The sequence below is a fragment of the Benincasa hispida genome, chromosome 8 (genome assembly GCF_027475165.1).
Source record: "Benincasa hispida cultivar pf3 chromosome 8, pf3_genome.v1.1, whole genome shotgun sequence".
Taxonomy (NCBI): Eukaryota; Viridiplantae; Streptophyta; class Magnoliopsida; order Cucurbitales; family Cucurbitaceae; genus Benincasa; species Benincasa hispida.
This window is the reverse complement of record NC_143485.1, coordinates 1,732,581-1,804,669: the sequence shown is the minus strand read 5'-3', so window position 1 is coordinate 1,804,669 and position 72,089 is coordinate 1,732,581. Positions and strand designations below refer to the sequence as shown.

The 72,089-nt window shown below is 36.5% G+C and overlaps 2 protein-coding genes across 12 annotated transcripts; one reads left to right on the top strand and one right to left on the bottom strand.

Annotated features, from left to right (window-relative positions):
- Positions 1-40,377: 40,377 nt before the first annotated feature.
- On the top strand, positions 40,378-50,022 carry OTLD1 (OTU-like cysteine protease family protein). 11 transcript variants are annotated; one of them, XR_016531192.1, is made up of 11 exons: positions 40,378-40,540; positions 40,806-40,842; positions 40,924-41,818; positions 42,353-42,514; positions 43,992-44,069; positions 44,174-44,252; positions 44,492-44,637; positions 49,103-49,168; positions 49,252-49,426; positions 49,681-49,835; positions 49,922-50,022. XR_016531192.1 is itself a non-coding variant. In XM_090316221.1 (10 exons), the coding sequence occupies exons 3-10, from the start codon at positions 41,129-41,131 to the stop codon at positions 49,686-49,688; spliced, it is 1,404 nt and encodes a 467-aa protein (XP_090172347.1). In that variant the 5' UTR covers positions 40,378-40,540; positions 40,806-40,842; positions 40,924-41,128; the 3' UTR covers positions 49,689-50,022. The 11 variants fall into 11 exon arrangements, 6 of the variants coding, with proteins under 6 accessions (XP_090172347.1, XP_038894332.1, XP_038894333.1 ...); XR_016531189.1 differs by having other exon boundaries at positions 49,574-49,835; XR_016531190.1 differs by lacking the exon at positions 40,378-40,540 and adding an exon at positions 40,614-40,690 and having other exon boundaries at positions 49,574-49,835.
- Positions 50,023-53,712: 3,690 nt separating this feature from the next.
- On the bottom strand, positions 53,713-71,691 carry LOC120083014 (M28 Zn-peptidase nicastrin). The gene is made up of 14 exons (XM_039038492.2): positions 71,120-71,691; positions 70,565-70,734; positions 70,147-70,250; positions 69,121-69,187; positions 59,622-59,714; positions 59,369-59,533; positions 59,067-59,207; positions 58,870-58,947; positions 56,383-56,495; positions 56,198-56,258; positions 55,735-55,902; positions 55,099-55,200; positions 54,710-54,799; positions 53,713-54,209 (listed from the first exon to the last, which is right to left on the bottom strand). Exons 1-14 carry the CDS (start codon positions 71,397-71,399, stop codon positions 54,147-54,149), a joined length of 1,695 nt encoding a protein of 564 aa, XP_038894420.1. The 5' UTR covers positions 71,400-71,691; the 3' UTR covers positions 53,713-54,146.
- Positions 71,692-72,089: the final 398 nt, after the last annotated feature.

The following is a 72,089-nucleotide window of genomic DNA, read 5'->3' as shown; positions in this document are numbered from 1 at the left end:
GAATTTATTCATACCATCACTTAAATTGTGTGTTGAGAGCATATTTAGAGAGTGACATTTAAGTTATTAGGCTACCAAGTTGATTGGAGACCAAAAGAAATAAGGTTGCGTTGGTGAGGCATTAAGTCAGCCAGACGCATAACCAGACCACACTCTGCGCGCACGCAGTACTGCATCCGTCCGTCTGCGCGCGCCTCGCTCGACTCATCCCGCGTGCCAGTCTAGCACAGTTGCCTCCCCTGTACGACGCATCACGCCCAGAGCAACGCACGTCCAAACGCGCCAGTCTCATGTGCGGCACAGCACGCCCACCCTGCCTACTGCTCAACGCCCAGCTGCCTACCACGATCCAGATAACCTTTAAAGAGGCTAATTTTGTTATTTTGGCTAAATTAGAGTAGGGTAAGCTAGTGTTTTCATTATATAATAGTATTTTGGCTAGTTTGATATTATTTATTGATATAACAAATTTTAATTGAGGAATTTCCATTAATATGGAGGAATTCTCAAGAAGGTATTCTCAAGGTGATTTTAGTAGAAAAATTTGCTAACGATGAGTGTTTACTTAGTTTTATGCGCTGATATGTGGATAAATGCATATGTAAGTGCCAAATGCATGCTTATGATGTTATGTTGTTGCCATGATATTGTTTGTGAAATTGCTATGGAAACTGAGATTATACCCAGATTACATAAGTTAGCATGCTTAATAAAAGGTGCTTGGCGGAAAAATATAGTTGGCCTCGGTCGGCGGGAAATAATAGTCGGTGACGACCGGCGGGAAATATAGTCAAGTACCTAAGCATGACTAGTGGGAAAAGAATTGTCGATGTGCACATTGACGGAAGAAGTGGGTTATAGGAAAGTTTCCATAAAAAGTTATTGTGATTGATAATATATCCATGATATGAACATGCCAAGTATAACATGGAACTGGAGGATGATAATTGAATGAATGTACACATGATCATGCATAGATTATATAGAATTGTGATTATGTGATTATTTTCCCAAAAATATGTTTTGCAAAGCGATTATTATTCTAAAAGAACCACTCACTGGGCTTAGTAGCTCACACTCTTCCAAATATTTTCTTATATCCCACCCTCCCCCCCCCCCCCCCCCCAAGTAGCAAAGCGGAGCATTCAGGAAGGAGTCTATTAACCACCAACACAGGACTTGGTAAATTCTCAGGGCATGGCTCAGATCATGTAATAAAGAATATAGGAAAATTGAACTATGTGCATGAAAGTTAGATAGAGTATTGTAAACATGTTGAAATCTTTAATAGATAAGGGGGGGAAACATTAAATTGAAATATTGTCTTGGAATACTACTGGTGTACCCTCACGCTCCCTTCCAGGTCTTGGGGGGCTAAGGCTAGGGAGGGGGTGTGACAGTAAATGGTTGGTTGCATTAAGCAATGTAAGTTATTGTTCACTAAAGATAGGAATAATCTTATGTCAGTAAAGTTCATGCGGTTACCTTGTCTTATGAGCGCATCATTCATCATTTAGGCATACTTGAGAGAGTAGTCTAAAACCCAAATCTAAGACTCGAGAGAGTGGATTGGAACGCATAGGCAAGGATGGGGAACTTAGAGATAAGCTTTGTTTGCTATCACACAGTGTATGCACCCTACGGATAGGATATTGCATACGTCCAGGAAGTAGGATACTGTGGTATGCGGCTAGCACGCTCATGCGGCGAGAGCACGTGAGTGGGTTATGGAGGTTTAGGCAGGCATAGTCTTCTCGGAAATATCACAGATACATCGCATACATCCTAGAGTTAGGCTCAAGTGTGTGTAACATGATCGCATGGCTTGCGTTGACTAAGGTTTCCCTTGTGGTCACTCTTAAGGGTTGCAATGAAGACATCTCCACATTTTATCTATTTTTCCATTCATTTGTTTCATGTCAAGAGTTGTCGTGTATCTACCTCTCTTTCATATTCTCATTGTATTGTTTGTTACTTAAGAGTAAGAGTAGTGTTAGCATAGAAACCTCCCATCCATTCTTTTATTTAACCGCCGCATGCACATTACCGCATTCATCAAGCTACAAGTCCCTGAGTTCGACCTCGGATCACCCGAGAAACTTGCCTCCGCTTTATACTTGGCGTGAGTGCAAGAAAACTTGTAACAGGATGCATGGTCATCGCATACATTCGTTAACGTATAGTCATTCCAACGCATGACCATCGACGCATGACTATCAACGCATACATTAAGGACATGCATCGCATATTGCATCCAAGGAATTTTAGTTGTTGAGTAATTGACTTCTAATTTCCTGTCATTAAGTTTTTGGCACCGTTGCCGGGGACTTGGCAGCTAATTGCTTGTTGAGTTTTGTGTCTCTGCAGGCAACCTTCTTATCTTGGGAGTATTGCAACTTGTGCGACCAGGTTGCAAACAATATTGAAGTGTAGGCGATGCACCGAAAGCCAGTATTGACCCTAAGGTAGAAAGGCAATCAGTCGCAAGAGCTGAAGGTAATTCTAAGCACATGACGGCCGCATGCGCCCAACAATTACCGGAAGTTCCAATGGTCAGGGTAAGCTCCTTGACCCGAGCAGTTGAGAGAAATCTCCTACATGGAAGACTCCTTGCGGTGACAATACTCCTATTTTTCCAAGGACGTCTTCTACTCTATCTTTACTTTGCTTTCTTAGTTTAGGTTATTTTTATTTTTTGTTATTTTGGATATATGGTTACTTCCTTGGTTGTGGTACATTTGCTCTTTATAGGTGCAACAATAAGTCTCCTTGGTGCATAGTACAACTAAAGAATTCATTTCATCCTTCAATGCATGGCTTCGATCGCGTAGATTCCAACGCATAATTGCATGCGTTGTTCCGTCTAAGGTTATTTTTTTGTTATCTTTTATACATTATCCTTTTGAAATTTTATTTTTCCCGATTGCGTTGCTTTGCGATGTTTCTATGATGGTACGTATAATTCGCCGCATCTTCTAACTAAGCATCACAAGGCACTCCTTACTTTTATTAGCTTCTTCAGATTTTGAAAGTCTTAAGTTTTATTTTGTGTAAACCTTTGCTCAAACATTTATTACCGCATTCTTGTTGATTTTGCTTTTAGCTTTGCAGTGAGAACGCTACCAACCTCTAAGTTTGGGGGTGGCAGCGGTCTCGGAGAATTGCATTCATAGCATTGCGATCATTTGAAAAAAAAAAGTGAAGAGAATTTTTTAGAATAATAACTCCACTGTCAATGCAATAGGGAAACCCATGTTGATAAGAGTTAAGTTGTGAAAGGCACTTACCCGTAGTTAGATGTCTGCATGACACACATGGTGGCAAGCCAAAACGAAAGTAAGTCACCAGGATCAACGCATAAGCGCAATTCCTCTGTCCAGCGTAAGCCAAATCAAGCAAGACAAGAGTTGAGTTGAATATGGAATGCAACCGAAGTTGGATGCCCGCATGACACACGTGGGAGTAAGCCAAAACGAAGAGCGTAACCAGATTCAACGCCACATTGAAATAAGTAATCGCAAATTTTTGAATTATTTTGACGAACGGATTCTTAAAAGCTAAACACAAAGTTACGGTGAATGAATAAAATTTTTTTGAGCAAAGGCTTGCCGGATCTAAACTTAGAAAAGATCTTTTTGAAGAAGCAGCCAAAGTGGAGGAGAGCATTGCGGCGATGGTTAGAGGTATGAGGAAATTATATTCTGAGAAGCTGGTCATCACAAAGGAAAGCAAAAAGGTGAGTTAGAATTTCTTGAGTATAACGCATGTTTGAGGACAAGCATGATTCTAAGTTTGGGGGTGTGATGACATGCAAAAATGCATGTCATATTAGGCCTTTTATTTAGAATTATGGGGGCTGTTAAGCAGAATATACGACATTTATGTTAGGAATTCATGAGAAAATGAGCTTGTATCGTTCAACATGATGAATCTCGGCTAACCCATTATTATGTGTTATTATGCGTTCAATGTTCTATTTTTGTAGCTAACACAGGAAGTGGACGGAAACATGGAAGTCAGACCATCGCATAGATGACCGCATGCGGAAAAACTCTCTATCGCAAAGGCGAACACGTTCAATCAACGCATAGGTGTTGCAGTAATCAGCTGCATGCGTCCAGTGCATGGGAGTCGCGCTCGTAAAGCGATTGTGGTCATCGTGTAGAGTTGCGGTATTAAGCGAATGCGGTCACTACATGATTGCGGCTACACGATAACGCATACTGATAGGATCAACGCAAGGTTGGTGGAATGAACGCATCAAAGAACATCTCGAGAGAATCAAAAGCTAATGTTGACATTTCACCTACCACGCCATTAGCAGCAGAGATTCAGAAAGGACTAAACGCACTGCGAATATCAGAATCAGAGCAGTCCATTAATGTTGTCGGCGATCCAAGCTCTATATAAAGAAGTCGATGAGCAGAATTTTAACTTATTCAGGGTTTTCGCCCAAGGTTGAATCCAAGGTTTTCGCCAGAGGTTCGCCTTAGGGCGGATCCTTGTGATCCAGAAAAATGCGTGAGAAGAAAGCTTGAGAGTTCTTCATCTCCTTCTTCCATTTCGAGTGACGACTGGAGCCTTCGACCGGATTTAGATCTCGAGAGAGTCAGCTCCACCGCCCTTCCATGGCACCACCGAAAACCTTGACGCACATCCGCTGGAAGCAAGACATTGCTTCCAGCTGGTCATTTCATTTTCTTTTCTTTTCTTATATTGTATTGTACTACATTTTGGGATTAAGGAATTAATAAATTTTTTGTTCGATACATTTCTATGTTTCCTTCGATTCCATCTCCATCTTCTTTACTTAGCATCCTTAACTTTCATTGCATCACTTAGTGAGATTGCTAGAGTATCGCATACTTAATCATGTGGATTAGAGATATGAAGCATATAGCAAACCACCGAGAGGTGTGCGTTGCGTGAGTGTGTGAGAAAACCTTATTTGCTTAGTGTGAAGCTGTAGTAACGCCTGTCTATAGGCAGACGCAACGCTTGTCTATGAGTAAAGTCAACAACAACTAACTGCCCGAGAAGGTAAGTGGTTGGTCGCATTAAGCAATGTAAGCTATTGTTCACTAGAGATAGGAATAATTTTACGTCAGCAAAGTTCATACTGTTACCTTGTCTTATGAGCACATCATTCATCATTTAGGCATACTTGAGAGAAAAGTCTAAAACCAAAATCTAAGACTGGAGAGAGCGGATTGGAATGCATAGGCAAGAATGGGGAACTTAGAGATAAGCTCCCACACAACGTATGCACCATATGGATAGGATACTGCATGCGTCCAGGAAGTGGGATATGGTGGTTGATGGCGGGAAATTGGAAGTCAATTTTACTCTACAACAAAAATCCCGTGGACGCAGTATGCGATGCATGTTTCTAAGATATGCGTTGATAGTCATGTGTCGATGGTCATACGTTGGACTGATAATGCATTAATGAATGTATGCAATGACCATACGTCTTGCCACAAGTTTTCTTGTGCTCACGCCAAGTATAACGCGAATGCAAGTTTCTCGGATAATCCAAGGTCGAACACAGGGACTTGTAGCTATATGTATGCAGTGATGTGCATGCGGTGGTATAAATAAAAGAATGGAGGGGATGTTGCTAAGTTAATCCTACTCCTACTTCTATCTAACAGACAATGCAATGAAAATATGCATGAAAGGTAGAGATACGACAAACCTTGACATGAAATAAATGTGTGAGAAAATAGATAAAATGCGGAGATGATTTCATTGCAACCCTTAAGAGTGACCGCAAGGACAACCTTAGTCAACGTAAGCCATGCGATCATGCAACACACATACAATAGTAAACCACCTCTCGGTCCGAATGCTATGGCTTCTAATGCTAGAACGCATGCGATATATGCAATAAGTCTATAAGACCTACACATAAGACTCTATTCTCATTTATGCGATGACGGAGTGACATACACATAAATAAGGCGACCACATAATAACATACCTATTCCTAGGGTGCATGCGACGTAGTGTTGACAAACAGAGCTTATCTCTAAGTCTCTATCTCTTGCTTATGCTGATATAATCTTGCTCTCTTGAGTCTAGATTCTAACCTAGCTCTCTCGAGTCATTAGGTTCTTTCTTTAGACTCTCTTTCGAGTAGCTCTAAAGGAGTGTTGAGCACAACATAAAACAAGACAAAGGCATGAACTTGGTTGACGCAAGATTGTCACTATCCCTAGTGAACAATGCATACATTGCTTAATGCGTCCAACCACTTACCTTCCCGGGCAGTTGATTGTTACTGACTTTACTCATAGACAAGCAATGTGTTAACCTATAGACAGGCGTTGCCGCAGCTTCACACTAAGCAAATAAGGTTACTCACACACTCGCGCAATGCACACCTCTCGATGGGTTGCTACATGCTTCATATCCCTAATCCACATGACTAAGTATGCAATACCTAAGAAATCTCACTAAGTGTTACAATGAAAGTAAAGATGCTAAGCAAAGAAGATGGAAATGGAGTCGTAGGAACAGAGAAATGCATTGAAAACAAATTATATTAATTTCTTCTCAAATGTCATACAATACAATATGAGAAAAGAAAGGAAAAGGAAATGACCGACTAAAAGCCAAGATTTGCTCCCAGCGGATGTGCGTCAAGGCTACCGGTGGTGCCATGGATGGGTGGAGGAGCTGACTCTTTTGAGATCTAGCTCCAATTGTCACTCGAAATGGATGAAGGAGGTGAAGAACTCTCAACCATCTTCTCACGCGTTTTTCTAGACCGCAAGGATCCACCCTAGGCGAACCTCAGGTGAAAACCTTGGATCCTTGAATTTCTGCTCTGAGTCTGACGTTCGACGCGTTAGTCCTTTCTAAACCTCTACCACTAATGGCGTGGTAGGTGAAATGTCAGCATCAACTTGGGATTTTCTCGAGGTAGATGCATTGATGTGTTCATTCCACCTACCTTGCGTTGATCCCATTAAAATGCATTGTCGCGTAGCCGCAATCATTCAACGGTCGCATTCACTTAATACCACAACTCTACATGATGACCACAATCGCTTAAAGAGCGCAACTCCTATGGAATGGACGCATACGGCTGATTACCGCAACATCCATGTGTTGATCGATGCGTTTGCCTTTGCGATGGAGTGTTTCTTCACATGCGGTCGTCTATGCGGTGGTCCATTTTCGCGTTTGCATTCATTTCCTGCGTTAGCTACAAAAATAGAACATTGAACGCATAATAATGCAAAATAATGGGTTAGTCGAGATTCAACATACTAATCGACACAAGCTCACTTTCTCGTGAATTCCTATCATGATTGCCGTATATTCTGCCTAACAACCTTCATAATTCTAAGTAAAAGGCCTAGGATGACATGCATTTCTGCATGTCATCAGTGGTATGCGGCTAGCACGCTCATGCGATGAGAGCACGTGAGCGGGTTATGGAGGTTTAGGCAAGCATAGGCTTCCCGGCAATATCGCAGATACATCGCATACGTCTTAGAGTTAGACTCAAGTGTGTGTAGCATGACCGCATGGCTTGCGTTGACTAAGGTTACCCTTGCAGTCACTCTTAAGGGTTGTAATGAAGACATCTCCACGTTTTATCTATTTTCCCATTCATTTGTTTCATGTCAAGAGTTGTTGTGTATCTACCTCTCTTTCATATTCTCATTGCGTTGTCTGTTACTTAGGAGTAAGAGTAGTGTTAGCATAGAAACCTCCCATCCATTCTTTTATTCAACTGCCGCATGCACATTACCGCATTCATCCAGCTACAAGGCCCTGAGTTCGACCTCGGATCACCCGAGAAACTTGCCTCCGCGTTATACTTGGCGTGAACGCAAGAAAACTTGTGATAGGACGCATGGTCATCGCATACATTCGTTAACGCATAGTCATTCCAATGCATGACAATCAACGCATACATTAAGAACATGCATCGCATATTGCATCCACGGAATTTTAGTTGTCGAGTAATTGACTTCTAATTTCCTATCATCAATCACTTACCTTGTGTGCATGCTAAACGATTAACTTCAGGCATTAGACGATGGCGCTAAGCGATCGTGTAGTAAATTGTCCGTGCTAAACGATGGAATTACGCGATAGTGTTAGACACTAAGCGATCGCGTAGCATTTTCCGACACTAGACAATGACACTATGCAATAGAAGCCAAACACTACAAGATCATGTAGTTTGATCAGAAGCTATGTGATAATTGCTAAACGATCAAGCAAAACACATGACGATGGTCGTCATTGCTAAACGATGAAACTTAGCAAGATGTTACACATTAGCGAGAGTTGCCGAGTCGACCGGTTCTCCTTAGGTCCGACCCAGTTCAGACTCGAATGGTTTTTGGCTGGCCCGATTCAGACGGTTCGGGTCCGGTTCAAGCTACTTAAGTTCGTTTTGGAGCGGTTCGAGCAGTTTAGAAGCAGTTCAGAAGTTGTTTTGTAATAATTAGGTTTTTGTTTGTTTGTTTATGCCAAAATTAAAGCCATATCAGTTAGTGTTTAATTATTTATGCGTGTGATGTATGTTATAATTAAATAAATCTTTTATTGCATACAATATGTGATAACGGGTAGAAATGCACGTTATTACAGTGCTAAGTTATAAAACAATGCAGGTTTGCGTTGATAAAAATATACAAGATTGCGTCCAAAAGCATTAAGTTCACAATATTACGGTCGCATGCGTCCATCGCATTAAAACAGTTAACTTATGTATTTTTGTGCAGAATATGCGTTGACGCAAGGCGGAAAATGCGATCCAAAGAAATCAACGGCCGAGCGCATCAAAAGATTGCGTTACCACAAGGCTATACAGTGATTTGTGCTCATAAATATTTGTTCAAGAAGGTTGCCGCATAGAGCTGGCGCAACTTGGTGGGTGCATCCGGGTGAAAAGCGTAATAAATCACGATGGGACAGAAAGCTGATGATGGTCGATTCCAAATTAAGTTGACAAGCCATTAACAAATTAATGTAGCAAGTACACTCAACTTTTCGGTGACAAATATTGGGCGCATCAGACAGAGTATTAATGCCATCCCATCAGTGCAATCATAAGAGAGAATAAGCCTTTCACCCCGAAGCTCTATAAATACCAGAGGCCATCTTCAGTGAAGGAGTTCGCATAATTAGAGAATTTTCCCCTTAGTTAGAATTAGCCTTGTTCTTAGTTTTTCTTTTATTTAGAAGGCGGAAGCGAGGGAAGTGAGACTGTACCGAGAGATCGTTCCAGTGAATTTGGAAGAGTGCCGGAAACGTCAAAATCAGAGAGAGGGCCAACCCCTGCGGAAGCAGAAACATCTTTTGAGCAAAATAGAGTTAACAGTGTAAAAACCTCGAGAAGCAAGGAATTGCTACCAGGCTCTCTATCCTTATCTTCCATTGTCATTTTGTACTCTGAACTTATCTATAGAAATGGAATTTACTTCTTTATATCTGTTCACTCTCTGTTTATTACGCATGAGTAGTTAAATCTGTCGAATGGGTTGTATTATGTATGCGTCATTCGTCCATTAGAGATACTTAGGAGGGTAGTCTAAGGATAGAATCTAGGCTTGGAAAAGTCAGGTTAGAATCTAGGCTCGGGAGAGTCAGATTAGAAACGCATAATGAAGAGATAGGAGCTTAGGAATAAGTACTGTTTGCTATTAACACATCGCATGCATCCTAGAGATAGGTTATGATTGTATGCAGTCACCTTGTCTTTGTGTGCATATTGCATCATCGCATAGGCAAAAAGTAGAGACTTAGGAATAAGCTCTATGGACATTATCGCATTCATCACATGCGTCCTAGAATTAGGAGTTATCGCATTTGCATTGAAAAATGATATGCTGTCGCATGAGTGTAGCATGATCGCATAGTTTGAATGCATTCTCGGGAAACGCTAGCTAAAGACCTTCCCAACCCGTTCCTCCGCATACCCAGTGTATCTGTCACATAATCAATCTTTTCTCAAATCCGCAGCATACTTTTATACTTCAACCAATAAACCAACCAAACCATTAATTTATTTGTTACTGCAAAGTAATCTTAAAAATTATCACCACATATTGTTTTCCTTAGTCCCTAAGTTCGACCCTGGACTTACCAGGAAACTCAGTAGGATTTATACTTGGATTCTGCTGAGAAAACTTGTTGCACAACGCATTTCCATCACCACAATTCCTTTCATTAATTCACCGCATAAAATAACACATCAATATGCCATGTAGATTTAAAATCCCACCATAGGAAGCATGTTACATGCATTGAAAGTATGTTATAAATTGCTATAATATATAGTATGCATGTTAGGGTTTCTTTTATTTAATATAATAGTTATATTAGTTATTGAATGCCTTTGTTGTTTGTCGTGGATGTTTAGCATGTCTAAAATTTTGTAAGCTGTTATAAAATTGGGTTAGACATTTAAAATCCATAACAAAGAATAGTTGCATGCTCACTTAGGTTAACCACTTGTTTTAATAGTTAAAATAGGTCGTTAAACTTGTAAAACTAGGGTTACAAACTCAACCGGTACATAATCCTGTCAAAGGCCGATAACCGGTTTTATGAGCATTCGTGAGCGGTGTGAGGTAATAAAAACGGCTTATCACCTAGACATTGTAGGTTTAAAATCCATTTATAAATGTTATAGTTGGATAAACCACCTAAACTTAGGGTTGTTTTTATTAGCCGAAAAGAACCTAAGTATAAATTTACCCAAACATTTAGAACACTTCAGTGGGAGAATAAAAGTTATTAGCCCTCACGTCCTCAAGAATTCACACTGTGAGATCCATACTCGGCTTTTTGTCGATTTACCTCGACTGCTTCATACGGAAAGTATTTGCATGGGTCAACAACAAGGTGAATGGGGGAAGTCGTTCATAGTAAGTGGGTGAAGGAAATGTGTCAACATTGTCCTACGGACTCCTCCATTAGTTTGAACCGTGAGATTCCTATGTTACGCCTGCTATCGTCTTTAGGCGACACTAGCTAGTCGTTAACTGCGGCGATCCCCTCGGAGGGTTGTAACAAAGGATTTGGAACAACCCAGGCTTCAGTAAAATGAATAGGGTCTTATAGTTCCATCTTGGGTATTGTCTTCTATTTCGGAGGCATACTCATACCATTTTGTAAGATCTAAAAATGGCGGGTCTACATTTACAAGACTTACTAAGTGTTAGTAATGATCTTGACCAAAAACTATAACTAAATGACTATCGGAATATGAGTTATTCTGGAGATAGTATTTGGTCAAGAACTGTCTTGCTTTTGTGAAAGAATTCTTGACTGCCCCACGGTAACATTTGTTCTAAATCACTTAAGTATCATTGCAAAAATAATGATTATGGGTACATTATCACTTTGCTAAAACCTTATTGGATTTAAAATAAATTCATTGATAAAATTTATTATAATTTCAGAATGACAAGTTCAATTATACAATTGTTGGCTTTGGACAAACTGATAAAGGATAACTATGTCACTTGGAAATCAAATTTGAACACGATACTTACGATAGACGATTTGAGATTTGTCTTAACGGAGGAATTTCCTCCCATTCCTAGCTCTAATTCCAACTGAACTATTTGGGTAGCATTTGATAGATGGATCAGGGCAAATGATAAAGCCCGTGTTTATATTCTCGCCAGCTTGTCTGATATTTTGGCCAAAAAACACAAGGTATGAGTACTACCAAAGAGATTATGGAATCTCTGAGAGGGATGTTTGGACAACCGTTCTTCACCTTGAGGCATGATGCTATCAAATACGTTTACAATAGTCGCATGAAAGAAGGGACCAATGTTCGTGAACATGTCCTGGACATGATGGTCCACTTTAATGTGGCTGAAGTAAACGGCGCTATGATGGATGAGAGAAGCCAAGTTGGTTTTATTCTAGAATCTCTTTCGAAGAGTTTTCTACAATTTTGTGCAAATGCTTTGATGAATAAAATTGAATACAACTTGACCACTCTATTGAATGAGTTGCAGGCTTTTCAGACTATGTTGAGAACTAAGGGTCTGGAACCAGAAGTAAATGTTGCTTCTGCTGAGAAGAGAGGAACGTCCTCCAAGCCTGATGTTGCCTCCACTTTGCAAAGTAAGAGTATTCCAGTGAAGAAAGACAAAGGGAAAGGGAAAGGGAAGAAGAAGCTTGCTGGCAAGAAAAGCAAGAAAATCGTTGTAGAGAAAGGGAAATGTTTCCACTGCAACGAACAATGGCACTAGAAGAGAAATTGACCTAAATATCTTGTAGAGAAGAAAGCAGAGAAAGCTAAACAGGCAACTTAGTACCTGAAGATTGCTTACTCAGCTCAACCAAAGGGAGACGTTGTTGATGAGGATGTTATTACCTGCTTTTAAAGTTTTGTAATGAACATATTGTACATATTTTTGTTTTGAATGAAATGTTCATTTTTAGAAAATATGTTTGTTCTATCTCATAGCAACTTCTATTAAGAATCAAATTGTTAAAAGCCATTTGCAAATATTCAGATATTAAACGGCTAAGATCAAAGTATAATAAGTTTAAAGAATTCTAGATCTGACTGTTAACAAGAGTTGTTAAGGCAGGTCAGACGCATCTTAATCAAAGAGTTGAGAATACCTCAGTGTAGTGGGAGGAAAGTATGCTTTCTGGCTATTATTGAGAATTAGATGCATTCCCCATATAGTTTAATAAGAAGCCTATTTGTACATTAATATGTTTACAATGATTCGTTCGGCTAAAGTGTTTGAGATTCACCTAGTGAAACTAGAAATACCTGGTTAATAACCTAGGGCAAGTGGGAGAAATATCGGATATGAGATACTGAATGGTAAAACCATGGGTATGGGATGCCCTAATTTATTGTATTTCTCTATAAAACTTAGAAATTTGGTCTTATATATCGAATATATAATTTAACACTAGAGTTTTAGTCCAAGTGGGAGTTTATTGGGTTTTAGGTCCTAAAACTCGTGGTTTGTAAACAATAGAACTTATTCTGAAAATTCAATAAAGTTGTTGTTGAATATATTATTTTTTAGAAATCCAATAAACCTAAGTCCCTTGACTATTATATGAGTACTTGAACTTTATGTGGAGACATACAAGTGGATCAGGTTCGAGTAAATAGTCAAAATGATCTATATTATATGAATAAGGTTGGGTTCCTTATTTTGGTAACACTATTGGATGCAGCCTACTCTGTAGTTGTTATAAAGAGTTGTAAAGTGCTACAAATGAAGTGATCCTAATTCGTTCATGTTGGGACATAAGAAGCTGGGGTGTCCTGTGCAAATGAGTTTTATGCAAGATCGAACCACGAAACTAGTCACTCTTACTTGATAACATTGTTTACTGTTTAAGACTGACTATTTCAAAGTGATGATCTAGGTAACTTGACCTTAATCCTGAGCTAACTATGAACTCCTGTTTGTTCGGGATTATCCTTTGTTCTCCAAACGGTGAGAGTAGACCAACTGCCTCTGCCCAATAAGCTTACCATTTTGGGGATAAGATCGGATGAATAGCTGGGGACATAGGGTGCAAAATGGAATTCACTCCTACCCGATTAGGGTTAGTAGATAGGTTGTTCTCTTTAAGTGCTGATTCTACGTCTTGAACAAGAGGCTTCACCCTCTCATTGACTCGAGAGGGATTCGAATTATTGATTGGATCACAAATCAATTGTTCATTAAGGGATTAGTGGGACTTAAGGAACAAGAGGTAATTTCGAGGGTAAAACAGAGATTCGACCCAGCCGTTATTACGAGCAACCTGTGAAGGGTTAACTTACTAATCATAGTTATATCGAGTGGACATAATATATCTATAGTGAAGGGAGTTCAGCTATAGGCTTTAGTGGAATCACCCATTAGTTAACGAATGGGGGTTGAATCAGTTTAATGAGTTTAAGTCGATTAATCTTGGATCGCTGGAGCCCATGATCTGTAGGTCCGCAAGGTCCTCCTACTAGCTCGTAAATGGATTAGCTCTAGAGTAGCGTGATAAGTTAATTTGGAAGTGTTCAAATTAGAATTAAATGAAATTGGAGAAATAATACTTAAATATGATTTAAATATTTGAAGATGGAATTGTGTAAAAATTAATTTAATATTTAATATTAAATTAATTAGAATTATTTAAATTGTTTAAATAATTATTTATTAATTTTAATTTATGAAATTAATTTTATAAAATTAATAATATTTTCAATTTTATTAAATAAAATTGATTTATGAAATCAATTTTGATAAAAATGAAAAAGAAGAAAAAAAAACACAAAATGGAAAATTGTATTTTCCATTGTCTTCTTCCAAGTAGCTCATTAACAACCCACTTCTTCAACCTTCATTAACTCCAAGCATGAGTTGCATCTCATGTAGCAAATCTCTTTGCATGAATGTCTGCAATATATTGAAGAGATTGGAGTGATTTGAAGGTAATGCAACCAAACAAAGTTTTCTAAAAAATTTGTGAGAGAAGAAGCTGTTCTTCTACTAGGTTGCTGTTGTGAGTATTCTCCAAATTCTCTTAATTTAAGCTTCTTTTGAGTCCCACTACTCAATCTAGAGCACCAAGAGGATAGTAGGGAAGATCTTGGGGTGGTCTACAATAAGATTGAGAGGAGATTTGCAGCTGGTTTCAAGCTTAGAGGAAGTTCTTCAAAGGTATGTTTTGAAACCCATTTATTTTTGCTGAAGCATGTTTTCTTTTCTGCCAAAATTAATGAATTAGAGTGCTTATGGATCTTAGTTTCTTCTGTTGCGCATTGGTACGTTCCAACACTCGACTCACTTTCTGAAGTCGTTTTCAAAATTACTAGATCTTTTCCTCTCTTTCTACTAGAATTTAGATCCCTTCAAACTTTGGGATCTCTAGTGGTAGAGTCAGGGTCCCCATGTCGCCTGCTTGCTCAACCTGCCACTTCTTCTCTACCTATTTATGAAGTACACATGTTAGGGACTCATAATAGGGACCTAAACTAATGCATGAACTCTCTCTTTCTTCCAAAACCTTATGCTTCGATACCAACTTGTCATATCCCCTCCCAGATTCCTTCTTAATCTGGAAGAAAATGTGACGGCTGTAGTTACCTACCCTTTTGTTGGCATTTACTGCCTACAAACCTACTTAGAAACCCTAGAATACAAACATACATTTACTAAGTAACCAACATTCAATAGTCCTACATCAATAGGGTTTCATAACAACCATTCATATACATGACATATGTACATTACAAGATCATGTGGGCCCTAACTTACTAAACCAGCCCCTATATGAACAAGACATGTGTACAAATGTTTGCAAAACAAACACCTGGTCTTTCTCTTTAAGCTAGAATCTTTGAATGGCAAAGCAGCAGCAGAGTTATCTTCTGGGGAGTTGATCACTACCTGGGGAAAAGGAAACATTTGAAACAGGATGAACTACTAGCCTAGTGAATGACTTAATAAAAACATAAATCTCATGTTTAAGTTGAAAGCTAGAAAACTGAATACTAGGAAATTGAAAACTTGCCAAGAAAACTCATACATAATACTTTAAAAACATATCATATCTGAAAACATAGCTAAACTGATCCTTAGTTGAGAGAGAACCTTTTTTCTCAATCTCTCAACATCAAGCCTTAGTTGATGGGGAGTGATCTCAACACACTCAATGTCGAATCTACCTATGTGCACGTGGTAATAACTACGTACCATCATACCTTAGGTATTACTGCTCAGACACCTTCTCTAAGTCCTTTAGTATCAAGCTTAACTTAATCAACATAAAACTTACTAAAACATGTATGCTTAAAACATAATGGCATGAACTAAGTTATAAGCATCAAAGTCTCTTAAGCATGAACAGCTAACGCATGCTTCAAATAACTGAATTCTTCATTAAACATGCTATAATACTTTCTTTTTAAAACCAACATGCGTTAATCAACATTACTAAAAATATGTTTTATGAACTTTGTAAACTAGCATGCATTCATAACTTAGAAAATTGGTTTGCTTGGAAACTTCCTTGTAAAATAACTAGCATGAGAATAAACTTTCATTAAAGCATGGATTCTTAAAACATTTAGAAAACAATCATAGTCACTCACGGCTTGGGCAAACATAAATGATCAGGATCAGATCATTTATAGGACTTTACAACAATTGTAACACCTACAAAATGGGTCATACTCGTAGTGTCACCAGGATAAGGTACCCAACCTTATCCATCTACTACAGACCATTTAGGTTATCACTTAAACATGATCCACCCGTATGTCTCTACATATATGTTTAAGTTATAAGATAACCTTGGATGTTAGCTTATTGGTTTGTGATTAATGGAACTAAAATATTAATAAAATATCATATATTTTATTAAATAGACAATGAATTTGAATAAAATATCATATATTTGAGTTTGTTTAATACATTTACAAATTCATTGTTCAAGTATGACCCATTTTGGGCTCAACCCCAACAGGGGCCCCTTGTTCAAGAACCGGAGTCGGCACTTAAAAGAACAAACTATCAACTATCCCTACAATTGGGTAGGAATGAAGTCCATCTTGTAGGACTATGCCTCCAGCTATCTACGCAGTCTTATCACAAAAATGGGGGACTTATTGAGTCGACAACTTGGGTCACTTTCACCCATGCAGATTAAAGGATAATCCTGAATAAATAGGAGTGCATAGTTAGCTCAGAATTAAGATCGAGTTATCTAGGTCATCGTATTGAAAAAGTCAGTCTTAACAATAAACGATGTTATAAAGTAAAAGTGACTATTTCGCGGTTCGGTCTTATGCAAACTCATTGAATAGGATGCCTCCACTCACATGTCTTCACATGAACAATTTAGGATCACATCGTTTGTACCAAATACAAAGTGGGTCACATCCATAGTGTCCCTAGGATAAGGTACCCAGTCTTATCCTAATACTATAGACCGTTTTGGTTATTACTTGAACTTGATCCATTTTTATATCTCCACATTTAGTTTAAATATTCATACTTATAGCTAGGGGTTCTTAGTTTATTGGATTTAGAGTTTTTAAGTGCAATTCACATATTTAGTAACAAATTTACTGAATAAACCTGAATAACAACTTTATTGGAAAATAGAATTTGCTTATTGTTTACAATGGATTATATTAATCATATTAATATTATTAATTACTTAAAATTCAATAAATAATTTGAATAATTCAAATTATTCCAAAACTGATTATTTCATGTTTCAATTCTTAGTTAGCAAACAAGAGGACCTATTGAACCTACAGATTAGAAGCCCCAATGATACAAGATTAACCAATTAAACACTTAAATCGAATTAGTCAACATTCATTAGCTACTAGTCATTCCACTAAAGACCGACAATTGTACTCTTCACACTGTAGATATATTTCTATGTCCATTGGATATAACCAATCAATAGTAGGTTGACCCTTCACAAATTGCTCATAACTACAGTTGGGTCAACATTACCATCCACTCTCACCCGCACAAATCAAAGGTTTACACTCATTGATAGGAGTTCACAACTCAATTAGGATTAAGGTCAACTTACTTATGGTCATCCTAGTGAAAAAGTTAGTTTCTTCAATCAACAGTGTTATACTAAAAAACTAATCATTTCATGGTTCAGTCTTATATAAACTCTTTATATAGGATACCCCCACTCACATGTCTCCACATGAACAATATGGATCATATTGTTTGTAACACTTACAAGTCATGTATTGTTAGGATTGATGTCCTAAATCTCCTTATAGTCTCGTAGTTTGTAAACATTCTGTAAACATATTGTTAGTAAATAAAATAAGTGTTATTTTATAAGCATTTACACAATCCAATAAACTAAGATCCGTGGTTATTTTATGTAACTTAAGCATGGAGACGTACAAGTGGATCATGCCTTAAGTAATAATCTAAATGGTCTGTAGTAGATGGATAAAGGAGGGATACCTTATCCTGGTGACACTACGGATACTGCTCGCTTTGTAGATGTTACAAGTGTTGTAAAGTGCTACAAATGATCTGATCCTGACCACTCATGGGGAGATATGCGAGCGGGGGTATCCTATACAAAGAGTTTATATAAGACCAAACCACGAAACGATTAGTCTCTTTATATAACACCGTTGATAATTAAGACTTACATTTCACTAGGATGATCATAAGTGACATGACCTTAATCCTGAGTGAGTTGGGAACTCCTGCCTATGAGGGCGGTTCTTTGATTTGTATGGGTGAGAATTGCCAGATTGCCAACTCAACAAGCCTACTATTTTGGGGATTCATCTGATTTGGGAGCTAGGAACTCAGCTACACAAGACGAAATTCGCTTCTTCCCCGAAGCAGATATAAGTAGATAAATTGCTCCCTTAACGGCTGATTTTGGGTATTGAACATAGTGGCCACACCTTCTCTTGGGAAGAGAGGACTCAGTCATAGTGGGACTATGACTTATTATTCATTAGAGGAATCAGTGGTACTTAAGTAGTTAGATGTAACTACAGGTGCAAAACTGTAAATTGGCCCAGCTATACTTACGAGCGATTTGTGAAGAGTTATCGCACTATTGATTGGTTATATGGACACAGAAATATATCTGTAGTGCGAAGAGTGTAACTGGTAGTCTTTAGTGGAGTGATCGACAGTTAACGGATGATGGATCTCGTGATTAAAGAGTTTAGTCAATTATTCACGTACCGTTGGAGCTTCAAGCTACAGATCCATAAGGTCCCCTTGGTAGCTCAATGGGTTCAAGTTGACATAATATTTTGGGTTAGTTTGAAGTGTTCAAATTAACAAGAGGAATTTGATTATATATGATATAATTAAATTGAATCAATTATATGAGATATAATTGATATGATGTATTTGATACATTATATGATTGGAGGAATTAATATAAATGTGATTTACATTAAATGCCATAAAATAGAAAAAGAACTATGGTTTATATGTTGCATATGATGCAATATTAAAACTAAAATAATTTAGTTATTATATTTATTTATAATATATTAAATATGTGATAATTAATTATTCTTTTTCTTAATAATTGGCTTAAGTGGGAGGTTATTTGCGGTTTATAGTAACTGTGAGATAAAAAGAAAAATGGTTTTTCCTGATCAGATGATGATTCATTCGTATCATCTCACAAAAGAAAAACTATCGAATAAAAGAGCTATACTAAACAATAATATTACAAAGACTAAATGATCAAGTGTTGAGTATTATATACAATAGTTACTTGTTACACGATCGAGTAGCAAGTCTATACGATATGCTTACTCTTCTACACGATCGAGTATCAAGTCTATACGATAGACTTCCTTCTTCTGTCGCATACTCGATCATCTACTCAATCGTTCACTTCCTCTATTCCTCTATCCAAAGTCATACAGAGCCCACAACTTCTAGATTCTCACACCGAGAATACTAAGATAACCTTTGTGGTGGTGTTCAGTTCTATTCGAGGGTCAAGGATTGAGTTATACTCGATTGTGATAAAGATTCATCCAGTTTCCCATTAAGATCGAGTTTTGATCATTGCGTTCGAGTTCGTGCTGTTGGACGCAATGCTAAACGATCGAAGGATACTTGAAGAAAGGGTTCTTCAAAGGTATTGCATACTCGATCCCTTGTTTGTTTTTTAAGAAGCATTTTGTAATTTACTCATTATGCATAATCTGTTCTTCTTGGTTGTAAATGTTTGTATTCTTTCTCAATGGACTTCAGAACGATCTACTTCCGCTCACTGATTCTCTATTTAGAGTTCCTTCAATTAGTATCAGAGTTGGGTTATTCTGATATTCCAAATTTCATTGTTGTATTGAATTTTATTTACAGTATTGGTGGGTTTTAAGTATTCTACAATGCATTTAAGAGTTAAATGTGTTGATGGATGTTTACGGGATGATTTCCTCTGTTTAAAGCTTTCTTTACATTTCAAGTATTTATTTGTAAAGGCCCCTACGTTTTTGGACATAGTTACAAGCAATCGAGTCTGTATTCAAGTTTTTTTTTTTTTTGTGTGTGTTTGAGTCATTCATGAGAAGGCTCAAAGACGCATGGAGATGTTGTTCTCATCGAGGAAGAAGACCAAAGGTTGGTTGCATCATTTAGCCCAGGCTAAACGATCTTTTGGATTTGGCTAAATGATCGTGTAGTACTTACTAAACGATCGAGTAAAGAGTTTACTTGATCGTGTTGCGTTGGCTACTCGATCGTGTAGATGCTTAGGGTAAATGATCACATAGAGTATGTGATACTCAATGCATGGCATGCACGCGCACTAAACGATCGTATAGTCCAGCATGCTCATCGCATAGTCATTGGCTACTCGATCACTCGGTATAAGATACTCGACGCTTACTCCTCGATCGTTTAGATGATTATGCTTCATCACATAGTTGTCATCTACTTGATCATTTAGGCATGCGTTACATGATGTGCGTTGCACGATCTTGTGGCCTTCATTCTTCATCGCATAGTCAAAAGGCAATTGATCTACGCTACACGATCATTTATACTCGTTCAGCGTTACTCGACGATCACAAGGATTTGTTGCACGATCACAAGAACGAGGCTTCGCCCGAACAATTCAAGACCTGGTTTTCCTGTTTGAACTGGTTGACTCGATGGTCTTTATAATAGATAACTTTTATTTTTCGATTTCGAGTCTAATTGTCCCGATCCATCAACTTTTATTTAATGTACATGAGATGTATGTTCGTTTATATGCCATAATGTATGACATATAGTTTTAAAACCCACCTTAGATTATGAATTTATTCATGCATCATCTTTATATTATTAGAGTTATAATATAAAAGTTCGTATGATTAAATTACCTTAAAGCATGCTCATGCATCATATAATATAAAAGTTATAATATATGCATGCATTAAGCATATCCATGCATCATCTTTATATTATAAGTGTTATAGTATAAGGGTGTATGAGAGCATGTATGCTTAGTTCATTACTTTGTTATATAAGAGTTATATAAAGTAGTAATGAATGAACATTGCATGAAACATGCACTTAGGTTTATTTATAAGAGTTATAACTGCCTTGTGGATGTCTAGCTTCGCATTGTAGTTGATTTTGATTGTTTCATTTTTTATAAGTGTTATAATTAATGAAATTAGAATTAAAATCAATAAGAAAGAGTTGCATGCAAATTTAGGTTTTAATCATGTTTTAAAAGAGTTTTAAAAATTGATTGAAATAGACCTAAGATCATGGTTCTAATGAGATTAGATACCTAAGTTTAATCTTTTAAATCGGTTTAATAGGATTAAATTTATTTGAATAAAAGATTAAATTTGTAATAAATCTATCTATAAGGGACCTTTGGTCTAAGGCGAGTTCTAGCTAGGTTGGGATATTTAAGCTAATGAAAACAGGACACCTCTACCTGGGAACCTACCTGAAAAGGTGAATTAGATAGACTTGCTACAAGCATGCAACGGTTGATTAAAGTGTTTAATGAATGATGATCAATGTTGTTTAACTTTAAAAAATAAGTGTTACTTTTGAGCAAACCTAAACAGTCACTTAGTAAAAATAATTAGCCGTATTTTTTCTAAGTAAACTAAACCCTAGGTTGCTAAAATACTAGTGGTAGGAAAAGATATATGTGATATGTCGATTCCACTCACATTTCTTCCTTAATGTTCACACTGTGAGATTCATGTTTGGCCTCGTGGCGCCTTGGGAGCATCCCCCTTCGGATGGTGTTTGCATGGGTTAATATCAAGGTGAATGAATAGAGTATTTATAGTAAGTGGGAGAAGGATGTGTGTCAACATGTCCTGTGGTCTCCTTCATTGGTTTGCACCGTGAGACCCTCTTGCACGGCCTCGTGGCGCCCCGGGAGTGTCCCCCTTCAGATGGTTTGTGCAGTTGGTCAATATCAAGGCGAACTCCAGAAATGGATAAGGTCGCTTTAGTTTTTGCTCTAATCAATTTTTTCCCTTTGGATTGGCTACTTAGGGTAGAACTCTAGGATCTAAAATAAAGGGCCACACTTACAGGAAATTGCAAAGCAAGTTAATGATTTCTTAACCAAATCAATGATGGCTAGTCATTATAGGAACAAGAGTTATTCTGGTGTAATGATTAGTTAAGCATGTCTCAATTTAGAGGAGGGATAAATTAACTACCCTTCGGTGACCTTTGTCCTAAACCACTGAAGCGTCATTGAAAAACTAGATGTCTTATGAGGTTCATTTAGTTTTTGCTAAACTTGATTGGATTTGTTTTTTAAAGAGTATTTGCTAAAGTCTAACATAGATCAATATGGTTGTTTTTTCAGCAACATGTCAATGCTTGATATTCCGTTAGTTGCCTTTTCTTCTTTGACTGATTACATACGTTTGAAATGGTCTATTAAAACATATTTTGTGGTAAACGGCCTCGATTTTGTCATATTTGAGGAGTGTCCTCAAGTCCCGACCCTGATGCACCACAAAATATTCGTAATGCATATGAGGTGTGGATGAAGGCTAATTCTATGGTCAGACTTCACATTTTGGCTAGCATATCTGATGCATTGGCCAAAAGGGTTGAGAACATGGTCATTGCACGTGAGATCATGGACTCGTTGCAAGAATTGTTTGAGTGTAAATTCTCACTTTTTGAGCAATATGGGATTGATGACAAAGAAACCAATGGTGTCAGTTCTCAAGATAATCTCCAGTCTTTCTTGAATGTTAAGGGACTAAAATAGAAAGCAATTGTTGCTGACTCTGATGAAGTTCATTGACGAGAATTGTTCTCTAAAATGGAACTTGGAGTTTATATAGGTTCTAATACTGATCCCACTACTCTCCGAAAAAGGAAGAAGTCTGAAGACGATAAATGTGATTTATTTATCTTGGAGACGTGTTTGGTAGAGAATAACGACTCTGCCTAGATACTTGATTTAGGTGCTACTAACCACGTATGTTTTTCCTATCAAGGATTTAATTCTTGGAAACAGTTAGAAGCTGGATAGTTGACTCTTAGAGTCGGTACTGATGAAGCCGTTTCAATTGTTGTTGTAAGAAGACTTAAGTTATTTTTGGACAAGAAACAGTATCTGTTGCTGGATAATGTTTATGTAATTCCTCATATCACAAGGAACTTAATTTTAGTTTCTTATTTGATTGAACAAAGTTATTCCATCTCATTTTTTTAGAATAAAGCGTTTATTTTTAAGAATAGTATAGAGATTGGTTTTGGTTCAATGGAAAATAACTTGTATATACTAAGACCGTTAGTCATAAAAGCCTTGCTTAATATTGAAATGTTCAACAACAACTGTAAAAAGACCAAGAGTTTCTTCTAAAGAAAATGCCCATCTGTGGCATCTAAGGTTAGGTCACATCAATCTCAATAGGATTAAGAAATTGGTGAAATGTGGACTTCTAAATGGTTTAAAAGAAAACTCTTTGTCTGTATGTGAATCAAGCCTTGAAGGCAAAATGACCCAGCAACCTTTTACTGGAAAAGGTTATAGAACCAAGGAAACCTCGAAGCTCATACATTCAGACCTCTGTGATCTAATGAGTGTAAGATTTCGAGGTGGGTATTAATATTTCATCTCTTTCATAGATGATTATTTTAGATATGGGATCTATACCTAATGCAACACAAGTCTGACGCTCTTGAAATGTTCAAGGAGTATAAGACTGAAGTTGAAAAATTTTTAGGTAAAAAGATAAAAACACTACGATCTAATCATGGTGGAGAGTATATGAACTTAGAATTCCAGAACTAAATGATGGAACATGGAATCCCGTCTCAACTCTTGGCCCTAGGTACACCTCAGTAGAATGGTGTATCAGAAAGGAGAAACAGAACCCTGTTGGACATAGTTTGGTCTATGATGAGTTATGCTCATCTTCCAGACTCGTTTTGGAGATATGCAATAGAGACTACAGTTTACATTTTGAACCTTGAAGACTGTTTCTGAAACACCTTTTAAGTTATGAAGAGGCTGTAAAGGTAGTTTACACCACTTCAGGATTTGGGGATGCCCAGCCCACGTGCTTGTGGCTATCCCTAAAAGGTTGGAACCTCGTTTGAAATTTTTCTTATTTGTAGGTTACCCTAAAAAAATGAGGGGTGGATACTTCTATGATCCAAGTGAGAATAAGGTGTTTGTATCGACAAACACTATCTTCTTGGAAGAAGACCACATAAGGGATCATAAGCCACGAAGTAAGCTTGTTTTAAATGAGATTTCTAATAAAACTATTGAGAGTTCAACAAGATTTGTTGAACGGGCTGATAGATCAACAAGAGTTGTTGAACAAGCTGATAAATCAATAAGAGTTGTTGATGTTGGTTCATCTAGTCAACCATGTCAAGAGTTGAGACTGCCTCGATGTAGAGGGAGGGTTGTGAACCCATGTATGCTGCATGGGTTAATTAAAGCCCAAAACATCATATTTGATGATAGAGTTGAGGATTTGTTGTCTTATAAGCAAGCAATGGAGGATGTTGACAAAGATGAATGGATTAAAGCCATGAATCAGAAAATGGAGTCTATGTACTTCAATTCCGTCTGAGAGCTTGTGGATCAACCTGATGGGGTAAAACCTATAGGTTGTAAATGAATCTACAATAGGAAAATGGGTGTAGATGGAAAGGTACAGACCTTTAAGGCTAGACTTGTGGCAAAGGGTTATAACCATATTGAAGGAGTGGACTATGGAGAAACTTTCTCACATGTTGTCATATTAAAGTCTATCTGGATTCTCCTATTCATAGCCACATTTATGATTATGAGATATGGAAATTGGACGTTAAGACTGCCTTTTTGAATGATAATCTTGAGGAGACCATCTACATGGCTCAACTAGAAGGATTCATTGACCAAGATCAAGAGCAAAAGGTTTGCAAGCTTAATCGGTCCATTTATGGACTGAAACAAGCATATAGATCTTGGAACATTAGATTTTACAGTGCGATCAAATCATATGGTTTTGATTAAAATGTTGATGAGTCTTGTGTTTACAAGAAAATCATCAACAGCTCAGTAGCTTTCCTTGTGCTGTATGTGGATGATATCCTACTCATTAGGAATGATGTAGCTTTTCTGACTGACGTGAAAAAATGGCTAGTCGACCGATTCAAAATGAAAGATTTGGGAGAGGTGCAGTTTGTTCTAAGGATCCAAATCAAAAGGGATCATACAAAAAAAAGGTTGGCCTTATCTCAAGCATCGTACATTAACAAGATGTTGATCAAGTAATCGATGTAGAATTCCAAGAAGGGTTTATTACATTTCAAGCATGAAATTGTTTTGTCTAAGGAACAGTGTCCTAAGACACCTCAAGAGGTTGAGGAAATGAGACGGGTTCCCTACACATCGACTATTGGTAGCCTTATATATGCAATGTTATGTACTAGACCTAACATTTGCTATGCAATAAGGATTGTCAGTCAATATTACTCCAATGCAGGATTAGATCACTGGATGGCAATCAAAACGATCCTTAAGGATCTTCAGAGAACGAGGGACTATATGCTCGTGTATGGAGATAAGTATTTGATCCTTACAGGATATACATACTCTGACTTTTAGACTGATAGATATTCTCGGAAATCAATATCAGGGTCAGTGTTCACTTTCAATGGAGGGGCTATAGTATGGCGAAGCATCAAACAAGGATGCATCGCGGACTCCACTATGGAAGTCGAATACGTAGCTACTTGTGAAGCTACTAAAGAGGCTGTTTGGCTTAGGAAGTTCCTTACTGATTTGGAAGTTGTTCCAAATATGTCTTTGTCGATCATATTCTATTATGATAATATTGGGGTTGTGGCAAATTCTAAGGAACCTCGAAGTCACCTAAGAGGCAAGCACATAGAACGGAAGTATCATTTGATCCGAGAGATTATGCTTCGCGGTGTTGTGATTGTCACGAAGATCGCGTCGGAGCACATTGTTGCTAATCCCTTTACAAATGCTCTCACGGCTAAAGTGTTCGAGGGTCATCTAGAGAGTCTGGGTCTAGGGGATATGCGGCACCTTATCTAGGGCAAGTGGGAGATGTTACTAGGGTATAGAGTATGCCCTATTTTATTGTAGTTTGTACTGTTTTGTATTGTACATTAATCTCCCAAGGCTTTAGAACAAGTAGGAGATTGTTGGGATTGGTGTCCTAAATTTCCTGGTAGTCTCGTAGTTTGTAAACGTTCTGTAAACATATTGTTATTAAATAAAATAAATGTTATTTTATAAGCATTTACTCAATTCAATAAACTAAGAACCGTGGTTATTTTATGTAACTTAAGCATGTATGTGGAGATATACGAGTGGATCATACCTTAAGTAATAACCTAAATGGTCTGTAGTAGATGGATAAATGAGGGATACCTTATCCTGGTGACACTACGGATACGACCCGCTTTGTAGATGTTATAAGTGTTGTAAAGTGCTATAAATGGTCTGATCCTAACCATGCATGTGGAGACATGCGAGCGAGGGTATCATATACAAGATTTTGTATAAGACCGGACCACGAATTGATTAGTCTCTTTATATAACGTCGTTGATAATTGAGACTTGCATTTCACTAGGATGACCATAGGTGACATGACCTTAATCCTGAGTGAGTTGGGAACTCCTGCCTATGAGGACGGTCCTTTGATTTGTATGGGTGAGAGTGGCCAAATTGCTAACTCAACAAGCCTACTAATTTGGGGATTCGGCTGATTGGGGAGCTGGGAACTCAGCTACACAAGACGAAATTCACTCATTCCCCAAAGTAGAAGTAAGTAGATAAATTTCTCCCTTAAGGGCTGATTCCGGGTCTTGAACATAGTGGTCGCACCCTCTCTTGGGAAAAGAGGACTCAGTCATACTGGGACTATGACTTATTGTTCATTAGAGGAATCAGTGGTACTCAAGGAGTTAGATGTAACTACAGGGGCAAAACGATAAATTGGCTCAACTGTACTTACGAACAATTTGTGAAGTGTCATCGTACTGTTGATTGATTATATGGACATAGAAATATATCTGTAGTGCAAAGAGTGCAACTATCAGTCTTTAGTGGAGTGATCGACAGTTAATAGATGGTGGATCTCGTGATTAAAGAGTTTAGTCAGTTATTCATGTACCATTGGAGCGTCAAGCTACAAGTCTATAAGGTCCCTTGGTAGCTCAATGGGTTCAAGTTGAGAATAAGATTTTGGGTTAGTTTGAAGTGTTCAAATTAACAAGAGGAATTTGATTATATATGATATAATTAAATTGAATCAATTATATGAGATAAAATTGATATGATGTATTTGATACATTATATGATTCTAGGAATTAATATAAATATAATTCATATTAAATGCCATAAATTAGAAAAAGAACTATGGTTATATGTTGCATATGATGAAATATTAAAATTATAGGTTATAAATATAATATGATAAGTTAGTTATTATATTTATTTATAATATATTAATTATGTGATAATTAATTATTCTTTTTCTTAATAACCGACTTGAGTGGGAGGTTATTTGCGATTTATGGTAACTGTGAGATAAAAAGAAAAATGGTTTTTCCAAATTAGATGATGATTCATTCGTATCGTCTCACAAAAGAAAAACTATCGAGTAAAAGAGTTTTACTAAAAGATAGTATTACACAGACTATACGATCAAATGTCGAGTATTCTATACGATAGTTACTCGTTGTTACACGATCGAGTAGCAAGTTTATATGATAGGCTTCTTCTTCTACACAATCGAGTATCAAGTCTATATGATAGACTTTTTTCTTCTGTCGCATACTCAATCGTCTACTCGATCATTCACTTCCTCCATTCCTCTATCCAAAGTCATACAGAGCTCATAACTCCTGGATTCTCACACCGAGAATACTGAGGTAACCTTTATGGTGGTGTTCAATTCTGTTGAGGGACGAGGATCAAGTTGTACTTGATTGTGATCAAGGTTCATCCAGTTATTCGTTGAGATCGAGTTCTAATCGTTGTGTTCGAGTTCATGTTGTTGGACGTGTTGCTGAACGATCGAGGGATACTTGAAGAAAAGGTTCTTCAAAGGTATTGCATACTCGATCCCTTGTTTGTTCTTTAAGAAGCATGTTGTAATTTACTCGTTATGCATAATATGTTCTTCTTGACTGTAAATATTTGTATTCTTTATCAATGGACTTTGGAACCACTTCCACTCATTGGTTCTCTATTTAGAGTTCCTTCAACAATTAAAAAGTGGGTATGGTTAAGATTGGGTGTCTCCAAGATAAAACAACCAAATAAAAACCGATCGAAAATGCACCATTACCGACCGGAACATACATCCTTTCTAAACTCACTGCTCGGAAAGCTGAGATGGAGGAGGAGAGGGAAATGAAGAAATGAATTCTGTGTCGAACTGCTAAAGGCCTCGCCTTTTATAGGCTTTTAGTGTCGAACTGTAGGGAGCGAGAAGGGCGCTCTGCCACAAAACGTGCACGGACGGTACGGATGGGCGGACGAAACGGAACAGGATGGGTGGACAAAACGCGCGGATGAACGAACTATTTCCTCCTTTTTTTGATTAAAAATAATAATAATAATAGTAACATAATATTTTTATTAAAAATAATCATCACACACACGCATGCTTTGCCCAATCGACCAGACGGTGGCAGCGCGCGTGTGGGATGTCCACCGAGCCGACGTTGGTCTATCTTCTCACTCCCTCCAAAACATGGGTACCCCTTGGGGCCCAAACCTAAAACACAAGGCTGGAGTACATAAAAGAGTTTTCCAACACCAAATTTTCCAATGTGGGATTCTCCAACCAAAAAAAGTTGGTTCCCTCTAGTTTTGAAAGTTAAATTTTCACCCAACAATCCCCCACTTGAAAATTTAAACAAAAAGAAAAGAGAGGAAAGATTTTCTTCGGCCAGTTTTAGTTTATACAATAATGTGCATAAGCAAAGGTGTCTTACGACTTGAACCTTTACATAGTGTAGATGATTCTGAATATACTAGAGTAACCCTTGGTTTTAAACTCTATCTCTAATAGCATCTCACACAGAATGTTATTAGGGTGGAGTACGAAAGCCCGTGCTTTTATGGCCTAGCACGCGAATCCCGGTTTAGTGAATGCTCTAGAGAGTTTGCCTAAAAACTCCATAGGAAATGACCCTCACTTCCACATTCACACAGATGAATCTATCAAGGGTACTTCTGTAGCTAGGTACCCCACTTGTCATCAAGTATAGATCTCAAGAACTGAGTTCAACCTTTCTTACGCTTCAGGATATCATGCTCAGACTTTAAGTCATAGGAATGGAACTCTGTGTTTGGTTTAGCATGATTCACTATATATCACTTGTGATCAGTTATTACCCATTGAACACGTTTCTTAGGATCTCCAGTCTACAGGTTGGGTTTTTCTCACCGTGATTCATCTTTCGATAGGCATGAGTCCCATCCTTTCTGAGGTTCTGAAAACCTTTTCTCTGGCCAGTCCTTTCGTTAAAGGATCTGCCAAATTTTCATCAGTCCATATGTGATCCACTCTAACTGCACCAGTAGTGAGAAACTCTCTAATGGTACCATGCTTATGACGTATTTGACGTCTCTTTCCATTATAGTAACGGTTCTGAACTTTTGCGATTACTGCAGTACTATCGCAATGGATCAATATGGTTGGTACCGGCTTTTCCCATAAAGGAATCTTTGATAGTAGACTTCTAAGCCAACCTACTTCTTCACTAGCTATCACTAGTGCTATCATTTCTGACTGCATCGTAGATTGGGCTAAAATAGTCTGTTTCTTGGATTTCCAAGAGGCAGCTCCACCAGCTATATTAAAGAATATAACTACTTGTAGCCTTTGAATCATTCGAAAGAGAGTTCCAATCAACATCGCTAAACTCTTCCAGGACAGCGGGAAAATTTTGATAATGTAATCCTAGGTTTTGGGTTTTCTTTAAGTATCTCATGACCCTTTCTATAGCATTCCAATGCTCTTTACTAGGTCTGCTTGTAAACTTGCAAAGTAATCCTACAGCATAAGTTATGTTAGGCCTAGTGCAGTCGGCAATGTATCTAAGACTGCCTATGATGCTCGCATACTCAGATTGATTAACATTGTCACCAGTGTTATTGAACAACTTGACATTAGGGTCATAAGAAGTATAGGCTAGTTTACACTCAAAGTAATTATATTTCTTTAGAATCTTTTCTATATAGTGAGACTGATTCAAAGAAATTCCCTTTTCAGACCTATTTACTTTTATGCCTAAGATTACACTAGCTTTTCTAAGTTTTTCATGTCGAAGTTCGTACTCAATATTGATTTTACATCATTTATGACGTGCAAGTTCGACCCAAAGATCAATAAATCATCTACATATAGACACAAGATTGTCCAAAGGTTATTATCAAACTTATAGTAGATACATTTGTTATTGAGATTAGTGTCCTAATTCTTCTGAAGTCTCGTTGTTTTGTAAAGATACACATTGTTCAATGAATAAAATAAGTGTTATTTAATTCTGGCATTTACTCATATCCAATAAACAAAGCTCCTTGGTTATCTTATGTGAACTTAAGCATATATATGTGATATACAAGTGGATCATGCCTTAAGTGATAACCTAAATAGGTTTGTAGTATGAGGATTAAGGTGGGATACCTAATCCTGATGACACTACAGATACGGCTCGCTTTGTAGAGATTTGCAAGTGTTGTAAACTACTATAGTTGGTAGATCCTTTCATAAAGAGATGTGTAGCAGGGGTGTCCTATACAAAGAGTTTGTATAAGACCTGGACCACGAGATGATTAGACTTTGTATATAACGTCGTTGATACTAGAGACTTACATCTCACCTAAACGACCATAGGTGACACGACCTCAATCCTGAGTGTTTTGGGAACTTCTGCCTTTGAGGGCTATCCTTTGATTAGTATAGGTGAGAGTGGCCAGATGGCCAACTCAACATGCCTACCTTTTTAGTGACTTGTCTGATCTGGGAGCTGGGAACTCAATCCACAAGATGGAATTCACTTCTTTCCCGAAGCAGGGATAAGTAGAGAGATTACTCCCTTAAGGGCTGATTCCGGGGCTTGAACATAGTGGCCACAACTTCTTTTTGGAAGAGAAGACTCAGTCATAGTAAGACTATGACTTATGTTCATTAGAGGGATCAGTAATACTTAAGGAGAAAGATGTAACTACTGGGGCATAATAGTTATTTGCTCAGCTATACTTACGAGCGATCTATGAAGGATTGTCGCACTACTGATTGGTTAAGATGAACACATAATATATCTGTGGTAAGGAGAGTTCAGCTGTCGTTAGTGGAGTGCTTGGCAGTTAACAGATGGTGGATCCCGTGACTAAAGAGTTTAGTCAGTTATTCACGTACCGTTGGAACTTCGAGCTACAGGTCTATAAGGTCCCCTTGGTAGCTCAATGGATTCAGTTGAGGATTTTTGGTGTTGATTTGAAATGTTCAAATTGACAAGAGGTATTTTGATTATATATGATATAATCAGTATGATGTATGTGATACATCTAGTGGAGGATTGATGTAAATGAGATTTACATTAAGTACCATGGAATAGAAAAAGAACTATGGTTTATATGTTTCATGAGATGAAATATTAAAACTATAGGTTATAAATATAGTATGATAAGTTGGTTATCATTTATGTTTATAATAATATTAATTATTGGATAATTAATTCTTTTTCTTTTAAATAACCAAAGTAGTGGGTGGTTATTGAATCATGGTAACCGTGAGTTTAAAAGGAAAGTGGTTTTCATATTTTCAAAAAGATTTTTTACAAACATTTGAAAAGGTTTTGAGTTTTCTCTCTTATGCAAAAGAAACTCACGGGGTCGTCAAATAAATACAGATTTACTAAACGACGGCTGGGCGAGCTAAACGATCATGCAGTGGTGAGCTAAACAATCGCATAGCTTTGCTAAACGATCGCTTGCCCAAAGTAAACAATCATGTAGAGTCTGTAGGCGACAGACCGAGCTAAACGATGAGTTAAACGATCGCATATCTTTTGCTAGACGATCGCTTAGCTTTATCTAAACAATTGGGCATCAACCTATGCGATAGGTCATCGCCATCTCCCACTTGTATAGTCGTGTACACGATCGGTGTTTCCTCCTTCGTCTACCTCACACCAAGTCCGAATAGAGCCCACCTTCTAGATTCTAACACTAAGAATACCAAGGTAGCCTTGTTGGTGGTGTTAGACTTAACTCGACACCATCGAGGTTTTATGGAGGTCGTTCGTGGTGTTGTGGAGGTCATTCGTGTTGTTGAGGAGTTCATGATCGAGGTGATCGTTGAGGACGAGCGCAAAGTGTTCGTGCTGTGTTCATTGCGGTGTTGCGGTCGTGTAGATCGAGCATTCGTGGTCACTGTTGTTCGAGCGTTCGTGCACAGCGGAGCGTGGAGACGCTTCTGCCATTGTTCGTACATTTTTCCCTTTGAGCATTTATAGTTTTACATATTGTAATTTCTGCATATTAATTGTATAACCGCTTATTTGAAGTCGACTGTAAATGCATTGTTCATTCATGATTGTAATTTGGAATTATCGTTCTTCCGCTGTTCATGGAAATCTCGCTTTTAATTTCCTTCATTTTTCACTTTCATTGACCTTGAAATCTTTAGATAGGATAAGGTTGCCAAATTTTTCATATCATTGCTTAGGAGCTTGTTTTAGTCCATAGAGAGATTTGTCTAATTTATATACTTTATTTTCTTGACCATGGACAACAAAACCCTCAGGTTGTTCCATGTAAATCTCTTCTTCAAGTTCACCATTTAGGAAAGCGGTTTTTATATCCATCTGATGTACTACGAGGTTATAAAGGGCAGCGAGAGAAGAGGACACAGATAGAGGTAATTCTAGTGATAGGGGAGAAGGTGTTAATGAAATCTACGTTTTCTCTCTATTTAAAGTCCTTCGCTTTTAACCTGGCTTTAAATTTGTCGACAGTCCCATCAGGTCTAAGTTTCCTCCTTAAGATACATTTGCACCCTATTGCCTTACATCCTGGGGGTAGATCTACTAAGTGCCAAGTTCTATTTGACTCAAGTGAGTCCATCTCATCATTTATGGCTTCTTGTCATAGGTTGGCATCTACTGAGGACAGGGCAGCTCTTAGATCTTTAGGATCTTCTTCTACATTGTAGGTTGGGAAGTCATTTCCGAAATCTTTGGCGGTTCTAGCTCTTTTGCTTCTTCTAGGTTCTGGGTCAGTTTTCTCTCTAGGGTTAGGATTTCTAACTAGGGTTATACCACTTGATCTAGAGCCCCCACTATTCCTTGATTTAAAGGGAAACCTATCTTCAAAGAAGTCGGCATCGTTTGACTCAATGGTCACTTGGTTCACTAGATCATAGAATATGTAGGCTTTACTATTTAAGGCATAACCTATAAAGACACACTCGTAAGCTCTACTAGCCAACTTTCTCCTTTTTGGGTCAGGAATCCTTACAAAGGCTATATAACCCCATGTGCTAAAGTAGGACAAGTTTGGTTTCTTATTCTTGAGAATTTCGTAAGGTGAAGTTTTATTTTTAGATTTTGGGATTCTTTTTAGGACATAACACATGGTAAGGATGATTTCACCCCACCAATAAGACATGGCTCCTGAGCTAAGTAAAATAGCAACTACTAGCTCAGCTAAAGTTCTATTTTTCCTTTCAGCTTTTTCGTTCATTTCAGGAGAATAAGGTGTGGTCTTTTCGTGTATTATTCCATGTGAGTTAAAGAATTCATTAAAATTGTCCGAGTCGTACTCGATTCTCCTATCACTACGAAGTCTTTTAACCTTTCTATTAAACTGATTCTCTATTTCAGAAACAAAAAGTTTGAAGGCATCAAAAGCATCATTTTTGTTTTTCAGTAAGTATACAAAAGTAAAATCAGAGCAATCGTTAATAAAAGTAATGAAATATCTTTTACTGTTCCTAGTCAATATGTCATCAAATTCACATACATCAGAATGAATCAAATCTAGAGGCTCAGAATTCCTAAGTACAGATTTATGCGGAGTTTTAGTAATTTTAGCCTGACTACAATACTCGCATTTATCAAAATCATTCGTGGATAACTTAGGTATCATTTCCAGCCTAATCATGTTACTAATTAAATTCTTATTCACATGACAGAGTCTAGCATGCCAAATATTCATAGAACACAACATATACATAGAAGATTTCATTTTATTAAAGTCTAAATTTAATTTAAACATTCTCTCAGTTGCATACACTTTCCCTACAAATACATTATTTTTTGTAAGGGTATATAGGTCTGCCCCTATAGTTTGAGTAATCCCAGCTTTGTCCAGGAGCTAGCCCGAAACCAAATTCTTTCGTATCTCCAGAGTGTGTAGAACATCCTTCAACGTGAGGATTTTCCTAGAGGTAAACTTCAGTTCCACCTTGCCGGTTCCAACAACTTTCCTGGAGTGGTGATCTCCCAACAGAATATTCTTATCTTTAGTTTTAGTATAAGTTTTAAATAGACTAAGGTCGTGACAGACATGGCACATCGTGGCAGTGTCTATCCACCACCCTTCACAACCACTGATTACATTTACTTATGTGATCAAGGCGACTAATGGTTCTTCTATCAGGTTCGCCTGACCAGCAGGACGAGCCTGTTCCTACAGTTCCTAGCCATGTGTCCAGGTTTATTACAATTAAAGTAGAGGAACTGTACCATTTCTCCTGAAGGGGGCTTTTGTTTTTTATGTTGGTTCTGGTTGTTGGAGCCACGGTTCTAACCTTTCCTCTTTGTCCCCTTAGATTTTTGTTCAGGTATTACCACGGCAGAGGCAGGTTTCCCAGGTACTGCGTTCACCTCCTCCTTCTGGTCCTGCTTCTGGGTTTCCTCCTTGAACCTTAGCCGGGTTATAAGACTCTCCAAGGAGAACTCTTTGGTCTTATGCCTCAAAGTGTTCTCCTTCCACAAAAGGGGCAGTTTATGAATAATAACAATAACTTGGAATTGTTCATCTAAAGGCATACCTTCAGTAATTATCTCATGGGCTATCTTCTAAAGTTCATAGGATTGGGCCTCCAAGGATTTGTCATCCGTCATCTGGAACTTGAGATAACGGCTAACCGCATATTTCTTCGACTCGGCCTCCTTGGTGTCATACTTATTTTGCAGGGCATCCCAGATCTCCTTTGTTGTCTTCATTATACTGTAGTAGTCATACAGATCATCAGTCAAACCATTTAAAATGAAATTCTTACATAGAAAGTCTTTCTCCTCCCAGTCAGCAGCTTCTTTTATCTATTGTTCAGTTGGTTCTTCTAAAGGGATAATCGGTTTAGCGCTAGTACAAGCTTCGACAACTTTCTTGACGGTGAGGAAGAACAACATCTTTTGCTTCCACCGCTTGAAGTTCACTCCTTCGAACCGGAATGGACGGTTGAGGTCAGATATCATAACGTCATTGTTGCTACTGAGGGCCATTGATGATGTGACAGCGTCTTAAAATTGTTGGAAATGGCAGAACCCTCAGAACGACAAATAGTAAATCGTCAAGGCATGATGGCCAAATGAAGAGTAAAACCTGCAAAACAGAAACTCGTTAAGGCTGAGTCGCGGAGCTTGCTCTCTTTAAGACGTTTCGCGGTTCTGCCCAAGTGTGCAAGCAGTTCTGAAAATTGCCTCGTCATCCCCAGGATAAAAAACCCAAATAAAAATCGATCGAAAATGCATCGTTACCAACCGGAACATATACCCTTTCTAAACTCACTGCTCGGAAAGCTAAGATGGAGGAGGAGAGAAAAATGAAGTGAGAAATGAAGAAATGAATTCTGTGTGTCGAACTGCTGAAGGCCTCGCCTTTTATAGGCCTTCAGCGTCGAACTGTAGGGAGTGAGAAGGGCGCTCCGCCACAGAACGTGCACGAACAGAACGGGATGGGCGGATGAAATGTGCGGACGAACGGACCGTTTCCTCCTTTTTTCGGTTAAAAAAATAATGATAATAAAATAATATTTTATAAAAAATAATCACCACACGCTCGCCACGCCCGACCGGACGGCAGTGGCGGTACGCGTGTGGGATGTCCAATGAACCCACATTGGTCTATTTTCTCACTCCCTCCAAAACATGGGTACCCCTTGGGGCCCAAACCCAAGACACGAGGTTGGAGTACATAAATGAGACTTCCAACACCAAATTTTCCAATGTGGGATTCTCCAACCAAAAAAAGTTGGTTCCCTCTAGTTTTGAAAGTTAAATTTTCACTCAACATGAGTGGTCCAAGATACTCGCCTCAACCTTGGAAGTCGAGACCACGTTTTCCCTTCACACAGTCTTAGCCCCCACCATCGGCTCAAATTGACATCTCTAAGTCTTTTTCGGATTAGGAACCGACCTAGAATTCATTCTTACCTCTATAAATAAGAGACCATAACTCCACTTATTATATTAGAACGTTGATTGAGAACTTCTGAGTTTCCATTAATGTTTTAACGTATATGATCGAGTTTCTGCACTAAATAATAAACGATTGTTTGTTGCCAGTAATCATGCTTTCATCTATGATTTTAGAGTGAATGTAGACTTTCTGCTATAAATTGATGTGATGTTTACGTATTGAATTTTAAAGTAGATTAAATTTTGCTATCTTCAATTATGGTTATATTTGAAGGATTGTGAAGTCTGAAATAGAAGCGAAGATCGATCTCAATTTTCAATTTCACAATTAATTAAAAAATAGAAACATAAAATATGCATTCTAACAAAATTTTAAAACATGCTAAAAAATAAATACAGGGAAGGAAATAGGGTTCAAAGATACACTTATCCTTGAAGCCAAAAGATCTTCACGAATTCCTCTCAACGAACGATCACGAACAAGAAACCAAAATGGTCACCACCATAAGAGAACCTTTCGTATTCACTATAGGGTATGAGAATTCACAGCAGTTGTGGACTCTGATGATTTTGGGAGAGGGAAAAAGATTTTTGACGGAAAGGAAAATACAAATTTTTGCAAGGGAGATCTTTCCTTTTTTTCTTTTTTTACACACTCATTCTTTGTTGATTTTTTAGAAGAAGATCTCTAAAACCACCTCCATTCAGCCCGATAGATTGAGAGAGATATGTGGAGGCAGTTACATAACTCCCTCCCATTTTATTTTATTTTTTTAAAAAAATTAAAACATTTGTAATTTAATAAATAACCAACTTATTATATACATAACTATTTGTTATATACAAAATAACACATAATCTATAACTTACATTATATCAAATACAATATAGCCTATAGTTTTAAAACTTTCAATAATTCTTGGTATTTAATATAAATCAAATTTATATTAAATTTAATTATATGAATCTAATCCATATTATTAATATTTGAATCATATTTCAAATATCTGTTTCCTCTTATAATAAACTTTATATTGTATTGTATCAAATACATTATATTAATTATATTACATATAATTAATTTAAATTAATTATATCATATGTAATTAATCCCTCAATTGATTTGAAGAATTCAAATTAATCCATCAATAATCCTAGTTGAGCTACAATGAGGATCTTATAGACCTATAGACTGAAGCTCCAATGGTACTTGGATAATTAATTAAACTTCTTTAATTAAATTATCTAACTTTCATTAATTGTCGGTCACTCCATTAAAGACCGACAACTGCACTATTTGCACTATAGATATATTTCTATGTCCATTGGATATAATCAATCAACGATGCGATGACCTTTCACAAATTGCTCTTAAGTACAATTGGGTCAAAATTACCATTTTGTCCCTATAGTTACATCTAACTACCTATGTACCACCGATCTCTCTAATGAACAATAAGTCATAGTTCAACTATGACCAAACTCCTCTCGGGCCAAGAGAGGGTATGGTGCCACATTGTTCAAGCCCTAGAATCAACCTTTAAGGGAGCAATTTATTTACTTATCCTGACATTAAGGAAGGAGTGAATTTCATCTTGTGTAGTTGTGTTCCCAGCTCCTCAATCAGACAAATCCCGAAAATGGTAGCCATATTGAATTGGTGAACTGGCCACTCTCACCCATGCAAATAAAGGACCGCCTCCATAGGCAGGAGTTCCAACTCACTCAGGATTTAGGTCATGTCCCTTATGGTCATTCTAGTGAAATGTAAGTCCCTACTATTAACGGTGCTATATAACGAGACTATTCATTTTGTGGTCTGATATTATGCAAATCTTTTTGTATAGAACACCCTCGCTCATATGTCTCTACATGAATGATTAAGATCAAATCATTTGCAGAACTTTAAAACAAATGTAACATCTACAAAGGGGTTGTATTTGTAGTGTCACTAGGATAAAGTATCCAATCTTATCCATCTACTACAGACCATTCAGGTTATCACTTAAACTCAATGCACTTGTATGTCTCTATATATATGTTTAAGTTACAGAAGATAACTTTGGATGTTTGTTTACTAGTTTTGTGGATAAATGCTACTAAGTGTCAAATAAAATACCTAAGATTTTATTAAATAAATAAACTATTTGTTCAATATACTTACAAACTATAGAACCCATGAGATTTAGGGAATCACCCTCAACACTGTGGTAGACACAATACCGGTGTTTCTTCTTTTTTTGTCTTGCAAGTCCCCTCTTCCTCACATTACAAATTTACTGCCATCGCGTGAAGGTTATGTCTTTTTCTCTATCCAAAATTTTAGCATCAACAATACTAAATTGATAGATGAGAGAATGTATTACAAGGTTAAAAATATCTAAAATTTAGCTAAAATTTAATTATACAAACACTAAATTTTAACACATTTATGAAATATTAGTTATGTAATAGACTCATCCTAAAATCTTTCTAAATGAAATCCATCAAGATTAAACTAATTTTAATTAGGCTAAATTATAGAGAATACCAGTAAACTATGTACTTTGTGTAGAAAATATCTTTAAACTTTCAAAAGTTTCAAAATACCCTTAAACTTTTAAAAAAAAAAAAAGTTAAAAAATACACTTACTATTATATGAATAGAAACCGTTAATATCGTCTTACTTCTCTATTTCCATATTTTTTTTCTCGCAACCCTTCTTCAATACCTTTTTAGCACCCTTATTGTTAACATTTATTTATATAAAAAAATGAGAAAATAAATAAAATTGCACACTTTAGTTCAGATATATGGACTATAATAAGAAGAAAGAGTAGGATGCAAGGGATTTTAGGACTTAAATCTTTTAACAAAATTGTACAGTAGTAGTTTTGTGTTAATAGCCAAGTACATTTTTTTTGTTTGACTATTTATCATTTTGGTATGTTTCAGGAAAATTTTGACTTTGGAATTTTGTGTGATTTTGTGGGATTTTATGATTTAATTTACAATTTGGGCTGTTGAGAAAAATGGTGTAAGCTAAGGATTGGAAAAATTAGAAAAATAAAATAAAATTGTACATATGAAAAAGTGAGGATGTCTGTATACTTTGTTTTAAAATTGGAATTTTCAAATTTAAGAAAACTTCAAATAAATTGATCATCATATTAACAATAGAACATTTTTAAACTTTTTTTTTAAAAAAACTAAAGTTATTTTTGCAATGAGATATTAAGGATTTTTGTTTATATATCAATGATGAAAGCACTTTTAACTTGTTTTAACTTAAAGGTATTTTTTAAACTTTTGAAAATTTAAGGGCATTTTTGAAATAGAATTTTAACAACGATTAGGGCATTTCTTAATTCTTTTTGAAAGTTTAAAGGTACTTTTGAAAGTTTTAAAAATTTAGGGATATCTTTGACACAAAGTACAAAGTTCATGAGTATTTTTTATAATTTAGCCTTTTAATTATAATCATAGCGATATTTAGTTGCTCACTGTTTGTCTCTATTCCATTTTATCTTCTTTTCTCCCTACAAAAGTTTATTTAATAATAATAATAATAATCAATGTTTAAAATGTGGATGTCAACGGAAATACCGAGGTCTTAATTTTATAAATATTTTGATGCAAATGTCGATAAAATTTTGATTCTGATAGATATTTCTAGAAAAATTAAAAAAAATAAAAAAATCAGAAAATAAATTTGAGTTAGTAAATAAATAAACATTTTGTGATTTTTAAATAAGTTAATATATCTATTATTTATATGATATTTATAATAATAATATTTTGTTGCTTAATTATTATGTTTTATGGATTTTTATACAATATGGTGGAAATATCGATTCATCCTTTATGATGATATGAAATCCATTGAAATACAAAAATATAGATAAAAATATCTCTATGTCTACAAAAATTTAATACTATTACAATAACATAGTAAAGAAAAATTTGATAAATAAATAAATAAGACTGTTGAGTTAGCCCCCAAGTTAGTTTTCCCTCTTTTTATGGTGCAAAAACCCTAAAATAATTTTCCCTCTTTTCAATTCATTCCTTTCTTTCTTTTTGTTGCTCTCCACTCGTTTTTTTTCTTCTCCACTTCCTTCCTTCCTTCCCAGATCCAACATTCCGGGCTTTCTTCTCCTTCAGGTGAGCATCTTACTCCTCATCAGTCAACTTTACCCATTTCCCCCTTTTAATTCTTCCTTTTTTCCTTTCTGGGGTTGTTGATCGGATCTTTTCTCTTCATTTCTCCGGGTGTTTGTCTGGTTTAATCATCAAGAATCATAAATGTTATCGGTGGATAATTAATGAAATTGTCTCCTTTTTCTGCCCTTTTGATTTTGATCATCGTATAGGTATAATTCTCTGTGTTTATCGATTTTTCTTTGTGATTCATGGTTTTTTATTGCAGCTTGGACTTGTGGAATCGCCTCTCTGATCATTTCCGGGTAAATTCGACTACTTAAAAGAGGGTTTTCTTGTTTAAAGTTCGAGGTCTGGGTCTCATGAGAATTTTTAGGGGAATGCAGAAATCGTTTTGCAAGGAGCAGCAGCAGAAGGAGCTGGGCTGGAAGAATATTTTCTGCCGAGGGTTGGGTGTCACTGCTCCCAAGGCAAGAACTCGTGACAAACCCATGTCTACTGCCTTCTTCACTAGTCTCTGAGCTTGCTTCTTGACGCCAATAATTGGGGTTCTTGTTGATTTCTTGAGGTGTCCTTTGATACACATCTCCAATGACGAGGGTTGTTATACCAAGAGGTTCCTCTGGTGGTTCTTCTACAAACACCAACCGATCTTCAGCCTCTGCTTCTTCATCATCTCGCCCTGAACAACATGTTTCTACTTCTCCACAGCCAGCTTCGAAGGATGAGGAACTTGGAGAGATTATACAGGAACAGTCTACTGCTGATGAGGTTTTGGACGTTGCAAATAGCTGCGAAAGCAAGACAGTTAAAACAGAGCATGTTTTAATCGAAGGATCTTATAATGATCGCCAGATGGAAATTTTGAGAGATGAACTTTCTGGGGACAATGAGAAAGTTGTTAAAGACGATACTATGGATCAAGGGGAACCTAGAATGGTATTGGATCACTTGAAAATTCCGGATAGGAATGCAATTGAAAATGAGTGCTGTAAGGGGGATTCCTCACAGGCCATTCGAGGGAATTCACCACCCCCACCACCCCCTGCCCCACCACTCAAACCTTCTTCAGTGAGCTCATCAAACACTAGGAGACATGTCTTGGGAAGTTCAAATGCTGGTAGAATTGGGTCCTCAAGAAGTGGCATTCCTTGGTCTGTTGTTTCAAATAGGACCTCCCTCACTGGGTCACGTCCTTCCTCTCCAAGATCACATGTTGATAGTGAGGGTTACAACAGTGCGGATGAGCAGAACTCTTGTTATGTGTCATATTATGATCTGGTAATGTTGTTAGGATGATACAAATAAATCGATCGATTTCTTAGTCTTCTGACTCTTTGGTTTTTTTCTAGACTATATATATTTTAGAACTCTGAAATTCTTCTTTTCTTGTTTTAAATGTCAAGATGCTGAAATGGAATTCTAAAGATCCTCTCTTTTCTTGTGGTTTCCCCTTATACATTGTGCTTTAGTAGTTATTGATTGTTCATGCAACTCATAATGAATGTCAAGGTTTTCTATTTCTATTTCTTGACTATCAAATAAGGTTTTTGGCCCCTTGTTTGGGTTCTTATTTATCTAGGTATTTGAATACCTTGAACTGTAGAATTTCAAGGATTTTCCTGTCAAATGAGCATTTTAGTCCTTTTTGGAAGCATGGGGTTCCTTCATAAAATTATTGTGCTGTTGAGAGCTGGTAATGTTATATGTTCATGCATCTTCTGTGATAGAATTCTTGCACTCATCCGTGTAAGATTCCTTTTAATAAACTCCTGTATTGATCGAACGCACACAATTCGTTTTAACTTATTTCAGGAAAGAGAGAGGCAATTCGAGGCTGAAATTAAGCGGGTAAAAGGTTTTGAAGTTAAAAGAATGCTGGAGGATGGGAATTGCCTATTTCGTGCTGTTGCAGATCAAGTGTATGGGGATTCTGAAGCATATGATCTGATTCGACAGATGTGCATAGATTACATGGTATGATGAATTCTTGAGTTGATCTCTCTTTGATGATATTATGATGGCCTCAAAAGTATTTTGCTTTCAGCATCTCCATTTGACTTTGATGAAGGATTTATTTATTATTTTATTCTTCTTCTTCTTCTTATTATTATTTTTGTGGATTGAATTGAATGTCAGTCGAACCAATATTTAATACTGATATGGTAAGATCAATTCTTACCATAACAATGTTAATGTTAAAAAAAAGGCGTGGCAAGATTACTTCTTGTTACTGACATTGGGAAAAAAGACAATGCCTATTTTATCTCCTTTTTTTTTAAAATTATTTTTTTAATTTTATGTAGAACTGGACTGCCAATAATGGAGGAGATATATAAGGTTCAGTGAGAAACAGTGAAATATTGACCTTATGGGTGCCTATAACAGATGTTAGAGAAACCAACTAATATATATATTATGAATAGATCAAACCATTAATATTCATTCACCAATTAAGTAGAGGAAGAGTTCAAAAGGAGGGAAGGGAATTGGCCCCCCAGTCCCAAGCCTATGCCAAAGGAGTTAGGAAAAATCCACTCAACTGGTTAAGAATAATGCGAGATATTTTAGAGAACGTGCCCTTCATGGAATTCTCATCACATCTAGTTGTCTTCATTCTGAATAACCTCCTATAAAAGAGTTCTTATGTCTTTACGTCAAATGGATCTTGGTCTTCTTATCATAAAGTTCCCCAATGGGGTTTGTTTAACGAGATACGAAAACTGAACAGGGAAGCCTCGGTTTATTATATAGTTTAAAGGTAAACCACATTTGACCAAAAGGATATGCTAACTTCATTTTTTTTAATATAAAAAACTGCACCATGATAAATGAACAGAGAAGACATGAAACACCTCCAGTTTTCAATGACGTTGATTGTTGATTAAAGAAAAATGATTATTGTAGTGTAGTATAGAGAGAGGGTACATGAACACAAGCTATTTGTAAGAAAGCTAGCCCACTACACATTCGTCCGCCTTTCTAATTTTTTCTTTATGTATATATTTTTAAAGATATTACTAGAGAGTAGCCATAACAACATTCTAATCCGATATAATCTTGAACCCCACAACAATTGGATGGACCTTCCGTGTTGTTAAAAAAGAAATCTATTTCAGAAGAATTCAGCAATTTCTCCAAAAAATTGAAAGAACAATCAAAGAAAAGTTGGATTTAACTTCCCGTCAAATTTCGTGTGAGCACTGCCAACTAATGAACCACCTGATTAACTAACTACTATAAACAAATAAAGGTAGCTATACAGAAACAGAAAATTGAACTCACTAGTCGCTGCATTTCTATAGGAGGCACTTTTTCTCATACAGACTCCAGTAACTGGGTACATATAGAATATAGATGACTATTTTGATTATATTCCATGTTTCACTTTAGTGTAAGGATCCGTGGAACAAGTTTTGCCTGTATGTTTAATTGAGTTTACTATACTGTTCAGGAGCGTGAGAGGGATCACTTTTCCCAGTTCATAACTGAAGGATTTACATCTTATTGCAAGAGGAAAAGAAGAGATAAGGTCTGGAGTAGTTTAAATTGTTATCAATATGCTTTAATTCTATATAACTTTTTCCTTCAATTTTGGTGCTTGCTGATGGAAGGGGGTTCTTTCATTTGTTGCAGGTATATGGAAATAATGCTGAAATCCAAGCCCTTTGTGAGATGTATAATCGACCAATCCATATTTTTTCCTATGGCACAGGTGCAAATTATGTTATGGTTATGGTTTCTGGTCTAGGATGGTGTTTTACCTACCTTATTAAGTAGTGTGTCAATCATCTATGCCTATAGCTTGTGACCCTTTTTTTTTTTTGTTATTTTTTATTTTACCTTCTCACAGTTTTGTTATTAATTATTATTATTATTATTATCATAGTTATCAGTGTTAAATGGAAGTCTCTGTTTTCTATACTTTTTTTAATTACATTTACTGTAATGCAGAACCTATTAACATCTTTCATGGAAACTATGCTACTGACCTGCCTCCCATTCGGTTGAGTTATCATCATGGAAATCATTACAACTCTCTTGTTGATCCACGGCGCTTAGCAATTGGTGCAGGGCTTGGCTTCAGCAGTCTTCGAGGGGTATGCCTTTTTGTTTTTTCCTGTTTGTTATAACTAAAATTAAGGAAACAGTTTGAAACCTCCTTTGTAACAGAGAGATCATAAAAAAGGTGAAAATATTACAACCAACCTATCAAGTGGGTTTTAAAATAATTTTCCCAATGATCCTTCCAAGGGTATAGTTATAATTATGGCCTGTTCAAGGCATGATAAAGTCAAAGGCTACACCAGTCCCTTTCTGAGAGATAAGTAAAGCAAAGAATTTCAGAAAACTATAGGGTTTTGGCTTCCCTTCCCTTGATTGTGATTTCATTATTCAGTGAAATTATCTCTTGCCAAAAAAAAAAGAAAAAGTCTTGACGCACTAAACCCTTAAAACAATGTTTCTTCTTTGACCAAAGATCTTAAGGCCAAGGATTTTAGAATGGTAATGCTTGGGACCTTGGTTTGAGAAGGGGTCTCTTTGATAGAGTGGTAAAGGAGTGGGCTAGGCTTGCTTTGCTGTTGGAAACTAGATGTCCTTCTCAAGGGCACAATACATTGCTCTGGAAGATTGGATAAGTGTGGTATGTTTACAAGCCATTTGCCCTGGTTGTTCTTCAAGAAAAACGAGGAGTGTTAGATGAAGCTTTTTGTGTACTCTGTTTTGGGACAGGGTGATTCCAAAGCAAGTGAAAAATTATCCTTTGGACCCACAGCCCTTGATAGTATCAATACCCAGTCCATTCCCCAATATGTGTTATGTGCTGTAAAAGTGAGTTCTTCCCATCTGTTGCATTGTGAGTTTGCTGGAAAAGTTCAGAATTTCCACGGTCAGATGTTTGGTTTGCAGGGTTAACCTCATGGTATGGTTTTGTGGTTAGCCAGAATCCTCTCCAGGTGTTGGCTGAAAGACAAAGCTAGAGGATCTGGATGAGTCTTGCTAGGTCTATTCCTTGGCTTCTTTGGAAAAAGAGAAATTCTAGAGTGTTTTAGATAACTCGAGCTCTCTTCTTTCCTTTTATGACCTTGTATAGTTTACAGCCTCTACTTTGAGTCTCCAACATAAGTTGTTTTGTAACTACTTGATAGACACCATTTACTTAGATTGGAAGGTCTTTTTGTTATCTTTTAGGAGAGGGGATGCCTATCCCCTTGTCCCTTGGGCTGTTTTGTTTGGGATTTTGCTCCTTGAATTGTATTCTCTTGTTTGACCAGAAGTAATTTTTAGTTTTCAAATTGCGATCTTGGTAAGCTTTGAGTGATTAGCTCAATTGGACTGTTGTGAGATTTCATCTGTCCATGACATGGGCATTCATTGATACGTAATCCAAGAGCCTGCTCTTTCTGAGATCCGTGACAATAGTGTTCTCCTCTTGAGAGAGCCTTCTTTTTAAGTCTTGAATAATAAATAACAAACCATTTACACGTTGCATTGCATTTTTTCCTTCATATTTGAGTTTTGAGGAGTTAAAGAGCAAATTCACCCAGGATTAATGAGTGAGACTTCTGACAAGTTTTTAAGATTTAGTTTATTCGTCAATTGGTTAAGTTTAGTAACATCACCTCATCTAAGAAGCACAAACACGGACATGAAGTGACGCGGCAAAACACAATGATATGCCAATTAAAAAAAAAAGCTGGGACACAGATGCGTTGGGAATGCACTCTTTTTTATTATCTTTTTAGGATATATATAAATTTAACAAAAAATACTAAATACACTCCACTAAAACAACATAAAATGTCAAGTTAATTAACAATTGCAGGAGATGAAACATTTATGTTTCTATTTTATTTTTCCTTAAAAAAAGGGCTTTCCTTTTGTTTTTTTCTTATCTTAGTTTAAGATATTATTGATTTGGGTTTTAAATTTGGGTCCATTTATGATGTTGGACGATTTTATCTTTAAAAAATCCCCCCAAGCGTCTCCAGGAAGTGTCCTAATCATGTCTCCACATGTCCAACATGTCTAAAATTAAAAATAGGATATGAAAATTTGCATGTTCGACATGTGTCTAGAGCGTGTCTGAATGTCTCCGTGTCCATCATGGACACCCCTTAAAATGGAGTGTCTGTGCTTCATAGCACCTCATTATTACCTGAAGAAGTCTTGCTTAACATGCAGGAATAAATGTATTGCGAACATATGTTTTTATTCTCTTTTCTTTTTCATTGTTTATTCTCTCATTGGATGAACTTCAATGATGGACGTTCTTTTAGAAACATTTGATTACTATTGTGCATCAGTTTCATTGATGTTCTCATATATTTAGTTTTATGGTAACATACACTAAATATTCATCAAAATAGCAAACAGATGTTAATGATAGGTATGCTAATTGGGATATTATAAGGATATATTCGTAATTAGTTAGAGAGTTTGTTAGGCTTGTTGGTTATAGAGAGGGTGGGGAATGAAGAAGATCAACAATATTGAAGTATGAATTTGGGCTTGAGAGTAGTCTCAAGACTAGGAGGGTCCAACTTCCAAGTACCTCAAACACTTGGTTTATCTTATAATTCCATTATCATTTATCTTTCAATATATTCAGGTTCTATCAAATTGGTATCAGAGCGATGTTCACAGTGGGTGAGATAGAGAGTAAGGTTGTACTGTTGGAAGACAAGGTGGAGATAGAAAAGCAAGCAAAAATGGAATTTCGGTTTGCTGAGATAGTAGAGCAACATTCGAGGAGGGGGAGATGAATTAGCAATTTGAGTTACACTAAGAGAAGAAATGAAGGTGATGTTCTCATGACTTGAAGGATTGTTGTGCCGAGGAGGATTGGCTTCTGTAGAGAGTACACAAATGGACAAGGAAATTTGGGCGGACGTTGGTTGATTGTGCATAAAGTTGTAGAATCGGTGAAGTAGCAGAATAATACTGCAAGCAATGATGGGAACAACCAGCCTATTAAGTGTGGAGTTCCTTTGGATCATAAGCGGCTGGGAAAACTGGAGGTTCCCATCCTCCAGGGCGAGGAAGATGAAGGCTCGAATGGGTGGTTGCATTTGGTTAAACATCGCTTCATGGAGGATTGATCATCAGATTGGGCTAAGTTGGGAGCGAAATCTCAAATAAGCCATCATCTACAATTGATGTTGGAGATGGAAAACTGTGGGAGGCATGGACAAAAGAAATCACAAAGAAAAATTTTAAAGGGATTGAAAAGGGGAAATGGAAAACAAAATGGACAAAGAAAGAAAAAACTTGATGACGAACGCTGTTGTGGACGAAGCTGAGAATATGGTGGAAGCTGGTACACAAAAAGCATGATTAAAAAAAAATAAAAAAGAAAAAAAGAAAGTGAGGCAAATGGCTTGTGGAGACCATTGTCGAAGAATGCAGTCAGATGGAGATGAAGACTTGGGGGGGAAGACACCGTTGGAAATTTTGTGAAGATGAAAGGAAGAGATTCCTTAATCACGTGAAATGTCAAAATGTGGGGCCATGGGTGGAGTCTTGGGGCCAATTATACATTAAATAGTGAAGGCCCATTTCTTTTTAAAGCTGAATAATGAGGCAGCAAGTTGTCGGGTTGGCCGGGCTCTTCCTCATTCAGTTTGGATTCTAATAGCAATATTGTACTTTACTTTAACGATATATTTTGTACTGGGATGTGATGTACTATGGGTGTATCAACCTAGTTGAGATATCCGGTCGCCTACTGATCCCTCCGATTTCTATCGTCATATAATTATATTGTCTCATTGTAATTTAAGCGTTAGTCTCTTTTCATTTTATCAATGAAAAGTATTGTTTCAGTTAAAAAAAAATTAAAAAAAAAAAAAAGGAAAAAAGCAATATCCCACCTGAAATTACATTAATTGACTCATGTGAAAAGATCAAGCATACCCAAGCCACCTCAAGAAAAATTTCACCTTCACAATGTCTGCCATTTGATAAATTCTGCCCCACATCGCCAACTGTTGTCAAAGCTACTGCCGCTGATCGGCGTTGTTAAAAAAGGGGGAAAGAAAAAAAAAAGGATGCCTCAGTCTCAATTTTTTGTAACCACACCTTGAGAACAAGGTGTAATAGAGGGGCAGGTAATGATAGGTATTCTAATTGGGGTAATATAAGGTTATATCAATAATTAGTTAGATAGTTTGTTAGGCTTGTTGGTTTTATATAGAGGGGGCGGGGAATAAAGAAGATAGGCAATATTTGGAGTATGAATTTTAGGGATTGAGAGTATTCTCAAGATTGGGACAGTACAAGTATTTTGATCACTTGATTTATCTAGGAATTCCATTATTGTATACCTTTCACTATATTTGGTTCTATCAGCTACTTAATAGGAGCACGTGCTATTAATATTGCTTTCCTTGGTGTCTTTTTAGTTTGGGTTGGGCAGAGGTGGTGGTTAAATTTTCTTGAAAAGCATAAATCTTCACTCAAGTAGTTTTAGCGTGCCAAAGATTCCAGTGAACGAGTTGTGTGTTTTAAAACTTTTTGTTGAACGTCTTATGGACCTTGATGTTTTCTATATGCACTGTGCAGGCAAATGTTGACAAGGATAAAGTGAAGGCTGCTTTAAAAGCGCAGCAAGATCAACAGCTTGATAATGCAAGTATCTTGGACTGTTATATTTTAGATCACATGAGGTTTGTAAAATAAGAGAATGACCTTTTACTTTCTTGACTTGACAGGCTCTTCTTGCTCAAGGACGGTATTTCTCAGATCTTGAGGTTACTGAAAAGGAGATCGAGCAGATGGTGATGGAAGCTTCTAGAGCTGAATATCTTGCTAGATACTCCTTGAAGCACCAATTAGACCGAAGAGACAACTCCACCCCCGGTGCAGAACCGTCTTCATCAGGCGCCAGTATGTATACTCTTAATCATCCATACTTTTAGTGATATTTCTATGTGGCTGAAACTATTATGGAGTTTGAAATGGGAAGTAAAACTGCATGAGTATGACAAGTTAGTTTTATGTTCACTTTAATAAGGTTTTGATTTTTAACTTCAGGGTCCTCGGGAAGTGAGGGTAATTGTAAGAGAGAAAGTGGGGTGCAGGAGTCAGTTTTAAGCAATGGAATGCGAACGGTGCTTTCAATGGGGTTTGGTTATCTACAGGTGATTGAAGCTTATAGCATATTTGGAGACGATGTGGATTCAATGGTTTGTTATTTGTTGGAAACTGGGGATAGCAGCAGACGCAAAGGCAAAGCAACGGAATGATCAGAAAAGCAGCAGCCAGCAGCAGACCTTAGGGACACCGATGGAAGAAGGTTGGTCTCTCTCTCTCTCTCTCTCTCTTTCTCTCTCTCTCTCTCTCTCTCTCTAACTCTATTCCAACATCATTTGTTTCACTTAGAAAGTGAAGATGTTAAAAGAGAGGCATGTAGGGGAACAAACTCAAATCCTGTTCTGGTATGGTATGATAATAAAGCAAACTCGACCTTTTAATCTCTACAATATTACAAGCTCTCCATTATTTCCACTTCCATCCCAGAAAATGTATGGTTACGTATTCGGTATTATTTTCTACGCTATCAAGAAAATCAAGAAAATCATCAACAAAAATTTATCACTTAATGTTTACTCGCTCAAGAGTCATTGGTCGAATCCCTTTCCCTCACCCTGATATAATATTCGAATCATTATAGTATTTTGCGGATTATCTGTGGAGCCTAAATTTTGTTTGGTGGTAGTCAATACAGTAAAAAGGGGGAAAAGAGGGGGGGGATGGAATGTAAGACGTTAACCAATTTGAAAAGAAAGGACACTCACGAGTTTTGAATGAACTAGTGGGGCAGAGATAAAGTAATGCGGGAAGGTGCTGAATTAACCCCAAAATAAGTTTTGTTTTGTTTTTGATTTACAATCTGCTGTGTGGGAAAAACATATATGATTAAAACATTAGTTGAGTTAGGTTCATTTTGGTAACCCTGAAATAAGAATTTGTGGAAGGGAAAAGAACAATTTGATTTTGAGCATTTTCATCCTAATAAGCCTTCATCATAATGTCCAATCAAATTTACTCACTTTGATTATCTTTTAACTTCGTTTACATTTAGCATTTAATGATTTCTTTCATGTGTTGGTTGATGTAATTTATTTATTTATTTTTATTTCAACAAATACAAAGGGGTATCAAATTCAACTAATGTTTATTTATTTATTTATATCTGAGTCTATGGGTCAGTTTACGATTAATTTCATGGGATAATACGTTTGATTTTTACAACATTTAGATATTAAAAAAATTCATGGGATGAATCTTAGATATGTGGTGGCTATCATGGAGAATTGATTCCATGATATTTGCGTGTACGTGTTTAGTTGATAAAACAAATAATTAATGTTTAATATCATTTTTTAAAGTTATTAGATATAAGATTATGGTTATAATAAACCCATTATCTTTCTCTGAAAATGATTGCACATAAGCAACGACCAAAACATATCACAATTTGCAAATTTATGCTTCAAATTTGCCAAAGTTGACTACGTACGAATGAAATGGGGTCTTCATACTGGAAGTTATGCAAGCAAGATTCTGCTTCCTGAGCAGCATTCTTGGCATTCCACTGACTATCGACATTCCATGGTAAATTCTATTACACAAAATATAAAAAAATAACATGTCCCAAAAATTTGAGGGTAGTAAGGAAATAAATTTGTGGCCAAATTTTAGATAATGCTAAAGCCGATAATTTTGGTAAAAACTTGCATTTGTGAGATTCTAGCTATGAAAAGTGCTTATGTGCTGAGAGTTCTATTTAATGAACTTAAGGCTAAACTCTTGTAAATAGAATCTTTATATTCTCATTTGCTTATGTTTTTTTTTTTATGAATCTCTATTTTACCCTTTTTAGATATGACATAACTCCTCAAGTGTAGGAGTCTATTGAGTCTAATAGGTACACAATTGATATCGACGAGATACATTCAAGATCTAACATGATTGGTCAAATGACATTTATTACATTGTTTAGATAGAGGTGATTATATATTAAACTGATGCATTCTTTCACTTATAGAGTGAGATGCACATACAATAATAAAATGTGTTTGATTACAATCTTAAAAATGATTTCATACGATCCATCCAAGTTTAAAGAAAAGAACAAAAACCTTCAAGGCAACTTTAAAGGTGAAATAAATTTAAAAATATCAAACTTGTGCATTCTCACTTTAAGGGTGAGATGCATATATAAAAGGACCGTATGTTTACTCATAATCCTAAAAAATCATTTCATACAATCTAAGTTTCGAGAAGAAAAATAAAGAGACATTTGAAGGCAAAGTATTTTTTTTTAGGTTAGTAGAACAGATACAATCAAGTTTTTGCATTTCTTTATAACATTGTAAGCAAATTTATAATAGAGTTCAGAAACGTTCACAAAAAAATTTATAAAGAAAATATAATATTTTGGAGAAAAAAATGTCATTAAAATTTTAAACTTTTTTATTAAAAAAACCGTCAATAATGAGGTTACTTTTTGTATGCACTATTTTCTTTTTACCTCAAATCTTATTTGTATTCTACCTCGATTCTGATTACATTAAAATTTAAGACTTAATAATTAATTAATTCATAATTCAGACTTCATTTAATAACCATTTGATTTTTTTTATTTTTAATTTTTGAAAAGTAAATCTATAAACACTTTTCCACCTCTAAATTTCTTTTTTTTTCCCTACTTTTTACCAATGTCTTAAAAAACCAAGTAAACTTTAGAAAACTATTTAAAAACTTATTTTTGTTTTTCAAATCCAACTAAAAATTCAACTCTTATACTCTAAGTATGATGAAAATCATTGTAAACAAATGAAAGGATATAGACTTAGTTTTCAAAAACAAAAAACAAAAAACAAAAAACAAAATGGTTACCAACATAACCCTAACATAACCCTAATTTATGAGTCTATTTTGTTTTGATTATTACAATGTTATTTAAATATATATATATATAATATCATACATTTATACTAGAGTTTTATCTTTCAACAATTAAATACTATTTTAAAATTTTAAATTACAATTTGACATTTAACGTGCATTGCACTAGTTTGAGTAAGAAGCTGAGTCAGCAACTACTTTAACACATCAAGCCACAAACAATTGAAAAATTCAGTCCAAGTCTTTGTTAGCATTTAGCAGTTCAGAAGAAGAAAAAAGCCACATAATTACATAGCTCAAGGTAATTTATAGCCATATTATAAGTCAATTACAAAGACAAATACTCCCAATGCTACACATTCTATATAACATAAAATAGGTGAAAATAAGCAGTAAAATTCCAAGATTTCAACAAAATATCACATAACTTATGCTATGCTTATCAAGGTCTATCAAATTATGATCTCTCCTATTGTAAACCAAATAAATAACTTAGCTGGTCCCAAACTCACATTCACATTGAATGAAACAATATCAAAGAAGAAATATCAAAGAATAATACCACAACAGAGAATTAAAGAGCGGGCTAATATCATTATCATTCAACAAGTCATCATGTAACATAAGGTTATCTATCAACTACGACCCATGGTTCTTGAGGCTAAAAACTCGCAAAAATCATAGGAACACTATTTCTAGCTAGGGGTGAGCATGATAGACTAAAAAATCAAGCCAACCGACCAAACCAAAGTCAGCCGATCGGAGGAGATGGGTCGGTCGGCGTCAGTTTGGGAAAATTCCAAATCGGCAAATTTAAAAAACAGATCAAAGAATAAAACCAACCAAACTGACCGACTTTTACTCCTAGACAGTCGAGGTCGGTTTGTTCAAACCGACCACTGTTGGTTCGGTGACGGTTTGATGCTCACTAGGAAGATAATTGAAGCCAAAACTGTGGAAATAGGAAGAAAATCTTTTCCATTTCAGTTGAGCGAATACTGGAAACTATTTTTAATTTAATTGAGTATCATAATAAAATGTAGTTAACACATGTAATAATTATGAAGAGAAAAACATAATTAGTGGCATAAAGGTAAGAAGATTTACAGAAAAGTTAAAACTACAAAATTTCAACATATTCTTGTAAATTATTTGTAGCAATAGATGAATGAAATCCATGCAAATGAAATATTTGATAAAACTGAATAATTAACAAAGCAACGAAACCAAAACCATCAGTCACTGTGAAACAATAATAATAATACTAAGAAATAACCTCAACATATTATATGAGAAAAATATTTTCTCAACTGTTGAACTGAATCTATTGCCTGACACTAACATCAACTGAGCAAGAAATAATAGACCCAACAAATTCCAAGGAAAAAATCATGGTCAAAAGTGGAAGCCACAAATGAGGGTTAAACAGTAGGAATTTAAATATGGAGAGCAAACAAAAAATTATCGCACCTTGAGTTCTCTTAACTGCTATTATGTCACTGAAAGGATGTCAAAGAAAGAAATAGAAAATCCAGCGAGGAACGGCCACATAAAACCTTCAGTTCCTCAAGCTCTGATGATTGGTTTGACACCTTTGTCACATTTGGACCCCATCGTTAGGCCTGTCTAATCTAGATGGCAAAAATTCGGGTGGCAATGATGCAAATCCAAGCGTCAAAATCTACTGCACTCATCAAGCTGTTTTTACTTTTCGGGAAGGAGGGCGTCTAAATAGACCGATCAGATCATCGAGACCCTATGGAACAGAGATTTTGTGAGTTTCTACAGCTTTGGGAAGGGTGGGGAAACAACACTTCAAGAGTGTTTCAAAGGAGTTAAACAAATATTTTTACTTAACAATATTCTCAAAAGTCATTCCAAACTTAAGGTGTGCTTAGAAGTGCTTTTAAAAGAAATATTTTTGACAAAAAAAAATCACTTTTATATTTGTTTTATAATCTTGAAAGTGTTTTTGAGCGATTCACAATGAAGCATTCAAGCCAAAGACCACTAAACAAGTGTTCTCACAAAACATTCTGGTTTACAATTTTTTCCCAAAGCATTTTTAGGTTACTCCTACGCTTGAAAAGTCTCTATACACAATAGTCTTGAGTGGCGAGTGCTTGATAACAAAGGTCCTAAGAGCCCCTTTCTGCACACATGGACATTTATTTATTTTATTTATGTTTAAGAAATTCTATCATGAAAGATCATTTTCTAAATTTGATTATTGATAAAGTAAATAATACAACATACCCTGGTTGTGATCACGAGGAAACAGAAGAGTAAAACTAAATAAGATCCCAAGACCAAAAGCAAAAGCAAGTCGAATGTCACACTAGCAACCTGAAACAAACATGAAGCTTTGCTTAGATTCAAGTCAAGAAAGAACACCAAGGATTACAACACATTACCACAGATCTAGAATCAGTTGACACGAATATAGAAAATAATATTGTAGAAAACAAATATAAAATGGAGCATTGCATGAGATTGTATAAGCTGAAAAAATTGTAACAAAACTGGATCTATTACATGCTATAAAATGGAGCATTGCATTGCATGAAAGATCTATTAGGGATCTATTACATGTAACTATGCAAGTGCAAGTATAGAGCCAAGTTCACAATTGATCCGCGAAGTACCTGGTATACGTGAAGTTTAGCTGCAGTTGAATCGTAAAAGGTGAACATCCCGTCAAATACTTCATGTTGCAAGCCCACATCATGGGTATGGACCTCCAGTTCCTGAAAATAGTAGAAACATATCATTCAACAATGACTCAGTGAAAGGTAACTTGAATCAATGACCTGAAGCATTTGTACGAGTCAGTACAGCCAAGCTAACTCGCCACTAAAATATTGTGTTTGCATAAATGGGTTTCGTGCTTTTGTATCAGACAAGCATGCAAGGAAAATATGGATCAGCGGTCAGAAATAGTCACAAACAGAAGGTGGCAATTTCTCCAAAAGTTGGAATATTTAAGCACGTTATGCATGTTTCCGTGCAATATTTTTAGGTTGACGTAAACAAAAGGGGGCAAGAACGGTAACAATTGACACAATTTTATTATATGATATAAAACCTTCCCTACTGCCAATACACGAAGGAAGGAGTCATCTTTTGATGAAAAGGAGCCAGTTGAACATAAACACGTTTCAGAACAAAATCTTATTTTTTTTCTATCAGATTGCCCAATCAATCTTCGGGTGAGCATATTATACGAAGCTAAATGAAAGTAGATGGTACCAACTGGCACAATTTCGTTTATGAAATAAAACCTTTTTTAATGCCGATATGAAAGGGTCATCTTTTGACAGGAATGGAGCAACTCGAGGCGTTCGTGACAAAAGATCCAACCATAATCGAATATAAGTTGGATTGACCGCCAAACTGCTATCATCTGCAAATACTTGTATATTCTTTCCTTCGTATCTGTAAATATGCTTCTGCATAAAATGCAAGGAATTGTGCATTAGAGAATTCTGAAAAACAATATAAAATAATACCACGAACACTGAACCATTTGCAATTTGAAAATCAATAATGGAAGTAGTCTATTCTTGCACTCTGCACTTGTAAATAACAGTAGAAGCTAGCTACGTGATATATTCAAACATACTGAAATTTAGATGAATTCTCGATTGCCGAAAACAAACACTTGCAGTTGGGAACAGGAAACACACAAGTACGATACAATACTTGCTTAAATTTTACGGCTAAGCAAGACATGATAAAACTTACTGCAATACTCTCGGCAACTAACTTGATACTGTTGGCAATTTTACTCTCGTTCAAAAACAATCTGTTGGAGGTTGGTCTTGTCAGAATACACATCACACACAGAGATATAATATGTATGCCCGCACACATGCAAGCATGGAAGTGGAACAGAAGCGGGAAACTGATCAATTTCTTAAAAATAGAACCTGTTGTCAGCCAAACCTCCAGTCCTTTCCAAAAGCTCAGGAGCAGCAGAAAGTTCAGAAAGGGTAGCAGCAGTTACTCTCAATCTTGAAAACTGTTCATGCTCCCAGGCTACCTACAGCATACAAAGGATTTATCTAGTGGGCTACAGTAATCATAAAATAGAAGTAACAATTGTATACAGGGAAACCTAGAACAATCTTTTTTGAAATAACGATTAAATAGCACACGTCATTATGTGGCCAAGTAACATGACATTTGAAAAATACACTTGATTATGATTCTAAATGCTCGAGTCATCTTTGCCATTGTATTTGGAGATCATATATACAAGCATAACGTTAGTATCATTTGCAATCCTTAAAACAATGTATCTTAGTGCAAAGGTACGCTCAAACAATAAGATTTGAATCTCCACAGCTAAATTTTTTCTGTAACAATATAAATAAAACATATTAATATAATGATTTCTATATTTAGAATCACAATTACAAATTTCACTTTTCATTGAAGTACCTTGTATGATACTGTTGCCCTAGCCATCAAAATTACAGTTTTATTCTCACTTTTCTATAAATTAAATAGGAACTCAGAACCAAGGTCCAAGTTCAACAAACAACCCAGTGAACAAGTTCCATTTGGAAACATTGACATTAAAGCTCTCGATTAACAGTAGGTCTGGTATGATTGTTTATAAATCCCAATAAAAAAGAATCTCAACTCAGGTTAATAATGCTGAATTATACTGTAGATGCATTAGGAGCTAAAACATATGAGAGCTGAGAAGTTTCATAAAGCGGACTTGGTCATGGTTCACCTAAACAAGAACTCAGGTTAGAGAGAAAAGTGAGATGGTTTTGTGGATTTACCTATGCAAGAATGGATAACCTATTGGCATATCTCCAACAAGTTGAGAAAGAAAGAAGGGTTTTTCTTTTTTATGAGAAACAATCAGAAATAATTTCATTCATGGTATGAAATTACAAAAAGACAAGATGCCGTGTGAGATTACATAATAGTATTCCATTGTGAAATAAGAGATGTAAGACTTTAATATAATCACAAAAAGATGGGGTGAGTTTACACCAATTGAGAGCAATATACACAAGATGATCAAAGAAGCGAGTGAAATCCGTCTCTCAATCTTCAAAGCCCCGGTTGATTTGGTCATTCCATATGAGCCATAAGTAAGCTTTGATAATGATGTTGAATGGGTGGCCAATAAGAAATGAATTCAGTAAAGTGAGAGGGTCATGTGGGAAGACCAAATGATAGTTGAAGCACCGCAGGATTCTCTCCCAAAAAGATTGAGCAAAATCGCAGAAGACCAATAGAAGCATAATGGATTCAGTATGAAAGGGTAGATGCATAATGGATTCAATAGATGCATAAAGGGTTATTTGGGAAGACCAAATGAAAGAAAAAAGGTTGGATCATGTAAGATATGTAGGTTCAGAATTTTTAGATGGTTTACGTATCTCCAAGGCTTCAATTTTTTCTAATACTTTTCTTTTGGTAAACAAAATATTAAAATAAAGACTTAAGCACAAAAAGCATTTGAGTGCAGTAGTCCATTGGTCCTCCGTGACTTACGCATGAAATGAAGCACACAAAAAAAAGGTAAATAAGTTTTGAAAAAATCGGTAAACAAAGAAAAAAATAGAAAATTTACATGTGAAAAAATGTGGGACAAAAATTAAAAAGAAAACGTCAAAATCCTCGGTCACGCGTCTCAGAACATGGAGATTTGGAGAGTACATTCGGAGATGAAGCTGCAATTCTAAACCCAAGAATGAGTATTTCTTAAGGGCCAATACATGTGCATGTGATACTTGTTACTTTTTGTTCTTAACCATTATTAACTCTGTTATTTTAATTTTTGGTTGTTTGTTATTTTCTGTTAGTTACAGTTAGAAGCTAAAAGTAAGACTACATAAAATGCTTCTGCAATCAGTTTCTTGAAGAATTTTGAATAAAAGACTAGTCTGATTTCACTAAAGAGTTTCGCATCAATCAGAAGCCGAATACCAGGTAAGGGAAGGCAGAAGAGGGTTTTTCTTCAGAGATTGTACAGTCTAGACACCTATAGTTGTGTATCATCAACGTGCAGGCTTGCTTAAACCACCGGTAGATTTGCATGCACACGTAGAAAGAAAGGTGGGGAAGCACGAAGTAAATGAATGGGAGAATTTTGTTAGGAGGATAGTGTGGGCATGGGACACCCTCGGGTTGTTATTAGAGGGAGATTGTGTAGGTGTTGATGTAGGTGGGAATTAGGCTTGTCCTGGGGAGAGAACGAACCTTTCAAACTGTCTGTCTTAGTTTTCCTCTTTCTATTTCGGTAATATTTCATTTTTCAATACAATGTTTTAGATTCTATATTCATTTTTCAAATGTCAATAATTAAATTTCATGATATTTTCTTCATCTGAAAATGAATTTTCTGACAGAAAAAGATGAAAGGAAAAACTTCAAGTGTATTAACTCACTCGAGGGTTTGAAATATTAATCTTCTTGTGCTTCAGATCAACTTTGAAGCCCAAATCCTCGGCAACATTTGAGAAATCCTACAGAGAGTCCAGGCCATCCACAACCAACACGTTGTAATAAACAACATAGTATTAAGACATTAACATTTTTATTTATATTACAAGACATTGAATATTTTAAAAGTATATCTGCTTACTTCAAAGATTTGCTTAATGTAGGCATTTTCTGGAGGCTTGGAGACATGCAGCCATAATTTGTCATCCCATGAGCCAATACTATTTAAGCAAATAGCATAGTCAATACTCTCACGGAGTCGGTGATCAAAGCTTTGAAGCCACTGGGAAAGGGTACTTTACATTAATGGACAACGAATAGAAACAATAATAGAATAAACAAATAAATAATAATGGAAATGGAGAAGTCTAACTAAATAGAATACATTGTAATAATAAGAAATAATAATTATGATGATTGTATGCACAAAGAAAGGATGAGAACCTTATGAGTCCCGTTGTAGTTGTAAGGCCCACCAGAAGTGAGCCCAAAAAGTAGATTGTACCTTCCTCTTGTCTTAGGATTGGAATAAAGAAGAGAAAACAACCTTGCAATTTCAAGAAGTGCAACAACTCCACTTCCGTTGCTATCACTTCCCACAGATAATTCCTATAACCAGAGAGATGATCCACATCATCAAGATAAAGTACAGATAAAATATGGTAGATATTGTTAGTGCGTTAAATAAGTCACATACAGGAGCAGCGCCAAATGTATCATATGATGCTACAATAGCAATTGTTGGGAGTTGACTAGCATCCCCATCAGATTTAAGTCCAGGCAGCCAACCCTGACACCAATTAAAAAAAATAAAAACAAAAAGATCACTATTAAAAAGAATTAGGCACAAAAATGAGGGGAGAACAAAGCTAATCACAGCACCTCAATAACAGAACACAAACTACACAATCGCACCAACAAGAGAAATGGTAAATTATATGGAAAATACACAATTTACAGTTTTACAACGTTCTATTTTTGACACATGACCTCTCGCTTGACCTGTCTGCTTGCCTTCTCCAATCACCCTTAGGAGTCAATGGAAAGAACATCGACATGAATGCCACATGTGAAAATTTCAATTTAATTTAACAGATATATCTGGCAGAGAGTCCAATTAGACTGAAATGGGTATTAGGGGGCTCAAAACAAAGCAGGCTCAAAAGGATTATAAAAAGATCTCCAACAACGCAATAGCACAATAAGATGGTAACTACAGAACACTTGGGTACTAAAAAGTCAACAAGAAACAAAAACACGAAACTTAATGAACTCCAATCTAGTCCACAAAGTTTCATATTCCTCACATTCTAAAGTAACCTAGAACTTTAAAATGATAAAGGACATGTGTTGGAAATAAGGGACTTAGTTGATTGTTTATAGTCCTGGGGATATTATAGTTATTTACTTTACCCTATTTTTCTTTTCTTTTTTGTATTTAGGTTTGTTGGAGCCTATAAATAAGAATCCTCTGGTACCTCTCGCATTATGTAAAAATTAATAGAATGAAGACTTTCTATCATGGTTTTTTCTCCCTATTCTAGGGGTTTCTATCGAGGCAAGTCCGTAATCGAGAGTGATGTGCCGCCAGCCGCCTATAACAGCTTGTCGCCTAGGCAGCTCCATCTACCGCCGCCAAGCTATGAACATCACGGGTCCATGGGTCTTTCTTCGGCAATGGTTCAACAACAGTTAGCTGATCTTCAGGCGAGTTTTCAAAACAAATCGCCGCTCTTGAGGCAGCCTTAGGTGCTTCCACAATCACAAACTTAAATTCAAGTGTATTGAATTCAGACGTTCCTTCCGGTTTACTGATGTATCTAAAGAATTCGGTAACCTCTTTCCCTGCTTTAACTAGTGCAAATTATTTGTCTGGTTCTATGGAAAATTCCACAAGCTTAATTGCGGGAGAAAAGTTAAACACCTGGAATTATTTCTCTTGGTCTCAATCTATTAAAATGGCCTTTGAAGGGCGTCACAAGTTCGGTTATTTGACTGGCGAGATATCCAGACCTAGACCGGGGAATCCTCGAGAGCGCACTTGGAAAGGAGAGGGCTCCTGGCTACGATCACTATTGATTAATAGTATGGAGCCTCAGATAGGGAAACCATTATTGTATGTTGCCACCGTTCGAGATATCTTGGATGTTGTTCAGAAATTATATTCAAAAAGGCAGAATGCATTAAGGGTGTTCAAAAAACCCGATGACCTGAAAAACCGATCAACCCAACCCAACTTAACCCGTGCAGTTTAGATTGGGTTATCAACTCATTTGGGTTGGGTTGGGTTCAAATAAATGAAAATTTTATGGGTTGGGTTGGTTCATGGGTTCACCTAATATAACCCAAACCAACCCGAATTTATTCTTAACTTTAAAATATATATTTTTTATTACTTATAAAAAAATTATTTATACATATATTGATTTTAATTTTATTTAATTCCAATATTTTTTTAATAATTTATTCTTTAACAACTCTTAAAAGTAATTTCTTTACACTTTAGAAAGAAAATTTTCACTATATAAATTGAAATTGAGTTGTTAATCTTAATTCAATATATGAAAATAATTATATTAGATTTTTACGTATTTACATTTTGCTTCTTTTTAGAACAAAATTATAAATAAATGAACCGATTAACCTGAACCAACCCAACCCAAATATTTCAAGGTTGTGTTGGGTTGGGTTCATTTTTTAATAAGGGTTATTTGGGTTGAAAAAATTTACAACCCGAACAATTGGGTTAGGTCTAAAAAGTCTTTCAACCCAACCCAACCCATGAACACCCCTAGAATGCATCTAGTCTTTATACTCTACGCAAACAAGTTCACAAATACAAACAGGGGACGATGGATGTCACTTCGTACTTTAATAAACGATCCCTAATCTGGCAAGAGATGGACTTGTGCCACGAAATTATTTGGGATTGTCCGTGTGGAGGTGTCTAGTATTCCAAAATTGAGGAAGTAGATAGGGTATATGATTTCCTAGCTAGTTTGAACTCCAAATTCGATGCAGAGCGAGGCCATACTGGGACAGAGACCTATACCCTTTCTTATGGAAGTGTGCTCTCAGGTTTGCCTTGAGGAAGATAGATCCAATGCTATGAACATCACTATTGTGTCACCTACTAATTCTGCTGCTTTTAGTGCAAAATTATCTGGTAATGATGGTGACAAGCACAATGGGAAACAAACTCCAGTGTGTGAACTTGCAAAAAAGCTCTGGCATACAAAGGAACAGTGTTGGAACTTACATGGTAGACCACCAAAGGGTAGAAGACGTCCTCTGAATGATAACAATCCCGATCGTGCACTTGTAAGTGAATCTGCGAGTGCTTCCCAGTCACAACCTCAGATGAATTGTCAAAGTGACTCTATTGTCCCTTCTCTTGAGGCAATTGCTCCATAAGGTACATCACAGCCCTTAAGTCTCCTAAGTATAAATGACAATAAACCATGGATACTTGATTCAGGGGCTACAGATCATTTAACCGGGTCATCTGATAACTTCCTATCGTATCTTCCGTGTGTTGGTAATGAAACAATCAAAATTGCATATGGGTCTTTTGCTTCTATTGTGGGCAAGGGTCATATTTCTCCCTACCATGGTTTAACTTTACAGAATGTGTTGCGTGTACCTAAAATATCTTACATTTTGCTATCTATTAGTAAGATAACCCGAGATCTAAATTGTTAAGTTGTCTTCTCATTGGATAATGTTTTCTTTCAGGACTTTAGCTCAAGGAAGACGATTGCCACTGCCCGACACAATAGGGGACTCTACTTCCTTGATGATGATGCTTCTTCTAGGAATAGCTATAGGACTAGTTTGTTATCTTCGTATTTTTCAACTTCAGAAAAAGATTGTATGTTGTGACATTTTTGCCTTGGTCATCGAAATTTTATTTTCTCATTTATTCCATAAAGTTGATGTCTCTTCTCTTTCTTGTGATGTGTGCATTCGTGCAAAACAACATAGGGTCACCTTTCCCTCTCAACTTTACAAACCTTCTCAGCCCTTTAATCTTATATATAGTGATGGTTGGGGTCCCTCTAGTGTTACCACCTCTTCAAGAAAACGTTGGTTTGTGACATTTTTCGATGATCATATCCATCTTACGTGGGTCTTTCTTCTCACTGACAAATCAGAGGTTTTGGTCGATATTTCAACAATTTTACACCACTATTGAGACTTAGTTCAATACTAAAATTGCTATTCTTCGAAGTGATAATGGTCGTGAATTTCTCAATAATACTCTTCGTGAATTTCTATCTTCCAAAGGCATTGTTCACCAAAGTTCGTGTGCCTATACACCTCAACAGAATGGAGTAGCTGAAAGGAAAAATCGTCACCTCCTCGAGGTTGTTCGGTCTCTCATGCTATCTACCTCTCTTCCATCTTATTTGTGGGGAGATGCAGTTCTTACTGCAACCCATCTTATTAACCAAATGTCTTCTCGTGTTTTGCAACTCCAAACCCCTCTTGAATGCCTCAAGGAGTCGTACCCGACCACACGATTCATTCCTGATGTTCCTCTCCAGGTTTTTGGGTGTTTTGTCTCTCCATAGTCATGGCCCTAACCAAACTAAGTTTACCCCTCGTGCTCAGAAATGTGTCTTCCTTGGATATCCTCATCACTAGCGAGTTTATAAATGCTTCCATCCTTCTTCTCAAAAATACTTTATCTTCATGGATGTCACATTCCTTGAAGATGAACCCTTCTTCCCTGTTAGTCATCTTCAGGGGGAGAGTACTAGTGAAGAGACTAACTGGTCAACATCCTCAGTCCCTATTGATCTTCTTGAGCCCATCTTGAGTTCCCATGACACTGTTCTACCTACTAAACAGGTCCCTTCACTAACATACTACAGGAAAAATCTCAGAAAGGAAATTGTGTCCCCTACTGTCCCACCGACTCCGGTCTATGAATCTGAACCAACACAAGCTCAAGGTACTACTGAGTGTGTCCCTGATAATAACGATTTGTGTGTTGAGGATGATATTGTGGATGTAACTGAGAATGACAGGACTGATGTGTTAGTTCCAAAAAATAACATGGTGGCAGACAATGATGAGACTACAACAGAAACACAAGAGTGAAATTCTACCTTAGCCAAGTGTGATCAGAATCCTACTACAGGTGGGAAAGCAAATGAGAAGTCAAACAAACCTGGGGATTATGATGCTTCTCTTGACATGCCAATTGCCTTGAGAAATGGCACCAGGTTTTGCACTAAGTATCCTACGTATAACTTTCTATCTTACAGTGATCTGTCTTCTAAGTTCAGGGCTTTCAATGCCCGTCTTGACACAACAACAATACCAAAAAACATACATGTGGCTATGGAGATTCCAAAGTGGAAGACTGCCGTTATAAGAGAAACGAGAACTCTTAAAAAGAATAATACATGGGACCTTTTTACTCTCCCAAAATGACATAAAACAGTTGGGTGCAAGTGGGTGTTCACTCTGAAATATAAATCTGATGGTACTTTAGACAGGTACATGGCCGAACTTGTAGCAAAAAGGGTTTACTCAGACTTATAGGGTAGACTATTTAGAAACTCTCTCCCGTAGCGAAGTTAAACACAATTCAGGATCTTCTCTCTGTTGCAGTAAATAAAGATTGGCCTCTCCACCAACTTGATGTGAAAAATGCCTTTCTAAATGGTGATTTAGAAGAAGAGGTGTATATGAGCCCTCCTCCAGGTTTTGAAGCTCAGTTTGATCATTGGATGTGTAAACTCAGAAAGTCCTTGTATTAAAAAAACAATCCCCGAGAGCCTGGTTTGAAAGGTTTACTACCTTTGTTAAGTCCCAAGGGTTCGCCAGGGACACTCTGACCATACATTGTTGACAAAAAGGTTCATGTCTGGAAAAATTGCTTTCCTAATCGTGTATGTGGATGATATTGTCTTGTCAGGAAATGATATTGATGAGATCACCAAACTGAAAAAGAAGATGGCAAACGAGTTTGAAATCAAAGACCTCGAGAATCCAAAGTATTTCCTTGGAATGGAAGTGGCCAGATCAAGGGAAGGAATCTCTATCTCACGATGGAAGTACACTCTTGACTTGTTAAAGGAAACAGGAATGACTGGATGTAGACATGCTGACACTCCTATAGAATTCAATGCTAAACTGGGAGATTCTGTTAACAAAGTTCCGGTTGGTAAAGAGAGGTATCAGCATCTAGTGGGAAAGTTAATTTACTTATCACATACCAGACCAGACATTTCCTATGTTGTCAGTATTGTCGGTCAGTTTATACAGACACCTTATGAAGAACATATGGAGACTGTGAATCGAATTCTGAGATATTTGAAAAGCATTCCTAGTAAAGGTTTAATGTTCAGAAAAACTGACAGGAAATGCATTGAGCCTATACAGAGTCTGATTAGGCAGAATTATTGACTGACTGAAAGTCTATCTCAAGGTACTATACCTTTGTATGGGGTAACCTGGTTACTTGGAGAAGTAAGAAGCAAAGATCTTCATCAAGATGGTGTCTTACCTATGAAACTCTATTGTGATAATAAAGTTTCTATAAGCATCGCCAATAATCTAGTACAACATGATCGAACGAAACTTGTGGAGATTGACTGACACTTTATAAAAGAGAAACTGGACAATGGCAGTATCTGTATTCCGTATATTTCATCAAATCAACAAGTTGCAGATGTTCTCTCTAAATGGTTACTCAGGCAAAATTTTGTCTCTTGCATTAGCAAGTTGGGTCTGATTGATATCTACGCCCCAACTTGAGGGGGAGTGTTGGAAATAATGGACTTAGATTGTTTATAGTCCCGGGGGTACTATAGTTATTTAATTTACCCTATTTTTCTTTCCTTTTTTTGTATTTAGGCTTGTTGGAACCTATAAATAAGAATCCTCTTGTATCTCTCACATTATGTAAAAATTAATAAAACGAAGACTCTCTATCATGGTTTTTTCTCCCTGTTCTAGGGTTTTCTACGTAAACCTCGTGTCTCCTCTTTCTCTCTTTTCTCCTTTAACAGCATCAAACCGAAAGTCTGGAAGAAGCAACTCCAAACAGATCTCGCAAACTCGCATATCCAATGAGTATCATCCAAGTTTTCCTCCGCCTTCCATTAGAGAATGTAACAAAATTAGACAACTAATGAGGACAACTTCTTTGAGAGCTAGGGTCTTTTCCCAATCCTAAAACCCCACTCCCCTATCAAAGATAGGTGAGAGGAGACATCGATTGTTTCTCTTTCAAACAATAAATGATGAAGACCAAACGACAAAGAAACGAAGCTCCCTAACGAGACCAAAAAAAATCAGCCACCAAATGATTTGTAAATGTTTGTGTTTGGATAAGTAGGATAGGGGACATTTATTTTTCTATAAAGAACCACACAATCATTGAAAAAGAATACAAGGTCATCCAAAAAAACCAACCCGAGAAAGAAAAACAAAAAACAAACAATTAAAAAAATGGGATCCAATTAAGTAAAATGGGACCTAAGGAATAATGACAAAAAATCTTCATCACCGAAGCCAATGAGACAAATAGAATCCAATGAGGGACCAACCAAACAAAGGCCACAACACAGCACAAACTCCTACTCGCCGCAAAAAAACTCCCCTCTTGAAAAGGCAGATGGAGGAAAAACTTATCAATCATCTTTCTATACCCTCTATGTCTAGCAAACGAAATGCCAAACACGTAAAAAATGATGCTCCAATAGTATGAGCCAAGGTACAGTTTTGGAGAATATGATCAAGGTCTTCTTCCAACCTCAACAGAAAATGCAACAAAATAGTTTTATCAAAGTAGACATCTTTCTTGAATGCTGATTTGAAGTGTTGACTCCTCCAAGGATGACCTGCCAAACTAAGAATTGGACATTCCTTGGAATTTTCATCTTCCACATGATTGGAGAAACAGACTCACTGACCAAAGAAGGGGAGTTCAACAAACATAGGAAGAATGAGCTCTAAGAAAATCCCACAGTGAGGTTTAGACTCCAAAAACCAACATCCCTCCACCCTAGCATAAGCTCAAACTTCCCAACCAAAGATAAAAGAGCCATGACAAGCTCAAACTTCCCAACCAAAGATAAAAGAGCCATGACGTGCCAACATTCCTATGCTGATAATAGATGACAAAAGGGAAAAAGAAGAAAAGCTCCTAGAAGAGTGAAAAATGTTAGCCACCAAACAATTTTTCATCGAGGACAAATGATACAAGAACAGGAAGGGAACGTGGAGGAGAATAGGGGTCTCACCTAATTAATTGGGAGGTGGTGGTTGGTGGCATGTGGATTAGCCTAAACTTAAGTTCCAAGGCTCTGTTAGCCAAATGGTTGTAGCAGTTCTTCATACAGCCCAATGCTTTGTGGCACAAAATTATTGTGAGTAAACATGGCCCTCACTGTTTTGGCAGGTTGATGACGGTGACACCAAAGGGCTCATAAACTTCTCTAAAAGAGATTTCCTATGAAGCACAAACACTTTGTTTCCCACAAAGCGTCCGTAGACATGAATATGTCCAAACACGTGTTTGACACTAAGAAATGTGTGAGAATATATTTCCTTTTTCCAATTTTAGACACGAATTGTACACCGCTCTTGAAAATATTTAACCTAGAAATTAGGGGGGGAATAAGATTCTCTTATAGATTTTATCTTTATATATTGGCCAATCCTAAAGTATTAGGATGGTGTCTTCATCCTTTAGTCATAGCCAATTAAATCTTTTCATATCTTTTATCTTTTAAGATTTCAAATATCATTAGTTGACTTAACTTTATATGCTTATGGTGAAGCATATTTTGTTTTTATGTGAAATTTGCATGTCTTATCTAGAAATATGAATGTATCAATATAGCATATTTTATATTAAAAAAAATGTCTCCAACGTGTTTGTGTCTTACTTTTTAAGAAACTGACCTGTCGCCATCTTCATGTCATGTCCCATGTTAGAATTTGTGCTTCTTAGGTGATTTTCCTCGGCTTCTCTTCTTTTTCTTTGTGGGTTTGCTCTGTTGGGGAAGGAACAAATTTATATTTTGGGGAGCATTGGTGGGCGAGTGAGCAACCTTTTTGCAAGTTGTACCTGTGTTCATATAATATTTCAAGTAAGAAGTTGCATTTCGTGGCTCCTATTTGATCATACACCTTCCTCATTGTTTTTGGGTTTCGATTCTCAAATGCCACCTTTATGATAGAGAGGCGGTAGACGTTGCGAGCTTCCTTTCTATTCTCCATGATCAACAATGTGAGGGAGAAGAAACTTTGGGTTTTGGACCCTGACTCTTTTAGGGGCTTCTCTTGCAATTCTTTCTTTCTTTTGTTGTCGGTCCCTCCCCACCCTCAACCCGCCTATGTCTTCTCCACACCCTGGAAGGTTAAAAAGCTCTAGGAAGGTAAAAGTTTTTGTATGGCAGATTTTACATGGAAGAGTCAACAATGTGGACCGTGTTCAGAGACATTCTTCCTTTGTGTTGTTCCTGCGATGGTGCACCCTTTCTAGGCAACGTCAAACCCAAAGGATTTGCATTATTGTGGGGTGTTTGTTTAGACTCTCTGGTCTTGGTGGTTGAACTCGTTTTGCTTACATTCTACAAGGAAATAGGAGTTACGCTAGGATTAAGGAGATGCTCCTAAACTCACGCTTTAGAGAGACATGCAAAGTCTGGTGGCCTCTTTTTTTTTTGTTTTTTTTTTTTTTTTTTTTTTTTGCTATCTTGTGGGTCATTTGGCTTGAGATAGATTATTTAGAGTGGCGAGGTCATGTGATGGGGTATAGGAGGTGGCGTAGTTTATTGCCGTTTTATAATTAAGATACTGGCTTGAATTTTTTGGATTGGTGCTCCTTCTTATAGGTCATGTTGAGTGCTTTGTGTGTGTGTGTGTGTGTCTGTGCACCCTTGTATTCATTTTGCTCAATGGAAGTTTGGTTTTGTTACCAATATACATATTACTATAAGATCAACAAGCCAACTACTTCTTATGTGTAAAAGCTTTCTAATCTGCTATTATATATGATGACAAGACAATCACTTGGACTCCAACATGTTGCTTAGAAGCATAATGCAGATGTGCATCCTAGCTTGTTTTAATTAAGCTGTCTGTCGAGATAAATGTATTCAAATAAATAACTATATACAATAAGTCAATAACTCTAGTTGTTCCCATGTTAAAGAATCTGAAAAAGGTACCTGAATATTGGTAATCGTGGAAGATACAAGTTTCCTTGGCTCTGCTGCTGAAACAACAAGCTTGTACCTGCAAACATTTATGATTCCAGTGAATATCAACAATTATATACTTATCCTTCAAGCTCCCAAGTTTTCTTTATGAACAAAAGATTCTAGATAATATGAAATTATTAAATAAAAGCACTTGCAAATGGTACAACGACAGTTTATACTGCAAGTACCTTTTTAATGAGAAACTGAATGATTTGAGTTCAAATCAATATAGGTTGATGGATGTTCTTTTAGTATTGAGTAAATTTCAATACAACATCAAAAACTGTCAAGATATATTAGAAATTTCACCCGAAAAAATGACATGAATAATAATCACACTTTTTGAATTAAAAAAACCAAGTTTCGTTGAGAGATGAAAGGATATTCAAAGGTATATAAAGAAATAAGCCCAATAACATAAAGAGCCCCAAACCCAGTTACAAAAGGCGGCCCTAATCCAAAACAATTCTATAAGTAATTTAAGTAGTGTCAAAACTTCATTGATTTCTATGATTTTTCAAAAATATTAATTTATATCGACGCCTAGATCAAAATTACCAATGAGATCCCAACATTTTCACCAACACTGAATGTTAATTCCTTGTGTAAACTAAAGGATAAAGGAAGTCAGGAAAAACATCACCAATCTTTTATGCAAAAGGGGGGAACTGACGAAGATAATTAAGGGGAGAATTGGAGATAGTAGCCAAAATAAAAGACAAGGAGAAACACAATATACTTTAACATCTAACTTAACGTTGTTGTCTGTTGCAATAGAGGGTTTATGCTTGCAGCAAAAATAAATAAATGAATAATAATAATAATAATCCTTAATAATCATATCAAAATCAGAATTAAAATATAAAACATATATAAATCATAAAAATATATTGATATCCCAAAAGAAACCATTCTTTCCTTTCTCTGTTGGGATTTCCGTTATCCACATAAAATTCACTAAAGCACCCAAAATTCATAATAGATTCAACTAACCCGCCAGTAGTTGCGGTTGCAAGCTGACCAGTGGCATCATTGTTCTTGACATCAGCCAAAACAGCATCAATATCTTCACCTTCTGAAGCAAAATATACAGGATACTGGAACGGCATAGAAACTCTCAGAAATGCAAACACATTATAGAAACTGAAAATATAGATTGAAGTAAAGGAATACAAGAAGGTGGTTATAATCACAAACTGAGAGTAGATAACGTGCATTCATTTAATGTAGAAAGAAAATAAAGTTTGGATGAACCTAAGTGGAAGCTAAATGCTCAAATGTTTCAACCATATATAGAAAGAACGGAGTTCAGAATAAGCATACAAATAATAAACATAGAAAATTCAAAAAATGAGAACTCAATAACTATTAATTATTAAAATGAACCGGAAATTATTTTCATTTCACTCACAGGTATAGTAGAATGTATAAGCAACCGTTCAAGTTCAACCAATAAATTCTTGATCATCCCCTCTCCATTATGTGGAGATTTAATGTCATCATTTTCCGGGCCATCCGAGTCAAAAATCTTGGGAAGCAAAACCAACAGACCTCCCAGACGCTTTTTCTGAGATATACATTCTGCACAAGACCATAAAGATAGCCCGATTAGCAACAGAAGAAATAAGAGCGGGAGCAGTAAACCCACAATTCTTAAAAAAAAATACACATAATTAAAGGTAAACAGGCAGTATTCTTCTTCCTTGAAATAGAGAAGAAATTAGATTAACAAAGTTCTGCAAGTCTGCAAACACACTACTGTTTGGTAGATCAAAACCTCCCAAATTTCGCAAATTTAATACAAGTACTCAAAGTATGAATAACTTCTTTAACTAGTTCAGTAATCAAATCCCGGTCGTCATGGAAATTTCACCCCAATGAAACTATCTAAAACTGCAAAGAGTTGTATACAGTTCACAACTACTTTACTAAAATTGTAATAATAGTTAAAATAAAAGAATGGTACCTTGGAGAAAGGTGATATTGAGTTCAGAAAGAGGAATGATGAGAACAGAGCGAGAGAGATCAGCAGCAGAGGGAAAATGAAGAGAAGAAGCATGGTGATTGAGTGTGGCGGCGCGGGATCCAAAGGGAACACCAGAGATATCGTATTGAATGAGACGGTAGACATCGACGACAGTAGCAGCGTCACAGAGCTCGACACAGGCAACTAGAATGAATACAAGGGCGAGGATAGGGTAGAAGGAATCGAGAACTTGTGGCTCGCGGGGTTTACGAGGAGCCATGGATGCAAGATCTGGAGCTCAGATTGGAGGGGAAAGGGCGTTTGCAAGAGATATGAGAAGAAGAAGGATGAGATTTGTGGGGAATTTGATTACAATAAAATAGATGATACGCACATGGAAATTGAATCAGCTCGCGGTTCTTGCTGCTCTTCTCGCCGTTGAGGAGAGATGCCCACCGCCTGCATACACCTCACTTGACCTTCCAAGCTTTGTTAAATCTTCTTATTCTAGAAAGTGCCCCTTTTGCAAGTGGTCTATTTTCTTTCTTTTTTTTCTTTTCTTTTAATAGAAAACACACATACATATATTTGAGCAAAAACACATAGATATTTGAGTTTTATTATGAATGTAATATTTAACGTAGATTTTCATACCCTTTAGTTGAATTCCATACAATAAGATATACCATTATATGTGCGGTAAATAGTGGTGTATAGTACTATTCTAATACACATCTGAAAACTCTAAAAAATAGCTATTATTTCTAATTTAATTTGAGCTCATTATTAGATTTTATGTATTTATTGTCCTATTTTATAGGTACCAAGCAATCAAGAGGCAGAACCGAGCATTTGAAGCTTAACGGGATTAATTTGAAGCAAATTGGAGTTGATTTGAGCAACCAGACTTCAAAAGAGCAAAAATGACCAAAATGTCCTTGAACAATGTCGCGACGCTCATCATATACAA

Excerpts from the sequence above, each read along its gene's own strand:
- OTLD1 (XM_039038404.2), top strand. The coding sequence starts at position 41,129 with ATGACGAGGGTTGTTATACCAAGAGGTTCCTCTGGTGGTTCTTCTACA. Across the intron at positions 41,819-42,352 it reads ATGTGTCATATTATGATCTG|GAAAGAGAGAGGCAATTCGA; the intron begins GTAATGTTGTTA and ends AACTTATTTCAG. Across the intron at positions 44,638-49,102 it reads GCTTCAGCAGTCTTCGAGGG|GCAAATGTTGACAAGGATAA; the intron begins GTATGCCTTTTT and ends TGCACTGTGCAG.
- LOC120083014 (XM_039038492.2), bottom strand. The coding sequence starts at position 71,399 with ATGGCTCCTCGTAAACCCCGCGAGCCACAAGTTCTCGATTCCTTCTAC. Across the intron at positions 59,208-59,368 it reads ACTACAACGGGACTCATAAG|TGGCTTCAAAGCTTTGATCA; the intron begins GTTCTCATCCTT and ends ACCCTTTCCCAG. Across the intron at positions 56,259-56,382 it reads GGAGGTTTGGCTGACAACAG|ATTGTTTTTGAACGAGAGTA; the intron begins GTTCTATTTTTA and ends AACCTCCAACAG.